Source organism: Garra rufa, chromosome 13 (genome assembly GCF_049309525.1).
Source record: "Garra rufa chromosome 13, GarRuf1.0, whole genome shotgun sequence".
Taxonomy (NCBI): Eukaryota; Metazoa; Chordata; class Actinopteri; order Cypriniformes; family Cyprinidae; genus Garra; species Garra rufa.
Genome location: NC_133373.1, coordinates 23,859,462 through 23,926,344, shown reverse-complemented (window position 1 = coordinate 23,926,344; position 66,883 = coordinate 23,859,462). Strand labels below are relative to the sequence as shown.

Genomic DNA, 66,883 nt, shown 5'->3' with positions numbered 1-66,883 from the left:
CGATTCTGGAATCGAATCCAATCGATTCCAGAACCAGGAATCGGAATCGATTCCAAAATTTTCGGAATCGAACAGCCCTACTGTCAGACCATTTGTCATAAGTTCCCGCTGACACAGGGACGTAATACATACAGTACGTACGCTGGCAGCGATAAACCAATCAGAGAACATTACGTAATACGAACAGTACGTACGCTTAACATTTGTTTGTTAGGCTGACTTTGACAGTAATGAGCGAGAACCCGGCATGTTTGATGGAAAAATTGCCCAGCTGTTGAATTCAGACACAGAAGATGAGGACTTTGATGGATTTGTGGGAGAAGATTGATTAAAAATAGTAGAATAAAGTTAAACTAAACTCACTGTTTTGCTTCCGTTACCTTTTTTGTAGACCGTATGTTTTAGCATGCGCCTTATAATACGGTGCGCCTTATGTATGGGTTAAGTACAGAAATAGACCCCGTAATTGAGACTGCGCCTTATGGTGCAGAAAATACGGTATTAGGATATTAAGTAAAGATCCTGTTCCATGAAGATGTTTTGTAAGTTTCCTACCGTAAATATATCTAAACTGAATTTTTGATTAGAAATATGCGTTTCTAAAAACCTCATTTGGACAACTTTAAAGGTGGTTTTCTCAATATTTTGATTTTTTGCCACCCTCAGATTCCAGTTTTTTTCAAATATTTGTATCTCGACCAAGTATTGACTTATCCTAAGAAACCATAAATTAATGGAAAGCTTATTTGTTCAACTTTCAGATGATGTATTAAACTCAATTAAAAAAAAATTGACCCTTATGACTGGTTTTGTGGTCCAGAGTCACATATAATGTTACTATACCAACCTACTAAAGTATTAAAATCTGTTTTGTATATTTACAATGCACTGACAATTAAAAGATGTAGAATCAATCAATCAAATAATCAAATAAATCAAATTAATATTAATTTTAATAAATTATAAATAAATGTGTGTGTGTGTGTGTGTGTGTGTGTGTGTGTGTGTGTGTGTGTGTGTGTGTGTGTGTGTGTGTGTGTGTGTGTGTGTGTGTGTGTGTGTGTGTGTGTGTGTGTGTGTGTGTGTGTGTGTGTGTGTGTGTGTGTTTAATAAAAAAACACAATAAATTGTAGTTAGTTATGTAATCTACGTTACTCATTTTAGGTAATGTATTCTGACTACTTTCTAGGGCTGTCAAATGATTAATCACGATTAATCACATCCAAAATAAAAGTTTTTGTTTACATACTAAATGTGTGTTTACTGTGTATATTTATTTTGTATATATAAATACACACACACACACATGTATATTAAAGAAAAATGTTTTAGATTTATATAGAAAATATTTATAATCCTAAATTAAATAGAAGTATAACTATTCATAGATATAAATATTTTTTGAAATCTATACATGTTTGTGTGTGTATTTATATATACATAATAAATATACACAATAATGCCACATTTAGTATGTAAACATAAACTTTTATTTCGGTTGTGATTAATCGTGATTAATCATTTGACAGCCATACTTTTTAGATAACTTTTTACCTAATGTTACTGTTTTAAACTGTTTTAAAAAACTTGCCACTCCCCCCATTCAGAAATATGGATCGCAAAATTATTTGTAAATTTGTGACATTTACAGGGCTATTCTATATTGTGAATATAATCAAAGTTAAATGGTTTTATGCACAGTAGGATTTTTGGAAAGGAAGCTTTAAAAGAAAAAAAGAATAATTAGGGCGAATCAATAAATAATGAATAATTTACTGCCATTTTATGAATTATATGTAATCATGTAATCCATTAAAAAGTAACTGTAATCTGATTATGAGCATATTAAAGTTTAATATAATCTAATTACGAGTACTCACGATTACATAATCTAGATTACATGTAATCAGTTACCACCCAGCACTGTGTTTGTATATAAACAGTCAAACTAAAATGATTCAGGCAGCTTCAAAATTTCTCACATTATCAGAGTTTATTCACTATAGTTTAGAAAATGGTAGTAAAATATGACAAGATCTCAAGCGTCAAACTGTGTCAGAACAAATTAATCTTGATATTGTCAGATATCTTTGATAGAAAGATATGTACAGTAACAAAACATGGTCAGGTCAAAGTGTCAAATCTAATTTTTGGTCCCAGATTTTCTGTTTGTTCACTGAAGAATTTTTGGGTTGAATATGTCACAGTTGACTTTATTTTTCTACCCTCACTTACATAAATGATCTATAGTGTCCTGCACCCACTACTAAAAAAAATATAAAAATTATATGTGGTATCTTAATCATTTTTGGTTTGACTCAAAAAATGTACACAGGATGTAACATAAAATTATAATTTTATAAAATTAAACATAACTGGTAAGAAAACAGCTATTTCAGTGATACACCGTCAAATGGGAAATGTCACACAGGGTATTCTGGGAATATTTTGCTTTACATAGTAAGAGAACTTGGCGTAACCAGTTTTTACCGTAGCATTTTTTAACCGTTTTTACCGTTAAAATTGTGCTCTTCTTTACAGTGTAGTTCTCCATCTCCCCCCTCACCCACAGTGAAAGCACAATAAAATGAGGGAAGTTGAAAAATGAAAAGATATCTGGGTAGTTTGAATGAGGTGAATCATGTTCACGCTGGCAGGCAGGTCTCTTTTACGCTCTTGTACTTCTTGAGAAGATACAGCTCTCTGAGGCTTGTAAACACACAAACACACTGCCAATACCACATGTAAGCACACACAGATCCTCAGTAATAAACACTGTGTAACTCATACAGATGCTTGCTGTGGTTTTTGACACATTGGCACTTTAGGTTGCATAGATTCAGATGCACTTTTGCACTCTTTTAGTCTTTTGGATTCACTCTATAGTTTTTCTGCTCTGTGATTGGCTGTTGTTTGAAAAGGGAAATCATTAAAGTCTTTGATCCCTCCTAAACATCCTGCACCAAATAACACAACTCTCACACACACAAAACTGCACGGCACACAGCGAAGTCTGTCGAGCAGCCGTGGATTTCTCGCTCTTGTTCGCCATGTACTTTTGCGGGTTCAGTCAGATCTCGCTCTTGTGTCTCTCAGTACGCGTGCATTTAAAGTGTCAGACACTTAGGGTCAGTGTTTCTTAGCTGGAGAGGGTTTACATGATTTTCTAAATATTTATTAAACACTTGAAACAAGAATCTGAGATAGAGACATTCTCCCTTGTTGATTCAGATTTTTCTGCATTGTACTCTGTCTCTTACACATGAAAGTGATTAAATGAATTTTTGGTTCTGAACTCTATACGTTTTATATATACAATACCATTAACAAATGTTGGGGTTGGTAAAATGTTAGAAAATGACTCTTACGCCTACCAAAGCTATATTTGATGAAGTATACGGTACAGTTAAAACAGTAATATTGTGAAATATGTGACCCTGGACCACAAAACCAGTCATAAGGTTAAATTTGACAAAACTGAGATTTATACATCATATGAAAGCTCAATAAATAAGCTTTCTATTGATGTATAGTTTGTTAGGATAGGATAATATTTGGCTGAGATACATCTATTTGAAATCAGAAATTTGAGGATGCAAAAAAATCAAAAAGACTGAGAAAATCACCTTTAAAGTTGTCCAAATTAGGTTCTTAACAATGCATATTACAAATCAAAAATTACATTTTGATATGTTTACAGTTGGAATTTTACAAAAAATCTTCATGGAACATGAACTTTACTTAATTTCTTAATGATTTTTGGCATAAAAGAAAAATCAAAAATTGACCCATGCAATGTATTTTTGGCTATTGCTACAAATATACCCCAGCGACTTAAGACTGGTTTTGTGGTCCAGGGTCATATTTAAAATATCTGTTTTCTTTTTGAATATGTTTTAAAATGTAGTTTATTTTTGTGATGGGAAAGCTGAATTTTCAGCATTACTCCAGTCTTCAGTGTCACATGATCCTTCAGAAATCATTCTAATGTGCTGATTTAGTTCTCAGGAAATGTTGTTTATCATCAGTGTTGAAGCTGCAAAGTTTTGCTGCCAACTTTTTTTTCTCAGAATTCTTTGAATAGAAAGTTCAAAAGAACTGCATTTATTTGATATAGGAAATGCATCTACTGCCACTTTTGATCAATTTAATGCATTCTTACTGAATAAAATCAATCATTTCTTTCACAAAAATCTTACTGACCCCAAACTTTTTTACTGTGTATATAAATGTATACACTACCAGAGCAAAAAATTCTCTTTTGCTCACCATAAAATATTGAAATATTTTACTATGTTTAAAATAACTGCTTTCTATCTGAATATATTTTAAGATGTAATTTATTTCTGTGATCAAATCTAAATTTTCAGCATCATTACTCCAGTCTTCAGTGTCACATGATCCTTCAGAAATCATTCTAATATACTGATTTTGCTGTTCAAGAAACATTCATTATTATTATTATCCATATTTAAAACAGATGAGTGCATTTTTTCAGGATTCCTGGCTGAATATAAAGATGCAAAGATCAGCATTTATCTGAAATAAAAAGCTTTTGTAACATTATACACTATACCATTCAAAGCTTGGAGTCGGTTTATTATTATTGATTCTTTTTTATTTTATATTTTTGTAAAGAAATTTGAGAAATTAATACTTTTATTTAGCAAGGAAGCTTTAAATTGATCAAAAGTGATAATAAAGATATTTATAATGTTACAAAAGAATTCTATTTCAGATAAATGCTGTTCTTCTGCACTTTCTATTCATCAAAGAGACCTGAACAAAAATTCTACTCAGCTGTTTTCTACTTAATAATAAATGTTTTTGAGCAATGAAATTGTAATATTATTAGAATGATTTCTGAAGGATCATGTGACTGGAGTAATTCACAGGAATAAATTACACAGGAATATATTATATTCAAATAGATACAAATATTTCTAAATGTCACTGTTTTTGCTGTATTGCATTCACTGGATCAAATAAATGCAGGTTTGGTGAGCAGAAGAAACTTCTTTAAAATACATTAAAAATCTCTCTGTTCAAAAACTTTTGACTGGTAGTGTATGTATGTGGTTCTGTGTATGTTTAAAAGTGTATATATAATAAAAAAAAACACAAAACTAATCTAGATTTAAGTAAAATAGTACATTGTGGAAGCGGTAAAGACTGACTTGGACATGTTTACGAACAATACAGACACAAATATCCAGGGATTTGTTCATCAAAGGACATTTGACCCCACTTTTGTCAATCTGCTCATATTGCTTTTGTGGATTTGACCTCTGACTCTGTCCTACGCTGTGGTGCAACAAGACCGTTGCTCTGTTTGTGTGTCCGTTTGAAGCGGATTGTTTGAGCGTACTGTTTTTTTTTTTTTCCTGCTGCATGTCTCCGAAATATTAAAACTCCCTAAAACATGCATGCGTATAGTCATTTCATCAAGTTGCTTTATGTTTGTGAAGAAGGTCTGTCTATTCAATAGTCCTGAATTCCTTTACGTTAAGTGCTCGGTCACACGCAATAAAAATGTACCCAGATGATAACCATCACTTTAATTTATTGTTTATTTCCATTTTATTTACCATATATGCAGGTGCGGCTTCTGTTGTAAACCTTGGCGCGCACAGATACCTTCTTTAAACAAGCAAAAACACCCAGTGTTTGAAACTAAAATCTGCTTGTGAACTTCCACTGTGCCTTTGATTTGTCTTGACTTGCTGACTTTCTATTTAATAGCAAGAGCGACTGCACACAACGCATGATTCACATGCACACGCAATCCTTCAGTTTCATCGAATTAATACCGTACTAGTTTTCCTTCCTCGCAAATACTTACATTGTCAGGACACAGTGCCGCAGTTGTTTGCATGTGAAGACTTGGATGGGCGACAAAAGCAGCTGATGTTAATTTAGCCTTCAGAAAAGTGAAGACTAATTATGATTAATATGCCGCATTAATACGAATCTTGATTATGATGGTTGCATGCTGTTTCATATGTTGATAAATGAATGCTATTTCGCTAATTAGTCCTTAAAATATGGTTATGTCAGTTAAATGATTTAATTGGAGCTAAAATGGAACCATGAGTTAGTGACTGTAACTTCTCAGGGTTCAGCATTAAAATATGGGCTTTTGGAAAAAGAGCTCTCATTTGTCAAGGCACAGAAGTGTCGTTGTGTGTGCGTGTGTGTGTGTGTGTGTGTGTGTGTGTGTGTGTGTGTGTGTGTGTGTGTGTTCTGGCTCCTTGTGTAATCAGATCAGCAGCAAGGACACCCTCAAACCCTTAACTGCCACCCTGAGAAGCACCTTTAAATGTATGTGAGTGTGTGTGAATGTTGCCGTCCCGGCAGGAGAACAGAAGGGGTTAGGCCACAAGAGTCACATAATCCATCATACTCTGGCAATGGGAGAGGGCTGGAAAAGAGGGGGTGCTGGATGGATGGCCTGCCTCGGCCCTCACCTTCCCCCAGAGACACGGCGCTTGACACCTGTGTGTGTGGTGCTGGCGATATATGTGTGTGTGTAAGAGTAAAGAAGAGAGTGTGTGTGTGTGTGTACAGGTTGGGAGGTCCAGTTAATAAAAAAGGACTAAACCACCCCTTTGAATTTTTTTTCCTCATTGTTTTTCCTCCGTCTCACTCTCTCTCTGTCTTTTTCTAGGACTTCTTACAGGGAGACAGTTCCAAAGCCTTTAAGATCCTGGGCTGGAAACCACGTGTGACGTTCGAGGTGAGCGTTCCTCTAAAAAAAATCAAAGCGGTTCACTTCCAGTGCACTGGAGATTGAGAAATAATCTGCATGTGTGTGTTTGTGTGTATTCCAACAGGAGCTTGTTAAAGAAATGCTGGACGCGGACGTCGAGCTCATGCGGAACAACCCAAATGCCTGAACCCACACGCCTTCATCTCCACGCATGCCAAAGAGGCGGCTGTCATGTGTGTGTGTGTGTGTGTGTGTGTGTGTGTGTGTGTGTGTGTGTGTGTGTGTGTGTGTGTGTGAAATCACTGGAAGAAGCATTCAGCTGCTTTTGTCTTCCTGCGTCTGTCGTTTTCTGTCTTGCTTCAGCTTTCTGATCTCGGTTTCACTGTTTCGAGGGTAGCGGGTGTTGCCTTTCTCCATTCCTTAGTACTGTCACATTTAAGGTTATGTGTATGGATTTATAGTTCGTTTTCTGTCCAAATGATTGTTATCCATTTTTCTAAAGCGTTTTTTGTTCATAATCATAAAATAATGTATAAATAAGGGATTAAAGGGTTTGTAGAGCTTTCTAAAGCTGTTTGCTTGTCTTATTCATGTGATTCCTTCAACTGAAATAATGACTTTTATTGGTTGGAACATTAGAAAATAATTTCCTGATTATTTAAAATGCAAATACAAAATGTGAAGTTGTAAAATTCAGTTGTAATGCGCTTAAATTCTCAAAGAGTAAGTTGAGTGTGTTTGTTTGTGGTTCTCAACCTTTTTGACTCCAGGGTCTCCCCTTGTTTTCTCTCGTACTGGTAATTATTATAGAATTGCTTGTTTTTAAACATTTATTAAAATGGAAACCCTTTACAATAAGGTTCATTAGTTAACATTAGTTGTTTACATTAGTTAACAAGAGCATTTATTAATCTTAGTTAATGTTAATTTCAACATTTACTAATGCATTATTAAAACACAAGTTGTTTGTTAACATTAGTTAAAGCACTTTGAAGTAACATGAACAATGAACAACAGTATTTTTTATTAACTAACATTAACAAAGACTAATAAATAGTTTAATAAATATATTGTTCACTGTTCATTCGCGTTAGTTAATACATTAACTAATGTTAACAAATGACAACTTATTGTAAAGTGTTGCCATTAAATCATAAAATATAAAAGTTTCAAATCACTATGTTATTAATTTTTTTATCAGCTATTTTCAATAAAAATGTTTGTTGAAGCGTAAAATATTATGATAAGACACACCAATTTGCATATCAAGCAGCAAACCAGCTGTTTTGTACAGCTGAGAAAACTGGACTAGGATGAGACCAGAAGACCCGTAAAATTTACAAATGGCCGCGCCCGCTCTTATGGTAAGAAAAACGATATAGCAAAAGTTCAGAATATTAGCTAATATTGCTGAGTCAGTAAGTAAAAGTTATAGATTACTTGGTTACAGTCAGTAAACATCATTTCGAAAATAACTCCGCTTTTTAGTTTCATTCTATCTTGCCCCACAGCTTAAATATACAGTGAAATGCCTCAGAAAGCGGTTGGTGCCAGCTTTCGCGGGTTGCCTGGCGGTCATCGAGCCCCTCGCGTCTAGCACAACCGCTCTCTTGTATTCAGAGGGAAACGGGCGTCCACGAGGCCTCGCGGTCCTTCATTCCAGATGCTCGAGCACGGCCCACCGCGCGCAGCTTAGGGAGCAGTAACTCGGCCTTGTAAAGCAGCTCATGGTTAATCACCTCTGACGTCGGGCGCAGCTGGGCCACTGAACCCTGACAGTGAAGACATTTCGCCGTGTGCGAAAATCCTCCGCCGTGTTTATTTGTAATGGCGACACGGTTGTCCTCATCAGAGTAACAACAGATTCAAGAGACCTCTGTTAGCGTAAGTGTCCTCAAGCGAGAAGAGAGAGACCTGGTTAAATCAGTTTCTGAGGCCACGGATATTCTAGTCTATTCGAAGTGCCAAATAAAGGTTATTTGATACCGACATTCAAAGAAAGTGGGGTCTTTGTGACCCTCATAATACAGGCGATAGCGGGGGCGGTTGATGTATGTGTATTTGTGTTGTTGAGACGGCATCTCGAGCCAGTAGAGTGCCATTTAAACAGCGCACCAGTGTGAGCCGGGCCTTATTGGAACCAGACGGTGCCTCGCCGGTCCGGGAGCGTAAAAAGCACTTTTCCACTGGTCTGGTTCGTGAGCTCTACCACATACAGGTGCACAGGCCGCGAGCAGCCACTAACTACGTTATGTATCCCGGTGAATTTATTTTTTACGCTTGAGCGGGAAAATTTCTGCTATTTTGTTTGACTACCCTGCTGATGTTCCCGTAAAAGCAGTAGGAAACGTACAATTCAATTGGACCAACGAGTTAAAGTATCATAAAAATTTAAAGGACGTGAAAAGCCCTAAAATTGTTAAATCGCACAATTGAATAAAGCTAGTGCTTTATTTATATTTTCTGTTGGGAACTGTCTCTCAGCATATTAAAAGATTCTTACTTAAAAATGCACTCGGAACATCTGGTTCGCTCAGAGCTTTTGAATGCTTGTGAAATGAACTGTATTAACGGGTTTTAATAATAATAATTATTATTATTATTTAATTATAGCAATATGGAGAATTTTATGTAGTGGTACTCTGTCGTTAATTTATCTTCTCTCTTAGAACTGTTATAGAAATACAACATCAATCATGTAGCTACAATTGTTATACAATCTTATATATTACATTCATATAGTTATTTTATTATATTTCAGTGATTTTGCTTAATAATATAATTAGTCTTAGTATATATAATTATATTAGTAGCCTATAAATAATTAGTCGTTGTCCGGTATAGTTTGTTTCTGTATTATATTTTGGAACAGCAGAAATGATTTGCTTTGTCGGTGTCAAGCATTTCGGATTTCATTGATAAGGAACTTTGTCATATCCGTCTCACAATTTTAGCCTTTGACATATTTGCAACGCAGAAAAAAATTATTTTGTTTAAATCCACTCTGTCAAGGTATACCTTATAAGCTTATAAGCTTATGCCTATTTTTCTTTTGTTTATTTTTCAGAGTCAATCAGATAATCCGTGATAATCCTCTCGACCTTTCTCACAGTCCACGGCATTGTGTTTAATTTGCAATTCCGTTTTTCTCCGTGAGAAAAAAAAATATTAATATAATTATAAGCCTATTAATTCCTAAGATTTTAACATTTAATACTTAAAGACAATTGCTTTAGTCAGATGTGCTGCAACAAATTAGGAGTAGCCTGGATATTTTGTTATATATGTGTTAACACGGTTTTTAATTAATGTTAAATGTATTTCACTTATATATATATATATATATATATATATATATATATATATATATATATATATATATATGTATGTGTGTGTGTGTGTGTGTGTGTGTGTGTGTATAAAGTATTAAGAACATTTTAATGTGACACTTAAAAGTAGCAAATGTGTTGTATCATAACATAAAATGTATTTTTTTAACTGGGCGCACAGCGCTTCTTCACATGGCCGATGGACGTGTTTATTCCTTCTTTTATTTAGCTCAGATTATGTGATAAAACAGAGATTCATTTATAATGCCTACTGTAACGTAATTGCTAACATTCAGCAAATATGTTTACTACAAATAGAATTGTTCACATTACTATATATGATTTAGGCCGATATAAAGCAGGCCTAAGAGTTCTAGTCAGTTTGTTGTTTGTCCGATCAAACCGTTGAATATAAATAGCTTCTAAAATTATGTATCTTAAATTTCATTGTTTTTAATTTATATACACTGTTTTATTTGTATTATACTACTATTATTTTCAACAACCTGTTTATTATAATGCATGCTGTTGAATTAGCCAACAATAAATTAGCAGCACCGCACAAAAACGCACTTGAACACAACTGAAAATTAATTGGACAGATTGTCCACATTTATCTAATTTAAAAAAGACCGCAAAATGCATCAGGAAATGGTAAAATATATCACACAGGATATCACGCGTGATACACATCGGTTTAAAATAAACAAACAAACACACTTCTCAGGCATGCTATGAGATCTGCATCTGGTTAAAACGTGCCACGTTAATACCAGAAGGCTCTCTCTGCTGTATCATATTCCCTCGCTCGCAACTCAACCCTGAAACACGCAGCTGATCACAACAAAGACACCTTTTCACTGGCACGAGCCCCTAACACTGCCCGAGCGCACCTGTAATGCATTTGCCACTTAAGCCCTTCATACAAAGTCAAATCGCCTAGAGCTGACCTTGCTACGATACTTAAAGATACTTAACGCTGTAAAGCTTTTTTAATTTTTCATTGTTCTTACTCTTTCTCCTCATTTGTTTATCTTGATTTACACTTGAGGCCTATTCAAAACGTATTAGTGAATCATGCACAAACCGTATTTAATCGCATCGTTTATATAATCATAAAACACTACGTCAGTTATGGGGCCAATTATATACCAAAAAAATACAAGCGCTGCAGTGCAAGGCCCAAAGTTTCTGCTGCCGATGACTGCAATAAGTTTTACACATCGCTGTGCGCCGTTGCATATTTAAATATCGCTGAATGTGTATCAGAACAACAAATCAAAATTAGACAATTATCAATCTTATTTCAGTTACACTAAATTGTTAAATAGGGTAATTCGTTTTTAGGTTTGTGTCCGTATCTCGAGTTGACAACAGATTTTAACCTGAGTAAAAACACGTAGGGCTATTATGTATAGTTGTGTTACATTTACTGTATGTTAAAAAGCAACACAGAAATGAACAAAGCAATGACTCACATTCCAAATAGAATGCTTTTGTTTGGAGGTTCTGGCTGAATTAATCATTTGATTTATCAAGCCCATATTTTACCAGGCTGGCTCAACATGTCTGGCCTACAGCAATTCTTTCATCTGCTGTTTATCTGCTTTTTAATCTATTATGTGTTTATAAATGAAAACTTCTATCAAAGACAATGGTTGTCTACATTCCGCAAGATTGCAAAAGTTTAGTTCACTCCAGTGTGCCAACAGTCGTTTGTAACTGTATAAAAAGAGAACAGAGAAGAAAACGCTCAACCAAACAGCCTGGTGTAAATAAAACAAGACTGCAAGTTGCATCTCAGTAAAATTACATTTTTATCATGTTGAATCTAGAAACATACTTATACCCTATAAATATGAGTTGAAAAACAAATCATATGGGAACACAGAACGTTTATATGAAGTAATACAAATTACGGAAATTACTCTATTATTATTTTTTTATTTATTTACTCGGACTTTTTAGCCTACAACGTTGAATTTGTTATTGCAATTTTGGCAAGTATTTATAATAGTTATTATTAAACATTGTTCAGCGCTTCTGTTTTTATTGTTAGTAGAAGCATTTTGGGTTAGGAATAATCTAAGGATTCCTTGCACGCCTAAGTGAAAAAAATAATAATTTCCAGATGTTTTGAGACCTTTGACCCCCGCCCCCACCCCCTGTCCAAGGAATGCCTTATTAAGAGCCAAATATTTTTAGGAGAAAAATAAGAGGATATTTAAAAATATATATTTTGCAACCAGCTATGTTTAAACAACGTTTTAAGAATTATTCCCTGCTTTTTGTGGCCGCTATCAATAACAAGCTCTGACAGTCATTTAGGTAAATAATGGATTCAACAGGCATTAGAAAGCGATAAATCACTCGAGAGTTTAACTCCAACAAGACGACAATTTATTAAACAAATAGTAACTTTAGATATTTTCAAAAAGTATAAGAAAAAACTGTAACTCAGTTGTACACTCGTTACCTTTCTATACTGAATTGATTATAAATACTTAAGACATTTCCTTGCAAAGTTGGTCCACCTGCTCTTACATGAAATAAATTAACACATTTTCTCTGAATCTATCTCGATGGACGAGCAGGGAGAAAATGTTTATGTGCAGCGGAATTATCCTACTTACCAACACGAACTCGCATATCAGCCCGAGTTCACTGACCTAAAAGCTTCCTTAAATTACAAACACATGGCAAATAATACAAATATATATTAGACAATTTTCAAAATCATAAAACGTTTGGTCAGAACTTGCTGCAGTCGTATACAAAGGCTCCGGAAGCCCGGTAGAGTGGCTGACTGGACGGGAAAGCCATTTGACAGCTATTGCTTCCGGTCACCGGAGAGCTGTTCAGAGCTATCCGCTGCGTCTCGAACATCTCCCGCACCGCGTGAAAGTTCTGCTGCTGGCCGGGATAGCTTGCGCTCAGGTGTCCCAGCTCTCCGGACTGACTGAGGTACCAGGGTGCGAGTCGGTTCTGCTGCAAGTGCTGGCTCTCCTGGCCCGAGCTCTGGTGGGGGTGTGAGATAGAGGAGGCGCTTGTTGTGTTTGTGTATTCCGGTAAAGTGTCATCCCCGTGGCCGCGGTCCCCTGTGTACAGGCTCGTCGCTTGCATGTTGCAGTGATAAGTGGCGGGCTGGCCGCAGGGTGGACTGTAATGGGCGGGCTGCGGGGACGGCGAGTAGGTCAGAGACACCGAGCCTGGCAGAGCGGCGCGGGAGGCCGGCAGCTCTGCCGCGTGCTGCGGGGACCCTCGAAGTCCTGTCATGATTGTATCCATACTGAAGGCCTGCTGCGGCGTTTGCGACTGAGGACTCCCGCTACACGCACTCCCACCGCTCCTGTCTGGACTCTCCGTTTTAGGCACGGTGCTGAGGGGTGGAGTGCTGTCATGCGGGGGCGTGCAGGCCCCGTTTTCGGTCTTTATATCCCGGAGCTTCACTGGCTGCTGGGCATCTTGCTCGCACGCTTGTCCCTGGCTGTCTTTGCCCTGCGGGTCCCGATCGTCTCTGTCCCTCAGCACGTCCTTCTTCTTGAAGCGGCGCCTCCGCCGCAAGAAGCTGCCGTTTTCAAACATGTTATACGAGTCCGGGTCTAGAGTCCAGTAGCTGCCCTTACCTGGCTTCTTATCATCTCTTGGCACCTTCACAAAGCACTCGTTGAGCGACAAATTATGCCGTATGCTGTTCTGCCAGCCTTGCTTATTGTCCCGGTAAAACGGAAAGCGCTCCATGATAAACTGGTAGATTCCATTCAGTGTGATCTTTTTATCGGCTGAGTTCTGGATGGCCATGGTGATGAGCGCGATGTAGCTATACGGAGGTTTCACCATGTCCTTGGGCTGCTGCGCAGGGGCGTACGGCCCATACGCGCGGGCCATGCCGCCGGGGTACTGCTCGTGGGCTGCGTGAGAGTACATGCTCATGGGCGCAGGCATACCGGTATATCCACCTCCGGCCGCGGCTCGGTAAAAGCCTTGATCCCCGGTGATATAAGGCACTACGCCTAGAGGGCTTTGGCTAGACACGGGGTAGCGCGCCTGCATCGTACCCCTCTCTCCAACGCGCTCCTGCTGCGGACGAACAGAGACAAAAATAAGGTTAAAACTAGGCAGACGTCTTAATTTACTTCGAGAAGAAAATTCATTCCAGAGTTCGTCAGTTCCACCTTTTCCTTCAGTATCTTGTCTCAAAACTTTCATCCAAAGTTTCTTCCCAAGCGAATTTTCGAGTCTTCGCGGTGCAGGCGAATGAGAAGCAAATGTCTTACGCGGAGAAGTCAGTGAATAGGGAAAACCTGTGAACTTCCCGCATCCGTCACTTCACAGGGACTTTTTCACCGAATTACCAATTCTGCCTTTTGGCTGAGCTCAGCGCTCCTCCCTAAACTCATCTCACGACCAATAAGCGCTCGAGTGCTGTTTGTGGAAAGACTGTACCCGAAGACCTTTTTCCCTGTGGGTATAAGCATAGTCTACCCTTGAGTTAAGGATAAGGAAGACGCAAACATACGGAAAGAGTAGAAATGTTGACAGAAAATGAGAAAATCCACACACCCTCAGGCTACATAAGACGTGAAATAAATAGAATCTATGACATCTGCTGTAGGGTGTAAAATGACATGTTCTGTTTAAAAGTACATGGGCAATATTAAGAACAGGAGGTAAAACAGATTTACAATATCTGTAAAGATGTCTAGTGTTTTCAGAGTTACAGCCGGCCCGTCGAACAAGAAAAGCTCCCTGTTTTCGTTCACGTGTCAGGATTCATTTCAATCATTTGGCACTATAGATGCGCTGGAGGCGTGAGGTAAAGCGGTGTTTGTTTTTCAGAAACAAATGTACTGCTTGGGAGCACAGCAAAATGTGTGCTGACCAAAAGGTGTAAATGAATGTCCTTATTGCTGCGAAAAACCACCCAAATTGTGCTTTACACGTATTCTTTGTTAAGTGCGTGTCAGTGCTGCTTTAATTTTCTTAAAGCGTTAAAACAGGTCGTCCCAGTTAATAATAGCTTTAGGTTTCCGTTGAGAGGTCGCTCTGCTTGTGACATTTTTCTTCATCATGACAATGACAATGAAGGGAAGCTACTATTGATACAAAATTGGCGTTTTGTTAGATAACACTAATGAAAGGGTAACGGGCAATATATTTGTTGATCATTACTGTTTAACATGCTTTTGGGTTATAACGTAGGTTATTTAATATTCAATTCAATTGTGTATTTGCACATAAAATAAATATAATTGGAGAAGACAACGGAAACAGAAGGGTGAAGTGAAATCGTTACTCTTAGGCAAAAAAAGGAGGAAAAATTATTAAATCAAAATAAATTCTAAGAAATAAATCAATCATTAAATGAGAAACTAAAACATAATTTTCAATTCATTATTATCAGTGACAACAATAGCATCAATATATAGAAATTAAACACAATTATAAATAATTAATATGACGTGTTCAGTCATCAATAACGATAATTGTAATATACAAAGGAGAAGCGGTTTGTATTTACTGGCATTTTATGTTTTTCTGTTTGACTTTTCATGATGGACTGCGTTCATTGTAGTTAATTAAATAATTCAATTGTAATTAACAAATATATTAACATCATATACATCGATATCACTGTAGCAAATTAGACAAAAATAAGAAATGTCTCAAAGCGTCATTTAATCATAAATCTTAAAAAAAATGGCTAAATCAGATAACTGGATTGCCTAGGCGTTTTATGATACTTACAAGTAAAGGAATAAACGTAAATGTAAATTCACGTTGGAAAACTGTTTATATTATCTGTTTATTTATTTGGTTTAAATTTAAAATTATTGTACTAGCTAAATGTTGTTCCTCGTTTAAAATTAAAAATTGGTTACAATGTACTGCCTCATATTTTTCACTTGGACATATTCTTAATTTATTTGCTTTATTTATGCCAATTTAAACCCCGAGGAATTAGGCCAATTCAGCTTGGTGCAGTGAGGAGCAATAAGCGAACTGAGAAGCGCGTTTGTTGTTAGTTGGCCAAATTCACCTGCTAAATGTGTGGTTCTGTGTTTGAACGCCCCCTTGTGGCCATTTTGCACAAGCACCCAATTTGGGTAATTCGTTTTCTAATAGGCTATTAGTGTATACATACGATTTTTTAATTCAACGTCAAGACTTTAGGTTAAAATGCATATTCATAGCCTATATTACGAAAAAAATTATATATCTTAAGTTCTGAAATTGGTTTCACTATTTCTTTTAAGCTGTTCACGTTTTTAATTAACTTGTTCATTTTAGGTGTAATCTTTTTATACTTATTTCATGCTGTATTTCATATCAGCTACCCATATATACATGACTTGCGGTTAAACGTGTACATTACATACTGTAATTATTTATATCTAGGCCTATTATACATGCCTACGGCTATGATTTAATAAATAAGTGGTAGGATACAAATGGTGCGTATATATTGTGAATATTAATTTCGTGGTCCATTGATAAGGTCAGCTGCTTGCTTAATGGTGTCAAATGAAGCTCTCACTAAGAAATGAATCTCTGGTGTTCCTTTTGCGTTTGAAAAATAGTAGCATGGGACGCTGCACTGGTGCACAGATGTCAGACTGCACGCGAACAGGAAAGACCACACACTAACTTCTTCAAACAATGCGGTTAACTACAGCGAATGGGTTAGGGATGCAATCAGCTAATGCACTAAAAGGAATGTTCCATCGCCAGCTGCATAGAAGTAGCATTATTCATGAGCATGAGGTGTATGAAGCCCCTCATGAGCTGATGTCACAGCTGTCGTCCGCATTCTTTGGAAAGTCTGCTTAACTTTGAGTCAGAGAGAGCTTCCATGAAAGGTGCTGTAAGGTTTCTCTCCTGTATACCGTTTTTGTGGAACGGTATACAGAAAGTGGTTATACTCCATGAATATCACTGAAATAACTGCCCTGAGATGTGACGCCGTTCTCAGATTATGTGTTTAACGAATCAGAAAGCCTTGGATGCTATCGCTGTCTGTCAATCATTTTGCGCGTTCACTGTCACAACGGGCAGTCCATATATGGGAAACCGGAAGCTGCGACAGGACCTTAAAAAATTAGTGTGAACCAATAGCAAGAGTGAATATCCACCTTTTTCCTTCCCATAAGAGTGGGCGCGGCCATTTGTAAATTTTATGGGTCTGGACTTGTCCGCATTCAGCTATTTTTAGCTGTACAAAACAGCTGGTTTTGCTGCTTGATATTGCAAATTGGTGTGTATTACCATGTTATTTTAATGTATTATCTTAATTATGAACACAATGGTTTGTAGTACAAACTGTTTTATCGTTTTCTGCACTTTGTTATTCTTCTTGTTTCCCTATAGAGGATTATGAACCGGAAGTCTCACCCATAGACTTAATTCTGCGTTGAGGAAGAGGTGGAATGCTATTCATTTCTGGAAAGAGCTGCTGAGAATGTGCTTGAAAACAAATGCCAAGCTTGCTTTTGCCCGACAGGTAAGGATACAATGGTTTGTTACCAGGGTGTGTTTCTTTTGTTGGCGAAAGTTCTGGAATGGCTTTTAATAGGTTGTCACTGTAATACTTGATAGGCTGCTGTGAGGTAAATATTGTTTTTGTTTCTTCACTTGGGTGTGTGATACAAACTGGAGTAGAGTTCACTGGTGAGCCATGGCAACTTGCTTGCCAGAGTTTTTTAAGATGGTAATCAGCAGAGTCAGAGATCAGATATCAGTCATAATGAAATTATGTATTTTGTTTCATTCACACTATCCCAAAAATATCCCAAGCCTTGATATTTGGACCCACTCATTTAGAGTTCATTGCTGAGTCACGACAACTGTGTTTCCCAGGCTTTTACGATAGTAATTAGATGTGAAATATCAGTATAAATAACTTTTTTCGATTTCGGCTTTGGCCGCTGGGGGGACTCATTGCACAACTTTTATTAGCGAGGGAAAGCTGTAAGCCCAAAAAGCACACACTGAATAAAGAAGAACGGCTTTTTTTCTGTTCTCACTATTACTTAAGCACTACTATGAAATTTTAAAAATTAAAATGTATAGATAACATTATTACAATGTCTATTTCTTGGAATGAGCTCATAACATATGAGGCATGGGAACTGGTTATGGTAATAAATACATCAAACTCTTTTGGTAGCTGGTTATGGTTATTAAACCAGTAAATACATTGCTGCCATAATTCTAGCTTTTTTTCTGCTCATTACCTCAATACAAGATTCTGCCTTGTATGAGGTCAATGAACAAAATATGTAATTCTTGGAGCTAAAACACATGCCTTGACTCATAATGCTGCAAGTCATCTCTTTAATGAAAGGCATTCTACTCTTGCATCAACAGTTATAGTTGTTCCAGTAAAAGACATCCCAAATTATGGTTTCTTTTCATCAACATTTAATCTTGTGAATCTGATTAAATGTTCTGCATACATTGTTAGTCGTTCATAAAACATATCTTAGTGAAAAACGTGGGTGTCTCCGATATCTCATAGAATATTTATTTTTTATTTAATTGTTTATAATTTTGGATATGCAAATCTGCAGCTAGCTGGTATGCCAAGAAAAAACACTGAAAGCTAATTCATTGGGTTTAAGTTTTGCTTAAGACTTAAAGACGTCAAGGACATACTTTAAATGTGTCTTTGTTCAGTCAATCAGCAGTGAACTCTATACAGAAACACATCTGGTGCACAGTTTTCATGAGATGTAATGAGAGCATGGAACTCTGTGAGACTAAATTAATTCAGCATCCATTTGGTTTGGGATTTTTTCCCAATTGATGTTTCACTATCTTAAGTTCAGCTGAGGCCAAAAGTTAATGTTATCAGTGCGTTTCTGTGAGTGACCACTGATGTTTCACACCCAGAGTCTAGATCCTATCCCATTCATTTTTTTTTTAATTACAATATACAATATTGATTTTATTTTGTGGCAATGCCTTGTTGAAATCAGATCTCCAGATCAACTGTCATCCTCAGATAATAGTTATCCCAATCCTTAATATTGTGTTTGGCGACATTATTATATGCATTGAAAACCTCTTTTCTTTTATTACCCTACAGATTGCGAACTGTGTTTATATGGTCATTTCCAGGTGATTTTACTGGTCTATATAAATACCTCTGGCCTGCTTTAATAATAAGGCTTTGTATTTTTTGGAAGATAACTGTGTTTTGAAGACGGGTGCAATTGATGTAGATGAATGTAGTTTTGAGTATAACTCTTGTTTATTAGTAACTATAAATGTCTCGTTGTTATTCTTTCCAAATATTCGCTCAGGTATGCCGCTTTGTTTATAAAATCAGAAGGAATATTGGCAGCCGAGTCTATTTCACATGCGTCGGGTGAAGGTTCACTAAATCACCAATAGATGGCGGTAGATGACCATCTAAAAGCTTCAACTGATGCGCCACCAAAAATCACACTAATAGTTTCTGAAATTAACTTTTGTTTTTAAATTCTTACCGCGACACATGTGTCCTTTTACTTTTTAAGAGAAACAATAAAAACGTGTTTTTTTTTTCGGTTTTATCTTTTGTTATCTATCCCTACGGGTTCCTTAGGGCACTACTGCATGTAGCTTAAATGAAGTTGGAAATATAAAATAGCCTATGTTCGATGCGTTGCGACGGGAAGACACTGTTTTAAATGTTATTTAAGAGTTATTACAATGTTTACCAAGAACATTAAAGTATTCAAATAATATAAAAACTGTAATTCAGCATGTTGGCCAAACCAGCGATTAATTTTACAAATGTTAAGGCTAAAACTATGTTAAAATATGTAAACAATGTTAAATAATAATTTGCCTATTTTCATTTTTGTCTTTGTTTTCAATTGTAGAGTAGCCTATAGAAGATAATTTACTTCCTCATAATACACAATGTTGCTATATTTTATTTTATCCTTTTCCTGACGCATTTGAACATTTCTTGACGATTTACACGAGGAAGATCGAGAGTAGTTGAAACACCTATTACTCCAGTAAATATTTCACAGGGTAAAATAGGCTATTTGTTATTATTTAAAATGCCAACTTCTGTAAAGGTATAAAGTTTCGGCAACAAAATCGCTACTGAACATTTCCAGAAGATAAGTTGACTTTTTGACCGAGAGCATGTTGTCACTGTGGCTATTATATGGTTGTTATGAAATTATAAAACACAGTTCATGCAACTGCAAAAATGTAGGCCTGAAGTTTAAATAAAAAATAGGCTTAATAATAGGCCTAATAATAATATTGCGATTAAAACTGTGACAACTTGCCGCGCACTGGCGTTTGAAAAATCTCCAAACTTCGGTTAAAAAAGGCTACCTTCATTATACAACTTACTTATTGTATATTGTTCTCTTGTTTACACAACCGCTGTACAAACATACAAAAATATGATAGGCTACAGGAATTTTGGAAGGCAGCATTTACAGCAATTATTCTGGTGTTGGAGGGTTTTAAAATAGGTGTTTGTAATCAACATAAAAACACTGATGAGGAAAAACACACATTTAGACTTTTGACACAAAAGATAGATAGATAGATAGATAGATAGATAGATAGATAGATAGATAGATAGATAGATAGATAGATAGATAGATAGATAGATAGATGTTATTGGCCTGTTGGTCAGGTAAAAACACACTACTTTCCTTGAAATGTTTTATTGCTAATTTCCACATCACATTGCACTGTACAGATTAAATGAAATATACTTATATGTGCTTAATTCAAACTCTATTGAAATGTAACCACAAGGCAAAGTGGCAAGTTCATGGCTTTATGGGTTTCGCTGTTTCAAATGCGCTCGGTGCGGTGAGGTCAAGTTAAGTCAAGTCAAGTCGCCATTGGCTTTTTCGCTGGTTTTCAAAAATACATTTCCAAGCATTTTGTAAATGCACAATTATTAATCCTTCGTTAATTGTCTTTACCTCACAGTTATCCAAGTGCTTATCTTTGTGCAACTTGATCCGCAATAAGCGCACTACATCACGCAAGGTTTGACGTCTTGATGCATACTCTGATGGTGGTGATGGTGATGATGATGGTGATGATAATATCCACCAGCAGACGGATGGAAAGAGGTAATTCCGTTAAAATTCAACATGAAGTCCTTCCGCTCTCCGACTGGGGAAGAATGTGTCGGATAGCGCGATATACCCACTGGGGACAGATATATGCAAGATAAACATACAGTGAGATAAAGTGAGATAAACATACAAATAATGATCAGTACATAAAATTACGTCTTTTATTAAATTAATTATTTTTTTAATCAGGTCATAGGCTACATGGGTATACATTTTTTTGCTACCCCATATACAAGCATTTACCTCCACACACAGTAAAATGTTCCTGTAGCTGCTTTTAAATGTTTAAATGTTTTGTAACAAAATACATTTCTTTTACCGTTTTATTTTTAAGCATACGAATTGTTTTTCGATTGTTCAAGGCCTTTTAAATTGCTTATGATCTTTACACATTTTTGTTCTTAGTTCTTTGTTCTTGTTCGTTTAAATGAAAATATAACGGTTCTTAATTTCTCATGACGATAATAATAATTATAATTCTTAATTACTGTTTTTTTTTTTTGTTATTATTATAATAGGCCCTAATATATTATAAATGCGTTTTGCTGTTTCGTACCCAAACTGTTCGAACAGGAACAAAATAAAAAACATGGACGAGCGTAGGCCTACTGAAATCTTTCAATTGTAAAAGATGTCAATGCTTTTATAAAGCTTAAGCTGAATTTAACAGCTATCAATTCAAAACATTTTGTACAGTTTATAGTCATCTTAAACCTAATACGATGAACTTTTGGCATTCTGAGAGCTTTCTTTTCATCCTGTTTCAGAATTTCATATTAGTTTTGACACTGCGCGTGATTTTAGCTATAAATAATGTAGGCCTAGCCTTTAGATACATTTTCCAACGTAACAGGCTATAACACATGTTTTAAACAAATATAATGTCATCTATATATTTCAGAGATGTATGTGTACTTTATTGGCTCTTACCTGACATGTCTGTGTTGTCTCTCGCACTTTGCTGTATGTAACCCTGTTCCAGAGAGTAGGTGAATATGCCGGGATGCTGCCCTGTGGACGTCGAACTGCTCGAGACTGTAGTCGGCTGTTTTAGGTATGGAGAATTTGAAGAAGAGGCCCATAGTCCTGTTCCCTCTGAATACGGCGAGTGACCCTCAAGCGCGCCCGTTATTGCAGGAGAAGACGGAACTGGGCTGGTGTTGTTCTCCACGCCATAGTCTCCGTTCCCTGGCACTGGACAGCTAGCCATATAACCATGTCTCGAGCTGGGGGACATGTGACCATGATGTCCGCTGTTTATCGACTCATAACCATTACCAGACAGGTCCAGGTTATAGCCACTGCCATGGCACGCAAGTGCGCCCGTGGGAGGTTGGTAATCGAAGCTCTGAGGTAAAATGGCGGAACCGAATCCTAGACCGTTCATCATTCTGTACATCGGTTTCATAGCCTGACACTTTCTCCTAAATCCTCGTGGTCTTCGCCGAAATGAGCCTTCCTCGAACATAAACTCACTGGTGGGGTCTATGGTCCAGTAATGTCCTTTACCCGGCCGCCCAAGTCCTTTTGGTAGTTTAATGAAGCACTCATTCAGAGACAAGTTGTGCCTAACAGAGTTTTTCCAGCCCTGGTAAGAGCCTCGGAAAAAAGGGAAGCGTGTTTGTAAGAACTGGTAAATCTCACTAAGTGTGAGTCGCTTTGTCGGTGCGCTCTGAATTGCCATCACAATGAGCGCAATGTAAGAGTAGGGCGGTTTCTCCGGGCGTCGCAGTCCTGAGTTGGTCTTTTTAGTCTTGGACACTGCGCCATGGTCCTCCAAGCTACCTGTGGAGTTCATCAGTCCTGGATGCAGCGCGGTGGACGCTGGACTGGTCCTCATCGGGGGCGTCGACCGCAGTGGTCCGTGGGAGCTCTCAGTCGTCATCTGTCCCGCGCTGACGTACGAACACAACTGGTTGACAGGCGTTGACGTTGACAGAAGAAAAAAGCTTAAGCAAAACCCCGAAGATTGAGATATTTGATAACCAATAACTGAGAATAAACGCCACGCTTCAGCCGAAAACGTCGTGTGCTAATTTAACCAAGCATCCTATGTAGCTAAACTTAACGGTCTTCTTTTTTTCCTGCCTTTAGCGCTGTGATCAAAATCCTGTTTTTTGTGAGGTAAAATATATCCAAGTACTGTGCGTATTCGTGGTCGTTATTAACGTTTTGAAACGGTTCTTTTTCTGCCACGAGCTCTGTTCTGATCCTGGCGACTGTAGTCCCTTTTTGAGGAAGAAATGGAAAGACTGAGTTCGTGCAGCGCCTCATCTAAACAAAACTCGACAGCCAATCACTCAATAACTCTCTCCGGCTTTCTCTCCTCTAATTGCTCCTCCTTTCCCGCCTCACCCACCCCCTCAAACCCCTAGACCCATACAAACTCAACTCTTTCTCTCTCTCCAGAGCCTCACGCACTGTCCACCAAAATCAACTGACCCTCAATCTATCACTATGCGACCACAAACATTGCGTCTCTCACCATTATCATCATCTTTTTGGCGTAAGCCTGCTTTTTCTTTTGGCTTATTTATAAAATATGCTTTGGCTATTTCGCCCGAATGAGTCAGTCAGTGTTGCACGCTTTATGAGAATAAAGTTGGGTATAATAGAATTGTGATTTTTAATAAAGGTTGTCGTAGCTTATCGAGTGAGCTGAAGGCTAATCTTATTGTTTACGTTGTGAAACTTGCTTTTGCAACTCGAATTCTAATTGAATGGGTTCATCTAATGGACTTGGAGGGCTGTCAATAATGAGCGTGAGAGGCCTTAATAAAGCTAGCAGGACTAAAATAAATAAACCATACCATCAAATGAGGGACACAGTGATCAGCGAGAGACAGACATGGACAAGGGAGAGAGAAAGAGAGGAATGACTTTGGCTCGAGTGGAAGCAGGCTGTCTCCGTCGAGAGGTTTGGATACCACACACAGCGCTCCAGTATCAGCTTACGGCCCGGGGCTACAGCACATCCCTTGAGTCCGGCGTTCATTAACAAAAGAAAAAACCAATTAGCCATTTGGACGTCGACAGCTTCCGCCAGCAAAGAAGGGTCACAGCAGTCTTCGTAGACTAGTATAAATATGTATTTATTTATATAAACGTAAACAAGTCTAATACATATTTCCTTACATTTGTTACATATTTAAAGATTAAGGTAGGCCTACTTTTTTAAACAATTCTAATTGTTGTTATGCGGATAGTTCGTCTGTTATTGCTTTTGTTTTAAATGTTATAGTTAAAAGGAGTATTTATTTAAAACAAAGTAAAATTGCATTGCTCATATATATATATATATATATATATATATATATATATATATATATATATATATATATATATATATTAAGCAATGTGGTTTTACTAATATGTAGGATAAGCTGTTCGCTGACTTTGTATATCGAATTTAAAGATCCGCCATTGCATTTTATTAGTCTACATATTATTAATTCATATTATTAGCCTATGTAATGATTCTTATTTTTGTTTATTGTGTATTATATAATTATTTATGGAATTATAAATAGCATTATATTTATAGACAACAAATACACCATTGTGGCTCCTGGCGGTCTTTTTTTTTTTTTTTTCTTTTTTTTTAAACATAAATGGCACGGGATATGTTATCTCTCGCGCTCTCTTTTTTTCCCTCCCTTTTTAATCACCCAACTCTTTTAAGTGTTCTTTTGAACAAAGCGAATCAACAATCCCCTAGTTTTAGCTTACCGTGAGGATGTGGATAAAAACATGTTCCCGCGCTATATAAGCAGTATTTCGCCGGGTTTCCTCCGCCCGCTGAGCGCCTGACCCCCGCCGAGTCCCGGATACCCGCGGCTGCTCTAGAGGAAACCGAGCTCTGCACGGGACTTTGAACACAGGCCATCGCTATGAGTGTATGTGCGTAAGAAAGCATCGTACTCTCTTACGCACATTCACTCACTGATCTATTTTCATTACAGACCTAATTGAGCCACAGTAAACAAGATTTATGACTTATTCATTGTCAAACTATGCGCATCAAAGGCTCCAGTCAACCCTTGATCGGAGACCATTTTTTGCCTGATATTAAGTATCAGAAAAAAAATGTAAGTATGTCATATAAAGAAATTAGACTTACACCTGACACACAGTTACAATATATAGGCTACAGAATTATTTTAGGGTGAAGTGTACTTTAAATTATTAGAGAGAGAGGGCGCTAACAATTAAAAAATTGAAATATAGGACAATGAGAATACTAATGAATGGAATTATTAGAGCTTATAACAGTGGTAAAATGATGCATGATATTTTATCCATTGATGCCTTATTTTTCATGTGTTTATAATAATTGCAATTAATTGCATCCAAATATAAGTTTGTTTACACATTATTTATGTTTGTACTGTGTATATTTATATATAAATACACACACATAGGCTACAGTATATATTTTGAGAATATTCACATGTATATATTTTTAGTCATATAATAATATATAAATATATTTAAAATACAAACATAACATATTATTCTTAAATATATCCATGCATGTGTATTTATATATACATAATAATAATAATAATAATAAAAAACTTTTATTTTGAATGCGATTTATCGCGATTAATCTTTTACCCGGCATTAGTTTTATAATTCTTCTATCACGGTTACACCTAGTTCTCATAGCCTACTACGTATAGCTCTGTTGAATAATGATAGGCCTATAGTTCAAGTTCACTGAAAAATTCATCCGAGATGTGTAAACGTAAATTTATTTGATGCTTGCTGATTTTGGTGCAAGTTAAATCATATAAACAAAAAGTTTAAAAGATTTTTACTGTCCGGTAATTTGGTTTCGATGTCAGTCTTTGCACTGGAATGAGTGACACCAGTAGGAATGTATTTTAGTATAAATACATTGTACATTTCGTTTCGTATATTGTCATGTGTAATTAATTTGGTTTAAACCATGCTCTTTTTGCCTTGTATTTTTCTCTGTAGATAACCTTTCCATTGGCCTGTATGTTTATTTAAAATGGTTTCCAGACAAGCCTGTATATTTACAGCCCACGAATGAGCGCTTATTTGCAGCTGATCCTGATAGACTAACGGTTGAGCTAACGGTTTTTACATAAACAGGTGTGTCATTCTGCGAGTTCACCTGCAGGTTGCAGCATCGCACTTAAATGGCAAGCATTTTAAAAGGTAAGCGTCTAAAACTTGACAGCCAGACAATGCATTATTTGCTGTTTAAACGTGCCATAACCACAGAAGTACATACAATTATGAGCTTTGCTTAACTTTATTATAATATTATAATGCAATAAAGTGCGACCACCCTCAAGCGCTTTGAATTATCTCAACTGTTAATCAGTTAGATTTTTTTACCGATTGTGGATTTTATATAAACTTTTGGCGGTTTATATAACAAAACATTCTCTTTATTCGTTAATGAAATATTTAATTCATTCGTGTATCCATTCGTGCATAGGGAGTGCAAACGATATAAGAAACACGAATCCTCGGAGAATTGGTCTGCTCTTAATCAGGCCCGCTTCCTGACCTGAAAGTTACAGGGCTGTCAACCCAAGGAGATGGTGTGACTAAAGACTAAAGTTGAAAACGAAACGATGGCCCTGCTTCAGTACCGCGGACAGCGCAAAATATTTTCATCTTTGAGACAAGCAAAATAAATAAATAACTACAAACTTTGTCAAGATTAAAAAAAAAACACAGGTTACAAAATAAAATGTGTATCAATAAGAGATTCATGTCTTGCTACATGATCAAATTGTTGTCCTTTTGTCGTGGACTAGAGTTCAACCGAACATGAATGCGCTTTTGTATTTGTGTGATATTAAATGCAAACATTCTAGATGTTTGCTGATGAATTTATTTATGTAAACGGCCAGATATATATTCAACAGTTTTTGTAAGGCAAATTTGAACGCTGTTTTGAAATGGTCTGATGTTCAATACGCTTTGACTTTTGTAAAGGTTTGTGCTTTACCCGACCAGTTGTAACTAATACGCCATGGCGTCGAGCTTATTTTGCATTTCCGGGCGCATTTCCATTCGCTTTGATTATGAAGGTTTAGACGTATATAATTATCTTAAGTTTATAATGTAACCATAAATATTATCGATATTAATTTATAATAAACATAAATGGATAAACGATAAATATGAACTAAAATATTTCTGGATAAACTGGACATGCTTTTTTGTTGTTTTATGAACTTGAATGCTTCATTAGACTGAGTTGACTTGATTGCCAAGAAGTGTCGTTTCCATTAATTCCAACTTTGACAGCATTCGACTTTTATTTGGCCAGTGGCTGCAGCTTCAGTGAGTCATGCTTGAAGGCATATGTGTTGAATTTTCTGCAATCATTTGAAGAGGAACTGTTTTGGAATCAAGCGTTTCCTGAGACGTAGTATGTTGGTCAGCGAACAGACCTTGTAATTTCACGTTAAGAGAAAGTTTTGTATACTTCCCTTAATAGAAATTTCAACAGTGCGCGAATTATAGTCTACAAGGGATCAGATATTTTTAAAGAAATTTGTATAGGTAATTACAAGGGCTTATACCTCCAAGACAATGATTTTAAATGAACATTTTTTTATTACACTCTTAAAAATAAATGTTCCAAGAAGGTGTTTTTGCAGTGATGCCATAAAAGAACCATTTTAGTTAAAGAACTTTTCAGTGAACTGTTCCTAAAAGAACCATTTGGAAGAACATTTTAAAAAATCTCAAGAACCTTTTCTGCATTTGACAGGTTCTATGGATGTTCAAGGTTCTTCATAGAAATATTCATGCCAATAAAGCACCATTATTTTTAAGAGTGTGTGTGAAAAAGTAACTTATTTCTATATGTTATCACTTAATAAAGTGATGCATAATTATAAGAATTAGACTATGTTTTGTCTAGCTATGTATGGTTTGATATTGATCCTAACTGAAAATACTCAAACAGCGTGCGGTTGCCATGGTTACCATCTCAGGCAACATTGATTTCTGTTTGCTGTTGTCATTGTCAATGGTAAATCATTCAACATTTGGCTTTTTTACTGTTTTCGTAGTTGCCTTTGCCTGATTTCAACAAGAGTAAGTCAGAATCATTGTAGAAAAAACATGTTAGTGGAATGTGTGACGTCTAATGCGACACTCAAAGTACGGTTTCAGACGAATAATGAATGAAAATGCTTCCTTTCTTATATTTTGTTTTATTAACGAAAGTACAACTGCATATGTTGTCCAACTGACTGAGCACAGCTCTAAACAAACCGTCATATTTACACAGACACGAAACAAGGTACAAGTACAACCCAACACAGTTTTTCAAAGTAGTAGACTACATTTAAATACATATTCTGTCCATAATTATTGGCATGGTATGCCATCGTTTACAAGAATTGAAAGTGGAATCAGTAAACACTGATTGCACTGGCGCAGCACTGATTCATCTAAGAAGACATCTAAACAGCAAACATGCCACATTGCAGAAAGTATTGTGCATGGGCTTAAATCACGAAAACACACCATTTAACAGAGGAAAGTGCACATAAATGGTGTGTCAAACACCAAAGAAATTGCATTTGTCATTTCATGACAGCAGAGAGTCTATTCTGAATGGGTGATATCCAGTCTCTGGTACAGTAGTGTGGGAGTGTGCCAAACCCGGAAGGGAATTCGGTATGTCCGGCATTCGACTGATGTTAGTAATGTCCACCGTATTACACCTGTAGATTGGAAAGGCGTTCGACACCTCAGAACTGACCTGGAATCCGCTCTGCGGCGCATGAGACACGGTAGACGGCGGATAGCCCATGACGACCGGCAGAAAGTGCGGAGCCGCTGACAACATTAACCTGGCACCAAAACACGTGTCCTCTGTGCTTTGCTCCCTCCGCATAAAGGGTTTACTGAGGATGCTGTCTATTGCGAAGGAACTGGAAAACTTGGAGGTTTCGTCCCGCGCTGGGAGCCGGCTGTCATCCGCAGGCGTGCGCTCTTGAGATTCCGAAGCGCTCAGGATCTTCTTACTGATGCGCTTCCTCCTCCGGCGGAAAACGCCGTCTGCGAAAGTGTATTCACTGTGTGGGTTCAGCATCCAATAGTTGTCTTTTCCCCATGGGCGCGAGGGATCTCGCAGCACTTTTAAAAAGCAGTCGTTTAATGACAAGTTATGCCTTACGGAGTTGCGCCACCCCGTGTAGCTGCCCCGAAAAAACGGGAATTTTTTCATTAGGTACTCGTTTATTTCAGCAAGTGTGAGGCGGCCGGTGTTGGAATCGCGTATGGCCATAGCAATGAGCGCGATGTAGGAGTATGGTGGTTTGGGTCTACGCGTATATGGTTTCGCCTTCCCGTCCGAAACGGGGGCACTTGGTCCTGGGCTGTTGGCTGAACAGTCTCCATCCGAGCCCAATTCCTCCTCGGTGGACAGCGGTGAAGCCACGTTCACATCCATGTCATTGCACAGGTCCAGCGGCTTGTCCACAAGGCGACTCGCAGAGAAAACCTCCAACTTCATTGTAAGGCGCCTCTGTCACTTTAAGCTGAGTAGCTTTTTATGAAAGTCTATTTGTTTTGAGCTGCACTTTCGGGAGCGCTCAGTCTCAGTTAATGTCAAAGAAACAAGAATTATCACTTCCTATCGGTTAAAAAGTCCTCATGGGAGAACGGACTGCACCGGCGGGTGTTAATATAATCGCTCCGCAAGGACGGCCCACGGGGGCTGGGCTTAGAGTCTAGACCTATCAATCACAAACGCATTCACGCGAGTTAAGGGTTTTGAGATGCTCACCTGCCCCCGTAACTGTACGGATGAAGTATGCGTGGTTTGGAGTCGTAAGGGCAAAAATGATTTGTGTGAACATTTGAAGTGGTTATTAGTATTTTAACAAGTTCTTTAACAAGTCAGTGTTTTGCTTTAAATGGGATAAGGTCAACAGGTTTGTGTAAGGTTTAAATTTAAGCGGGTTCTTGTGCATCAACTTGTAAATGAAAACTCATAAAACAGCTGTATGTCTGTATGAAATATACTCACATATACTTGCCTGTACTATGAGGGGCAAATATTAGGAAATGAGTCATTAAAAATGACTTGTCGGTAGAAAATCCTTCCCATGATAAGAGAATAAATGTGAATGTTTGGCTGTACTTGAGATAAACTTGTTTTTTTTAAACGCTCTCACAAACATTATGAAAGGTGTTGATTGCAACTTGATTTATAATGGCCTTTGATTCTATCGTCAGAAAAACATTCTTTAATGAATGTGATAAGCAGTTATTGCTGGACTTGTACCAAAGTTGATTTCCCCATTCTGCTTATTCATTGTTTACAGACGTAAATACACTGCTAGACAAAGAGAACATGCCTGCTAATTCATTTGAACTGTGAAATTGGCAAGGTGATCTCGCCACGGTATGTGGAATGTCACACCTGATTCTGACGCACCCAATACCTGACATCAACGTGTCACTCACGATCACTCTTTGTAAACTGAGTTTACATGTCTAACGAAACAATTTGCTTGTGGCAGTTGCTGACTTTTGAAAGAATGGGGAAGTTTACCGCATTTATGATGAGCTTGGATGAAGGCCACGTATACCTAAAAGAGTAAGAACAGGATGAGAAGCCCCACAGAGATCACGCGAGGGTCAGAGAGTAACTATATGGAGAAAAAAACAATAGACAACACCTGTCTAAAAAATCCAACTGATCAAATCTCTTTTATTCTCTCAGCAGAGGTGAAGGCACAGTGAAAGGTCACAAAGTTTCGTAAGTTCCTAACATGCCCTAAGGTGAGTGATAATCATTTAACTGTCTTTTGAACCACACCTACATAAAGCCTTTGGGATATTTTTTCTTTGAGTGAATCCAAAACATTCTCTTGTGCACCGATGGTGTGTGTAATTTTCTGGGTTCATTGGGCAGGCAAGCAAGCCTGTGCGACTTGTGGTGTGTGCCTATAAACACACTCACACAAATACACATACATACACAAATGATTATATAGTCTTCCATGGAGACAGTCTGAGCATGTGTTACTGTTGGCTTCTTAGTAACCATAACTTAAATTTCCACAACAAATAACATATATTAAAGAATATGGGAGTCCAAAATAACATTGGGCCCAAATGACATTCAGTGTATGGACAAAGAAACACTGAGCCATCAAAATATCTTCTTTTGTGTTCCACAGAATTAAAAACTCAGACAGGTTTGGAATGACATGACGGTGAGTAAATAATTTGAATTACTGTGCAGAAAAAATACAATTGATTTAGTGTTTGAAATAATGATGCAGTACGATATTTAACGTTTTTCAGAAGAAAGATGGTCATACAGGTTTGCAATGACATGAAGATGAGAGTATGCAGAGTCAGATCCATTAGTTTGGCAAAATATGTTCTAATCCATCTGCAAAATAAAACATCCATCCATTATACTGCTTAACTCATCTATGCATTGAAAAGGTTACAGACCTCCATTGCAACAGGCCTAGTGTTGTCATATGTAAACCATACTTTTGTAAAACCATCCATTTTAAAACGAAAAGGTCTTGCTAAATCCACTCACATAAGCCACACACGAAACACAGATCTACTTCATTTTTAAACAACAAAACCTTTTACTTTGATGAATTGTCTTGAAATAAATTATGTCCTGATGTATGATGCTGACCACATTTCTGTTAAGAGACCAAAATGTCTTGGAATATCCCTGGATATATTCAAAAACCTTGACTGCTTCCACAGTCATAAACTCAAATAAATATGAATTTAGCAGTTTGGCACCATGTGCGGCTTCAAACCGCTGTAGTCAGATAGAGTTTCGGCCCTGTGCTTACTCATTTCCCTTACCATTCCAAGACAAAATGATTTCCAGCAGGCCGAACATATGAGCAGGCCTAAAACTGACATTTAAAGGGCATGTCAACCAAGCTTTCTCCGTTTTAGAGGCGTAATCGAACACTAATAGAAAGAGACCGTATTAAATGGCTGGCACTTTCAGTTGGGGCCTGCAAAAGTCACCACCTCTCTTTCTTTGTGACAGCTGAAATCTCCTCATACCTGTTGTGTTTAGTCCCAGCGGCCATCTGATAACTTTAAGTTCAGGCCTTCTGTCTGTGACGCGCTGTGTGTGTGTGTATGTTTGTGCGCGCACAGGTGTGCGTGTGGTTTATCTTTTTTTAAATGCTGGTGTCATGATCTTTTTCTTGAACACAAGAAGTTCAAAGTCATCTATTCATCATCCGTCTAGTGTTTAGATAGGATCCAGCACTTGATCAACACTGTTCTTATCTTTTCAGTTTTAAATACCAACAAAGCCATCAAGTATTTCAAGAATTTGTTTGGCTGTCTGAGTTTTTATTTAGCAAATAAAACATTTCGGTGTTAAAATACAATACAATATATTTGTATTATGTCACCATTATATGGGCCATTCTACAGAATTGTAGTGCTGTCCCACAACCAAAAAAACACATTTAAAAAGCATTTAAGTATTCAAATCTTAGACGTTTCTTAGATCATCTATTATCTATTTAAACCCACAATAATATTTAAAATATTATTATGCTTAATATGTATAAAATTAAATTTATTGGGTACTTTCAATTGGAAGTTGGCTGTTCCGAACCATAACCCCTCAATTTCAATTTACGAAAATGATATTGAAATATTTTTTTCATTGTTGTTTTTAAAAGTATCATTTTGATTTGTTTAAAAAGTGAAGTTTCAAAAATATATATAGTTTATATTTTCTTTGTACATTATGAAATGTGTATACAGTGTGTGTTCTAGTCCACTGGCTGAGTCTGATTTTAACTACACCCCTACATTTATGATCAGGAAATATTCTGGTGTCCCTCTCTCTCATAACTACAAGATGTGAGCAGATAGGCCCCATCATTTTGATGTAAATTATTTCAAAAGTCTGAAAAAATCTAGAATCTGGAAGGAATGTCAATACCGAACACCTTTTTCTACAATTAATCAATTTTTGGGGGGGAGTTTACGTGTGTACCACTGTTTAGAACTGTGCTAGCTAACCATGGACTGATTAGCATGAGCTATGTTCAAAAGTATCAAAAATTGTCAATACCAAAATAGTCACTACCCAAACATTTGGTGGAGTTTTGGTAGTGACATCTTTGTTTCTTGGGTGTTATCCTAAAAAATTGTCACTACCACAACTGTCACAATCAAAACATGTCATCGTTGTTTCAGTAGTGACAAAAGGGAACACATAATCCTTTATTTGGGAAAAATAAAACAACATTTTAGTACAGTTTTGCAAATTATTTATATTGTAGTATGTTTTAGTAGTGGTTTAGCATGTTAGTTAAAATTCTGGGATGTGTTCACTACCAAAGCATTATTGTCACTACTGAAAATGTGCTGAAAATGTAACTACCAAAACGTGGGATGTTTTGTCAAAAATAAAGTATACTGAATTATCAACGAAGATGTTATGAAGATGTGTTTGTTTCAATGTATATTCAGACTAATGAATCCTTAACTTTTTGCCTTTTACAAAGAACAATTGGATTTAAAACAACAAATCTCATAAATTACACTTGAAATGTTGTTAAAAATGTAACTTATTGATTTACCTCTGAATTTCTTTAAATAAAATAGTAAAAAATCTATATTCACAATGTGCATGTAAGCAAAATCTTAACTGGTCAATTTAAACATTTTAATTAAGTTATTTTATTGTGTTTTGGTATAGTGACACATTTGGGGATGAATAGATAAATATTCCAAAACTTTCTGAAAATACAATATGAGAATTAACTGCACAATTACTAGAAACATGTACCTTGGATATTATACAATTTGCATACATAAATTTTTTTGGGGAAAACGACATGTTTTTTTTTACAAGACGTTTCCAAATCTGACTTTGGACCATTTCTGTAGTATGGCCCTAATAGAGATTTATTGCATTTATCAGTATTTATTGATGGTAATATTTAATTGTGCTTCTCAGTTCCTCTACTTGGACATTTATATTACCTTTACCATCATCAAACGCATAATTAAAGTTAATGTTTAATCATTTAATAACATTGTGAAAGACAATATGTAAGATTTTCTTTTTATTAAAATATCCACCCAAAAAAAACTGTTATTTATTTTGTTGACTTGTCCACTTACATTATCTTACCAAAATGTTTAAATCCAGAGAAATAAGCCACTTTAACTAGTAGCCCCTCCCTTGTCATTGCGTCGCCTCCCAGTGACGTGACACACCCTCAATTTCCCGGAAAAATGGAAACTTTAATATGTCGCTTTAATATGTTACGCATTTTATTAGACAGGTGACGAGTGCACATTGTAACAGAACTGGCAACACACTCAAATATATCTAGTATGATAAAACAGTGCTGCTTTACCCCACATACACATGACCGGAAAGTGCAGAAGCGGTTGACCATGGCATAATAAAAGCTCTGCTGCTTTCGAGCCTCGTATCACGTTCGTCTCTCATTAGCAATCGATCCAGCGCCCTCGTTTCGCTTCCACGGCTTTTAGCCCCTCCCTGCTTCATACTACAGTGACGTTAATAAATCTTTAATGCATTAGCTCATCAATAAACATGATTTCTGCCCAAATCCCGACGGATGACATCGGCTGTAGGGATGGAGACGAAAACAGCCATGATTCCACATTCAATCACATCGTCACCAAACTTCGCTTTTGTTTCTTTGTTTGTTTTGAATATGCGCTCTCTAGAAGCGAAAATTACATTCTGTGCCTTTAAATGTAATGTAGCAAATTTTCAAAATAAATATCAATTTCTCACATTATGCTATGATGCCTAAATTCTAGGGATGTAACAGTATTATCAATATTGTGGTATCACAATAGCAAAACTGTCTCGAATATCATAGTCACATGACGATATGAAATGTTAGGTTTTGTGGGCAAGAAGTGTATTCTTATTCTAACAAAAAGATCCTTAAAGTTGTATTTTAGGCCATTATGTTTTGGAACAGTATCTGTCAAATAAACTAATACTCAAAGAACAATATGGCTTCATCCATTCTTCAGTTTGTTTTCAAAGCAAAGCACGCACATCGTTCAGGCGATCAGCTCGTGATCTGGTGTTTTCCATGCTCAGAGCGGCTCAGTTCACAGTGAATGTAGTAAACTCCTTTATTTTAGCTTTATTTTTAGTTTAGCATGCGTCTGGGAACGCAACAGCCACCAGTTATGCTTTATTTTCGCAGCAGATTACAGCATTTCACTAGATTTGTAAGGAGACACGTTTTCACTGAAGCTGGAGTTTTGTGTCAAAATAAAAGCTCAAAAGTGTGGTATGAATTGCTGATAGCTAGAAAGAAGTATTGTAAATTCCCTACTTTAGCAAAAATAATATACCTATGAAATATTCATTTTCATTTATTTTATAATGCAATTGTTTTACAATATATGGCTGCAATATATTACTGTCATAGGAAAAACAATAATATAAAATTGTTGTTATTATTATTATAATCTAATTTGTCTGGCTTCCTAAAACACTAATGTGAATGTCATTTAGACTGAGACAGTATACCACAAATAAAAAAGGGGTGAATCCGCTTTAAAGTTCAGGTACAAGTCAATTAACTGATGTTTTCTGACTGAAGACATTAATTTTCAACTCTAAAAGTGCATTAGATAGAATAATTTAACTTTAAAATTTCAAAATGTTCACTGATTCCTAGGCTTCATTTGTTTTTTAAATATTGCAATGAATATCATTTCATTGACTTCATATTGAGACTTTATTGCATCATAAGAATTTGATATTGTTACATCCCTACAAAATTCACTTTTAGCATTTTTAAAAATGTATTTATGCAAAAAAGTATAGAATTTTAATACTGGCCAATTATTGGTCATGGATATGTTAGTGTTTAAGTTAGGATTTGGTTATTTAGCAGTTTCCAAATTGACATACTGATAAATGGGATTGAGTGCCTAGACAAGGTCACAGGGTTCATAGAGGTCGTGTAAGTGGTTGACACCACTCTCCAGCTGATAAATCATCACTGCTATAGTTTGGATTACCATCCCAGATCTTTAACCACTATCAGATGCTATCATTACAACACCATTTTAGCTTTGGCACATAAAATGATGGTAAGATGTTAGCGCACCGCTGAGCTAACAGCCGAGAGAAATGATACGGCAGCCGAGTCTACGCTCTCATTATCACAGAGGCTTTGGCTCGTAAAGCAGCACCGGTGTTTCTGTGTGTGTGAAAAGTATTTCATATTTGATTACATCCCAAAGACACCCTTTTACAGAGCTGTCATAAGAGAACACGCACCTGTTTTATGCCTTGTTTGGTTCATGCTATACGCTGTACCCAGCATTTCCCTCTCTTTTTCTCTTAATGAATTCCTTAAATTTTCTCCTTCCTCCCACTTAGGTTTGTTTTTGTTATCTTTGTTCCAAGTGTGTAATTTGATACAATGAGTAGTTGTGTGTTTGTTGTCGAGTGGCTATGTGTTTACATCTGCAAGTGCGAAAAGCATTTTATCACTATGAAGTGTGAAACCTAATTCTGTTTTTGAGTGTGTTGCTAACTCTTCGCGTGACAGCAAGTGTATAACGTTTAGTAAAGTGTGTGTGTATTTGGCGTGACAGAGTTGCAAGGATTGCAGGTGCATGGTGTCATGTTTGGTCTTTGACAATAAAACACAGACGGTTTATTTCAGTTTATGAGTGAATCAACAAGTGAAGAACGGAACCATTCATCTTATTGATTTTACTTGCTGTTTGTTTTCAGAACAGGAGCTTGAAAGCCTGTATACGATTGAAGTGAATACTTAATTTAAACAATTCGTGGTGTCCTCCCTGCATATTTAAGTCATGTGAAAGCACCGCAGCATTGTCAGTGGCATTAAAATGCACTGACAAATTTTCTTCTGAGCAAACTTGACAAAAATGCTTTGTCACCTGAGCTGGTACTGAGTAACTAGACTCAGGTTACTAGAGTCAGTCAACTGTTTGTTTGTTTTTTGAGGTTGAGATAATTTTTCCCCTTTTTTCTGTTTTAAAGGAATAGTTCACCCCAAAATGACAATCCTGTCACTCACCCTTATGTCATTCCAAACCTGTAAGACCTTCATTCATCTTCAGAACACAAATTAAGATATTTTTGATGAAACACAAGAGTTTTCTGACCCTGCATAGACAGCAATGCAACTGACACATTCAAGCCTCAGAAAGGTAACAAGGACATTGTTAAAATAAATATATAGTGACATCAGTGGTTCAACCTTAATTTTATAAAGCTACAAGAACATGTTTTGTGCGCAAAGAAAACAAAAATAACGACTTTATTCAACAATTCCAGCAGTATCCGCTGTCATTAACGACAGTACTATGACGCATGTGTGTGGTGCTGCTGACGCAGGAGCTGGCATTCTGACATAGAATGCCCATCTCTTTTTCCAGGTGAAAAAAAAAGTGCACACCCTGACTATGAACTAAAATGTGCTTTTAACATACTATCTCTGTACTTAATAATGCATTGATATACCACTTGTAGTACACTTAAACCAATCTGAAGTGTACTACAAGTTGTATCTAAATGCCTTTTCAAAATACTGAGATAGTATGTTAAAAGCACATTTACATTTAGACATTTAGCAGACGCTTTTGTCAAAAGTGACTTACAAAAGAGGACAATGGAAGCAATCAAAAACAACAAAAGAGCAATAACATGCAAGTGCTATGACAATTCTCATTTAGCCTAACGTAGTACACATATCAAGTTTGTTTTATTATATAATAAATAAAAAGAAAATAGACAGAATACAGGAAAAGCAAGCTAGTGTTACAGGCCTAAAAATAGATAGAATACAACAAGAACAGAGAAGCTAGTGTTAGTAAGTTTTTGTTAAAGAAAACAAGCAGTAAGTAAATTAATAGAGAATAAGTCTAAAAGGGCAAGTATTTTAGTTCATATTCATGTGTCCCAAAATAGCGGAATCATTTTTAATATATTAAGTACACAATTAGTGTGAAAATAGAGCACTTTAAGCACATTATGGAAGTGCACTTTTTTCACCTGGGTTAGTTTGTTAGTATAAACTACTAGTCAAAAGTTTTTGAACAGTAAGATTTTTAATGTTTTTTATTTGCATTTATTTGATCCAAATACAGCAAAAACAGTACATTTTGAAATATTTTTGCTATTTAAAATAACTGTTTTCAGTCACATGATCCTTCAGAAATCATTCTAATATTGTGATTTGCTGCTCAAAAACATTTATTGTTATTATGTTGAAAACAGCTGAGTAGAATTTTTTCAGGTTTCTTTGATAAATAGAAAGTTCAGAAAAACTGCATTTATCTGAAATAGAAATCTTTTGTAACATTATAAATGTCTTTATCATCACTTTTGATTAATTAAATCATCCTTGCTAAATAAATGTATTAAAGGATTAGTTTTTTTCTCACCCACTTGTCATCCAAGATGTTCATGTCTTTCTTTCTTCAGGTGTAAAGAAATTAAGTTTTTTGAGGAAAACATTCCAGGATTTTCTCCATATAGTGCCTTTGAGTTTCTTCAATGGTGCCCGTGAGTTTGAACTTCCAAAATGCAGTTTAAAATGCAGCTTTAAAGGGCTCCAAACAATCCCAGCCAAGGAAGAAGGGTCTTGTCTAGTGAAACTATCTTTTGTTTTTTTAAATAAATTAATATTTGTACACGTTTTAACCACAATACTCGTCTTGTCTAGCTTTGTGTTGTGAATGTCTACTGTGTGCACTCCTGTTCAAGACAGTTAGGGTATGTCGATAAACCCCCATCTTATTTTCTCCTCCAACTTTAAAATCGCCCTACATCGTGCAGAAGTACTGACCCAGTGTTTACAAAGTAAACGTGCGAAGAAGCAATGCCCTTTACCAAAAAGGGTTGTACACTCTTAAAAATAAAGGTGCTTCATGATGCCATAGAAGAACATTTTTGTCTAAATGGTTCCATAAAGAACCTTTAACATCTGAAGAACCTCTGTTTCACAAAAGGTTCTTTGTGGCAAAAGAAGGTTCTTCAGATTATTAAAAGGTAAGAAAGAGATGGTTCTTTAAAGAACCTTTGACTGAATGGTTCTTTGTGAACCAAAAATGGTTCTTCTATGGCATCGCTGTGAAGAACCTTTTAAAGCACCTTTATTTTTAAGAGTGTAGGATGATTTTGAAGTTGGAGGAGAAAATGAGATGGGAGTTTTTCGGCATACCCTAACTGTCTTGACTGGGAGTTCACACAGTACTCATGCGCAACGCAGAGCTAACCAAGACGAACATTTGAGGTTAAAAAGTGTATAAATATTAATTTATTTATGAAAATGACAGATCGTTTTACTAGATAAGACCCTTCTTTCTCGGCTGGGATCGCACTGCCCACAAGGCTATTGGCACCGACTACTCAACTGTTTTAAATATTAATAATAATAACTAAAAATATGTTTTATGAACAGCAAATCAGCATATTAGAATAATTTTTGAAAGATCAAGTGACACTGAAGACTAAAGTCATAAGAAAAATATTTTTAAAAAATATATTAAAATAAAAAACAGTAAAAATAGTAAAAATATTTTAAAATGTTACTATTTTTACTGTGCACTGGTTCAAATTAGTAAGGTTGGGCAAAAAATTGCAAGTCATCCTCTGTTAAAATTGTTTATGAAGTCTGTTTTATGTACAGCATCTTCTGCTTGTAAACAAGTTGCAGCACGTCCGGGTTCTACATCAGAACGCCGGCTCCTGCGTCAGCAGCACTACATGCATGCATTTTGGTACTCGAATGGTTAAAGCCTGATATCAAGCACTTTATAATCAGATTTTTAATCAGGCCCTATAAGATTAGACTTGTTATTGTTCAGGAAACAATAGATTTACAATAACTGAATACAAAATGCGTTTAGAGGACATTCCTGAAAGGGTCTGATTTCTCAGTTGTGTGAAATGGGCTTGTGTGCATGTGGGTGTGCATTCATGTGAGAGGAATCTGAAACACGTAAACTCTGTGATTCCCCGTGTCTGCTGAGAGTAGCCATGTGTTCAACAACAAAACGTCTGCCCTCATTGTCTGTTCAGTGTTTATGTGTGTGTGTGTGTGTGTGTGTGTGTGTGTGTGTGTGTGTGTGTGTGTGTGTGTCCTTTCTTTGCACTTTTTAAAACTCACAGACGCTCACGGAGGGCTTTCACCTGAGGTGTTGTTAACTTGCCAAACCAGTAAAAGAAAAATAAACAAACATACAGAGGTAGGCAAGCACTGTTATTAAAGCGAGGTTATTCAGAGGTGATGTATGTGTGTGAGAGTAAACCTAAAATCTGTTCATGTTATTGCGGTTATACATCAGTGTTGTCTATCAAGTGTAGGATATAGAAGAGAACATCATGTTTGATTCATCTCTGTCGCATGCTGATTTAGATGGTCCTCAGCTCTTTATCACTGCTCCTCACACGCCACAGCAGCTCTGCTCGCATGCAGCCCGGAGAAAACATTACAAAAGGTATTTTCTTAAAAACAAATCTGATAGTGGATTATCTGATACGAGTTGCACTCTGTGCCACGTGTTGACAGCTTTAACTGCACTCTGTGCTGTGCAGGAGGCATTTTGAAGAGAAATGTAAGCAACCAGTTCCCCCCACCCTCCACCCTTATGGTCTGCCGGTGGATCTGTGTTTACCTGGCGAGCGTAGCCGTTCTGCTGTCTTTGTCTAAACTTGAAAGGGGATCCAAACACTTGCCCTCCTCACGCACTGTGCTTCGCACGACACACCCCGCCCTCGCTTTACTGCTGCACTGATTTACTGTAAAAGAAACCAGAGTGGGTGTTTGATATTCATATTTTGTTATATAGTTTAAATCTGTTCTGGAGCACAGCTGTGCACGATTTACTTAAGTGGTGCAAAATAATCCGTGATTAAATGATAAACTGTCCTCACTACGATAAAAATCACACCAGTCAACATTTTCTTTAAAACACATTAACATGCTCTTTAAATCGTAAAATTGAAGAATCATTTTGAATTTGGTAGTCCATGTGTTCCATTGTTGTTTTGGAACCCACATGATGAAAACCAGTTCAGAATATTTTGAATATCTTCTTTTATGTTCTGCAGAAGAAATAAAGTCATTCAGTGACATGAAGGTTAATGAATGATAATGATAATGAATGATGAATATATATATATATAAAATGTTCATTGGAGACACTGACTGAGTAGCAGATGCTATTGTTGGTCAGTATATAGTCCTGTATTGATCCAGTGTTACTCATTTATATTTGTCTGGGTTATTAATCAGAGGAAGTTGCACTGGAACAAACGGATCTCCAGATGCAGATTACAGAAAAAACAGGGTAATTCAACATCGATCCATTAACACACACACACACACACACACACACACACACACACAGACACACACACAGATACATTTGTGCCCTGCTAAAAGTAATCACCCTGAATGATAAAGTAAGCGCAAGATAACTGCTTGTTATGAATAATGTTTTCCATAGCTTTTGTGTACACTTTACTTTTGTTTAAAGTACAGGTTCTACCAGCAGTGTTTTGCGGTGGACTAGGCGGTGCCGACACCTCTGTGATGTCAAAGTAGAAGTATTTTTTTTACACTCTTTCAATTTTGGGGTATTTTGCTTATTATGGAGTGGAGACACAGACGGGGGAATGGGATCACGACCCAGGCCAGACTCAAACCAGGTTCCCTGTGAGCCTTGTTATGCAAGAATGTCAAAAAAAAGGTTTGTATAGTCTGTGTTTGTGGATGAGCATGTGTTTGTGTGCGTGTCAGGAAGAGAGAGAGAGTGATGGTGAAATTCTTGGCTCATGTCAACACTTCATTACACAAAACAGTTCAGCTGAAGGTGAGACTGCATAATAGTACAATCAAATGCCAACAGAAAATATTTTGTCACCTGTTTCATTTTGTCTTAAGACATCAGAAATACTTGCAAATCAGCCACCCCAATTTATATAACACTAAAAGGCATCTTTATTTGTGACTGAAAGGCCACAGATGCACAGTGACACCATGCAGTCCTGCCTACCCAACAAATCGAGCCTCCCACAGCTTTTCATGTGTCAGCACTAAACTAAGTGAGAATGCCTGAAGGACACTGAAGTTTCAATGGCAAGTATTTGTTTGTAAACACTAATTTTGTATTTACAAGTAGGTCACTTGCGTCATTCAAATCACTCCAAGAACGCAGTGTGACCCTTTGGGACTTGCCTTTAGTTTTGGGTGCACTTTGTGACTCAGTATATGAGCATGTAGCTCATGCTGTTGCTAATTCACGAGCATTGTTTAAAGGGATTTCTAAGGATAATGTTTGTGTGGCAGTCAGTTGAGCTTTACCACACACTTTTATCATTTGGATGTCTTGTAGAGGCTCATTCAATCCTTTTGGCTGGTGCCAGTAGACAGCAGTTTGTTTGACCTAAGATTTACCCTATTATGGCAAAAGACTATTGGAACTATATAAACTCACTTGAGACCAACACTGCTTATGATATGAGGGCTACTATATTCAATTTTGAATATTCACCTTTTTCCTGAATAACCGTTGAGCGGCGCCATGATGGATTGACGGTGCTCTCGTCTTCCGGTCTCCACAGAAATCCATGTTAAAACTGGATCAATAGTTCGACTTATTAATTAAACCGAATATTTTTAAATATAACTAACGTTAGATACAAAAATGTGTGCACGGCCAAACTGTGCTGTTGTTGGCTTTCACATTATCAGCAATAAGCTTATGGAATTCCTGTCAAGTACTTGTTTTGCGTACCAGCAAATCCGTGTCCGGCGCTGTATGCGTTGCATAAACAGTGACAAAAGAAAACGAGCATGGGTTGCAGCGTTTACGTTAAAATACTGTGTGTGAAATAATAAAATAATGTGTGCTCTTACCTTTTTGTGGACAAAATCCCGCGAGCTTCGGCCGGATCGGAGCTGTATATGTGCCCTCATCTGTTTTCAATGCAGCCAACCTCGCGTCACTTCATGTCATCTACCCACTCATTAAACTGACAGGTGAGTTACTGCAAAAAAGACGGTCATTGCGACTCTGTAAAGTGATAAAACTCCGAAAATGGTTTTAAAACTATTTTCATAGGTTTAAAGTATATATTGTAGGCCCGGAAAATACGTTAATTTGACTATAAACACCAGAGACCGGAAATGTAAAGTGTTATTTAGGTCGAGCAAGTCTTATTCCGCTCAGGAAAATGTTATCACAACAACATATTTTTTTCTACTCGTTTAAGGCTATAAAAAGGCTCCTTATGCTCATTAAAAATTATTTTTGGCAGTGTTAACTTCCATTCAGTGTTTGTTGGCATCATCAGCCATGAGTTATTTTTTTGTACCGAACTAACAACTGAATAGAAACGTACTCGGTTACTAACGTAACCTCGGTTCTCTCAGAGAGGGAACGAGTACTGCGTAGCTAACGCTAGGGGAAAATCCTTTCCGCGAGAGATATTGAAGCCAAAAAATTATCCTTAATTTTGTATTAATGTAAAATGCGTTGCCGCAGTGAGCAGACATAGGCGAGGCGTACTGCGTGCCTATTGGCTGCTCCGCAGCAACTGCAGCACCTATCGAGCGAGGCTTGGCGCGAAGTCAGCTCCAATGAGTGCATTTCGCGCCTGACACGTCATCTCCCGCCGAAAGTGGCGTGATCCCAGCCTATAAATATCGCTCGCAGGTAGCTACACTCTGGTTTTTTCATCATAAGAGCGCCCAGAGCAGACGCTTGCACGGCAAGGTACGCAGTACTCGTTCCCTCTCTGAGAGAACCGAGGTTACGTTAGTAACCGAGTACGTTCTCTTACGAGAGGTCACTCTTACTGCGTAGCTAACGCTAGGGGAACGCCCTGTAAAACGCCGTGCATGCCAGATCTGATACCATAGACCCTAGGGCCGTAGCCCGGGGTTCATACAGTGCTTAAACATATAAGGGGATTAGTGCCCTAAACACACTGGCTCCTGGTGTATCCGGGCAGGTAAACGGCCTGGATAAACTTAGAACGTGGGTCCAGATATCTGCTAATATCTAGACCGACAGCAATTTGGCCTGTAGGGCGGGAACCTCCAGGTTGTAGAATCTTATAAATGTAGACGGAGAGGCCCAGCCTGCCGCCGTACAAATATCTTGCAAGTCGATCCCACTCGACCAAGCCCACGACGAGGCCACGCCCCTCGTGGAATGTGCTCTGACACCCAGCGGGCATTGCATGCCCTTAGACTCGTACGCCAGTGCAATAGCATCCACTATCCATCTGGATAAAGTCTGTTTTGACGCAGCCATTCCCTTAGAATGCCCGTAAAACGAAACAAACAGCTGTTCTGTCTGTCTAAAAGCAGACGTGCGAGACACATAGACTCTTAGCGCTCTAACTGGACATAAGAGTCTCGCGTCAGCCTCTCCATCCACAGCCGGTAAAGCAGACAGTGCGATGACCTGTGCTCGAAACGGTGTGTTAATAGACTTTGGCACGTATCCGTGCTTGGGTTTGAGTATGACTTTTGAGTCGTTGGGCCCAAACTCCATGCATGTCGCGCCCACGGAAAGCGCATGCAAGTCTCCCACGCGCTTCACTGAAGCGAGCGCTAGTAGGAATATAGCCTTAAGAGACAGATATTTTAATTCAGCCGCCCGTAGTGGTTCAAATGGTTCGCTCTTCATAGCGTCCAACACCACAGAAAGGTCCCATGTTGGGACTGAGGGCGGTCTGGGTGGATTTAACCTTTTAGCTCCTTTAAGGAAGCGGATGATTAAATCGTTCTTCCCTATTGACTGACCTAGCGTTGTCCTCGAGAACGCTGCTATGGCCGCCACGTAGACTTTGAGCGTGGACGGGGATCTGCCCTTGTCCAGTAGCTCTTGTAGGAAGGAAAGTACATCTGTCACACCACAGTCTGTGGGTGAGGATCCGCGGGCTGTGCACCAGTCCGCAAATATCGACCACTTCGATGCATAGAGCCGTCTAGTAGATGGAGCTCTAGCTTGTGCGATCGTTGATATCACTCCTGTGGGGAGTTCATCATATATTCCCTGGTGACCCATACATGAAGGGACCACAGCTCGGGATGGGGGTGCCAGATCGCGCCGCCCGCCTGCGAGAGGAGGTCTCTCCTCACAGGTATTGGCCACGGTGCGATGCTCGTCATCTGCATCAGCGCTGGGAACCAAGTCTGGTTTCCCCAAAACGGCGCTATCAGCAGAATTGCACATTTTTCCTCTTTCACCCTCTCTATCACTTGTGGTAGGAGAGAGACCGGGGGAAAGGCATACAGAGGACGGCGGGGCCACGTATGAGCTAGTGCGTCCTTGGTTTTGGAAAAGAATTCTGGGCAGCGAGCGTTGTCCTGAGATGCAAATAGATCTATCTCCGCTCTGCCGAATATCTTCCATAATAGCTGCACCGTTTGGGGGTGCAGCGACCATTCGCCTGCCGGAACAATGTTCCTGGACAGTCTGTCTGGTCCTACATTTAGGGTCCCCCGCACGTGCGCTGCCCTTAGCGAGCACAGGTTGCGATGAGCCCATACCAGAAGGCGTTCTGCAAGTGCATGTAGGTTTCTGGACCTGAGTCCGCCCTGGCGATTTATGTAAGCCACTACCGATGTGTTGTCGGAGCGGACTAAAACATGACTTCCCTTCAATAGGGGAAGAAAGTATGTCAGCGCATTCTCCACTGCTATCACTTCGAGGCAGTTGATGTGCAGTGACTTCTCTCGTTCTGACCATAGGCTGAACGCCGGTCTGCCCTCTAGCAGTGCCCCCCCCTCCCAAGGTGGACGCGTCCGTGGACACTACTTTCACCCTCGAGGGTCTCTCTAGAGTGACACCCTTTTCGGTACCAGTCGGCTGCTCTCCACGGCATCAGGGCTGTAACGCAACTCTGATCGATCGTGAGACGGAGTCGACCGGACGCCCACGCTCGGCGCGGCACGCGCGCTTTCAGCCAGAGCTGCAGTGGGCGCATGCAAATCACCCCTAACTGTAGAACTGATGATGCTGAAGCCATAAGACCTAACATTCTTTGAAAGGTCTTGAGCGGGGCAGACTTGCTGCGGCAGGGCGCGCTCACTGCGCTCTGAACGCTCAGCGCGCGCACTGACGAAAGCTTCGCTTTCATTGCCAGCGAGTCTAATTCTATGCCCAGGAAGGAGATATTCTGGCTGGGGTTCAGCGAGCTTTTCTCCCAGTTGACTTTCAAACCCAAGTTCTCGAGGTGATCGAGTAACATGGTCGTGTGTTCCCTGAGCATTGAGTGAGATTGCGCTAAAATCAGCCAGTCGTCCAAATAATTCAGTATTCGCACGCCTTTCTGTCTGAGCGGGGCGAGCGCTGCATCCATGCACTTCGTAAATATACGGGGTGCTAGGGACAAACCGAATGGCAGGACTGTGTACTGATAAGCTTGGCCCTCGAAGGCGAATCTCATAAAATCGCCTGTGACGCGACGCTATCTGTATTTGAAAATACGCGTCTTTCAGATCCACTGACACAAACCAGTCTCCTCGGCACACTTGCGCGAGGATTTTCCTGGTTGTGAGCATTCTGAACTTTCGCTTCACTAGCGCTTTGTTCAGTTGCCTTAGATCTAGTGGTCACTTCGGCTCGTAGCAGGTGTGCTGCATCTGCCTTTATCGTGGTCTCGACGCGCGCCGTGTAACGGCGAGGGCGTCGTCGAAACTGGAGCGAATAGCCTCTCTTTATAATGTCCAGCACCCATTTTGAGACCCCTGGGAGTTTTTCCCATGCATCTGCATGTAATGCGAGGGGGTAGGTGCGAAGCGCGCTCCGATCTGTTACTAACGGAGCCGCTTCGGTGTCTGTGACATGCAAGGCTCGGGGTACGCTGACCGCGGGGACTGCTTTCTCTGTGTGTATATGTGGTTGCGTGGTAACGGGCACATTTAACACACTCGATGCAGCTTTTAGCCGCGTAGGCTGGGCGTCGTCCGGTTTACAGAAACCGTAAGACATGCCTGATGTAATATGTGTGGGCACTCTGGGGTGGGCACATATACCACATGCGAAGTCGGTGAAACTGTAGCGAATAGCCTCCTTTAATAATGTCCAGCACCCATTGTGAAACCCCTGGGAGCTTTTCCCATGCATTTATCTGTAACGCAAGGGGGTAGGTGCGAAGCGCGCTCCGTTCTGTCAATAACGGAGTCGCTTCGGTGCGTTGTGACGCACGAGTGACTGTGACATTCGAGGCTCGGGGTACACTGACCGCGGGGACTGCTATCTTTGTGTATATATGTGGTTGCGTAGTAACGGGCACATTCAACACACTCAGCGCAGCCTTTAGCCGTGTAGACGGGGCGTCGTCCGGTTCGTTTTTACAGAAACCGTAAGACCTGCCTGATGTGATATGTGTGGGCACTCTGGGGTGGGCACATTTATCACGTGTGAAGCTCAGCCGATTCGGGTCGACTTTATGTGCGCGGGTTTTGTATGACAGGATGTGCTCATGTGTATGCGCATGCGAGCTACACACAAAACACCTTCGGCTATGGCCGGAATACCCGAAAATACACTCCTTTGAGGATTTAATTGGGTAGCCGTGAGAACGGCTCTAGAGTGCAGACAAGCAGGCTGCAGCGCCGGCTTGATGACTGCGGATAACGCTGGAACAGCCACATTTCTTGGAGCTGAGCGAGCGAATACTTTCGGTGGGAGTCTGGCAGCCGCGGGACTCGCGCACCGGCGTTCAACACTCCAAACAGCGTTCGCCTGCATAGAGCGAACGCACTCCTGGTTTCGTTTTTACAGAAACCGGTTGACGTGCATAATGAGGTGTCTGTGAGCACTGTGAAGCGGGCACATTTAACACTCCAAAGCATAGAGTTAATGCACTGTTGGTTTCGTTTTTACAGAAACCGGTTGACGTGCATAATGTGGTGTCTGTAGGCACTGTGAAGCGGGCACATTTACCACGTGTGACGCGCAATCGATCTGAGTCGATTTTATGTGCGCTGTGCTTGTGTGTAGAGATGAGCACTGGTTAGTGGGCATATTCTTACAACACGTGAAACACCATCGGCCGTGGCCGGGACACCAGATAATACACTTTATTGGGAGTTTATCTGTGTAGCCGTGGGAACGACTTTTGTGTGCAGGCAAACGGGCGACGGAGCCGGTTTGTTGGCTGCAGAAAACACTGGAACAGTCACATTTCCTGGGACTGGACGAGCGAATAACTTTGGTGGGGGACCGGCAACAGCGGGACTCGTACACCGTCGTTTTCCTAGTTGCTAGGACGATTTCGGAGGCTCAGGTTTCAACTCAATCCTGGGCCGCGGGCCGCGTCTGGCGGGGCGGCGGCCGGACGAGAAAACATCAGAATCCGTTAACCACGGGTGCCTCTCAACAACGGTGAGAGGCCATGCTACGCAGCGCTGCGTCTGAGCAGAATGCGCGTTCCCGCTCTGGCGGGAAACGGAAATCCTCCTCCTCCTTCATGGCCCCCCTCGTCAGCGGCGTCGATGGAAGCGGTGGCATACAGCGGCCGCTTTACGTCCGGAACAGAGGCTGACGAGGTCGATGAAGCAGGCGGGCGAACCGGCGAGCTTTGTCGGCTGGAGGAAGGGTCCGGGGCCCGCTGGGCACAGCGCTTTTTACGGCGCGACACCGCGCGGGCGGGGGAGCAGTCTCAGTGAAGAAGGCAGGCAAGTCCTCAGAGTCGCCATTGGCATCTGCACGAGCCGTATGAAAGCATCTTTAAAAAGACACTTTGCTCTCTTAGAGAAACAGTGTGTATCGCAGCGGCAACACACACTGTAGATTATAAAAGATTATAAAGGATATAGGCGCCGGAAAGCGCAGCAGGAAGGCACGGAAGGCGGCGTGGCCAGCAGCTCCAATGGCTCGTCCCGCTGAGATGCTTACAGTCAACGGCGGCGGCTTCCTCTCCGGCTCCAGCGATGCGTGAGCTTCGCTTGAAGGATGAAAAAATCAGAGTGTAGCTACCTGCGAGCGATATTTATAGGCTGGGATCACGCCACTTTCGGCGGGAGATGACGTGTCAGGCGCGAAATGCACTCATTGGAGCTGACTTCGCGCCAAGCCTCGCTCGATAGGTGCTGCAGTTGCTGCGGAGCAGCCAATAGGCACGCAGTACGCCTCGCCTATGTCTGCTCACTGCGGCAACGCGTTTTACATTAATACAAAATTAAGGATAATTTTTTGGCTTCAATATCTCTCGCGGAAAGGATTTTCCCCTAGCGTTAGCTACGCAGTAAGAGTGACCTCTCGTAAGAGAACGTGTGGTTTAGATTGTGTACAAGAGTTTAATACTCCATAAATGTGTCCTATTTTTCTTGCTTAAACAGTTACATGTACACTACATTCAAGAGTTAGGGGTTGGTTAGAAGTCTCTTGTGCTCACCAAGGCTGAATTGTATTGTTCAAAATACATCAAAAATGGTTAAATATATGCAATTCATATTTATGACAAAGCTGAATTTTTAGTAGCTATTACTCTAGTCTGCAGTGTCACATGATCCTCCAGAAATCATTCTAATATCCTAAAACTTTTGAACTGTATTGTATAAGTTTCTGTTATCTATGAGAAAAACATTTTGCAACCCAGTAACTTTAATAACGGATGTCCCTGTGGTACTAGGCCTTCCAAGTCTTTTTTTAGAATAATATTATGAGTAAAGAAGACGGTTACCAGGCAGTTACACCTGTTGAAACACCTCTCTCGCTCTCTTTCTTTTGTTCTCGAACTCATTTTCATTCATTCACTCTCTCTCAGACATACACAGATACACACCTAGGTCAGGACAACCCTACTTAATTGAACCTTTAGCTTTTATCTAACCACACACAATGATCTATTAACTTTTGTTGGAGAACGAGCAGAAATAGCACTATATCTAGACCTGGCTTGCCTTTCCAGTGTGGGTTGGTTTGCCAATCAAGACATGCTGACTTTTCCGAGGAGAAACCCATCCTGCTCTCAGGAGGAGCCACTCAGGAGAACCCTCACGCCTGGAGCGAGATTGCAATCTCTGTGGTTGCGCGAGAACTATTTAGGTTGTTTTACAAACACACTTCACAGCGCACAGGGACGAACAAAAGGGCGTCGCACGAAACCCTCAGAGAAGTCACAATGGTTTATAGTAGCATTGTTGATCGAGCAATCAAACCATGATTCATCTTTCTCCAGAATTTCCAAACATCTCGTGCCGGAAATATTCAGGCAGACCTAGAAAAAAAAAACATTCTCAGTCATGCACCGCTTTTTTTGACTTGGAAAAAGTCTTTTTGTGCACTTTTTTTATGTATACAAGGACTTGCACACTGTGTCAGCAAATTATGTTTTCAATTTAATGCTCTCCCTCTCAGACCCCTCTTACAAGGCACTCCATTCCCTCTTCATCTAAACAAATTTGAGCTGGGCTTGCGCTGAGTTCCGGCAGCCCTGGCGCGTGCTACCATAAACAAAACTCCTAGGTGGCCTGTAGGTTCTGCAGAGAGAATAACATTTGCACATATACAAAAGGCTCAGATATAGCCAAGATATATGCAAAAAAAAACATGAGATACACTTTTCATCAGGTCTAAAGTATAGCAGTGAAATGTATTCACTTATAAACAAACCAAGTAAAGTGTCTAAATCATTGTTCATTCTTTAAGATTTAAACTCAGTTTATTTTTATTTCGGTTGTTGCAATGTTTGCTTGTGTATTTTTTTAAGTGTATGTCTGTCTTATATGCACAACTGACTGTAGCTGTCTTTATACAAGTGTGTGTGTGTGTGTGTGTGTGTGTGTGTGTGTGTGTGTGTGTGTGTGTGTGTGTAAAAATATTAATTAAATGTCCTATTATCCCAAAATTGGGCCACTTTTGACTTTGAGATAGAAAAGTGGTCTGATTTATCTGGATTCATCTTACTTAATTTTTCGTAGCACTGCAGTTGTTTACTGTAATATTCTTCCACATGAAATAAACAGACATCTAAGACAACAAGCAGGCTCTTAATTGAAGATCAGTGAAGAAATATGATTGAAGAGGCTGGGCCTATTTAAGAAAACAACTCTGAATATGAACACAAATCTCTAAATCCCCATTAGAAATAAAGAAATACTTTGAGGGATCAAAAGACTTCAAATGCATGCTTCTTCCTCAACACAAATGTCAGAAACTTGTGATGCTCAGACTTTCATGTTGTGTGTGTGTATGCATTTCTTTTGAATTGCTGAATGAGATTGTTAGGTATGGCAATGTGACAGAGTAATAAATCATATTTTATGTATATCTATTGAATGGAAATACAATTTTATTTTCATAGAAGATGTATCCTGCTACCATCAAATGTCACTGAATTGAAAAACAGGTGCAAAATAAACACCAGAAACTTGTTTTGCAGTCTTAAACACTGCTTTTTTGAAAATATGAATGCAAAGAATTTTATTGCTGTTAGCTGAAGTAGATCACATATGCTGAATGCTGAAATAAAATCAAATACCTTTGAATCCAAACATACTGAAAAGCATACAACAGAGATTGTAATCTCAAAGCGCTGAATTTGCTGTACTGATTTCTTCTTTCTATTTTTGATAAGCCAAGAGGCTTACAGAAGAGCTCGAGTTATTTTGTATTGGCTGATAAATCATGCTGGTGTCAGAGAACATACACAGTGGCACAGCAGAGATCTAATCTAGACCAGATTTACTGTAGCTGTATAAATGACGGCACACTTGATTTTACTTTGCCCTGAATCCCACCCAGGCTCATAGAAAATGCATGCCTGTGATGCCTGTAAAATTATATTACGTTGGTTCTTCCATGTTTCACTGTAGTTTTAAAGTGAAATCTCCAGTGAGTGATGCTAAAAGTGCGTTTGATGTTCTTCAAAACATAAACGTGACTACCAACATTTCATTACATTGGATGCTGTACGTAAAAGCGTATTAAATTTCCTCCTGAACAGATAAACTTGACTTGCCAGTGTTTTCTGATGTTGGTTGCTGTACGCATCGCGGTAGTTTGGTGCGTGGCACTAAAAGCATGTTTGATTTTCTCCGGAACAGATAAACTTGACTTGCCAATGTTTTCTGACGTTGGTTGCTGTACGCATCGCGGTAGTTCGGTGCGTGGCGCTAAAAACCCATTCGATTTTCTCCCGAACATAAGCGTAATATGTTTTCTGACATTGGTTGCTGTAGGCCTACGCATCACGGTAGTTTGGTGAATGGCACTAAAACTAAATTAGATTTTCTCCCGAACAGATAAACGTGATATGTCAATGTTTTTGACATTGGTTGCTGTAGGCTACGCATCACAGTAGTTCAGTGAATGGCACTAAAAGTACGGTTGATTACTGCCCAAACAGGTAAACATGATATGTCAGTGCTTTCTGACTTTGACTGCTGTATGCATCGCGGTAGTTCATTGAATGGCGCTAAAAGTAAATTAGATTTTGATTTTCTGATATGTCGACGTTTTTTGACGTTGGTTGCCGTACTTATCGCGGTAGTTCCACGAGTGACGCTAAAAGCGTGTTCGATTTTATCAGGAACAGATAAACATGACTTGCCAACGCTTTCTGACGTTGGTTGCTGTACGCATTGCAGTTGCTCAGTGTGTGACGCTAAAAGCGCGTTCTATTTCCCAAACAGATAAACTTGACTTGCCAATGTTTTTTTGATGTTGGTTGCTGTACGCATTGCCGTAGTTTGGTGCGTGATGGTAAAAGTGCGATCGATTTTCTCATGAACAGATAAACATATTATGTCAATGTTTTATGACCTTGGTTGCTGTATGCATCACAGTAGCTCGGTGAATGGCGCTAAAAAATAATTTGATTTTCTCCCAAACAGATAAACTTGACTTGCCAATGTTTTTTGATGTTGGTTGCTGTACGCGTCGCGGTAATTTTGTGCGTGATGGTAAAAGCACGATCGATTTTCTTCTGAACAGATAAACGTGGGGGGGGGGACTTTTTTCTTTTTCCATATTTTGACCAAACTCCAGTATGGCTATAACCTAAGTAATCTAATGTTGGGGTAATCTACTAACAACGTACATTATATACCCATCTTTTTAGGTAAGTACCAGATAATGAGTGTCATGTAATGTTTTAATACGACGGTAACTTTGTCTAATGTGATCACAATTTCATAAAAACATTGTAAGTTAGGCCTACTAATTGTAGTGATTTCATTTCAAACAACAAATAAATTATATAGGGAAAGCGAAGAGTAAAGAACACAGTATCAACTGAGCTTTTTGAAACTCTGAATCAGTAAACCACTGCGTCGCAAAATGATTCACTGTTTCAAAGCACTCCAAACGAATCGTGAATCATTTGATTCAAAACGGGACTTCAAAGTGCGTATGGCAAATCATTTGATTCAAAACAGGACTTTAAGGCGCGTACCGCGAATCATTTGATTCAAAACGGGAATTCAAAGCGCGAATGGTGAATCATTTAATTCAGAACGGGACTTTAAAGCGCATATGGCGAATCATTTGATTCAGAACGGGACTTTAAAGCGCGTACCGCGAATCATTTGATTCAAAATGGGAATTCAAAGTGCGTATCACGAATCATTTGATTCAGTTCGGGACTAGGAGGGGGTTCACAGGATGTTTTTATCCCCACCGGGGATAAATAATTCAGCAGAGGCAAGGATGCATAGACCAGAGGGGGGAAAATCCTCCCCATCCCCCCAGGCAAATCGCACCCTGGCTGTACACATCATGGTAGTTTGGTGTATGGCGCTAAAGGTAAATCTGATTTTCTCCCAAACAGATAACCGTGATATGTCAGTGCTTTCTGACGTTGGTTGCTTTACGCATTGCGGTAGTTCATTGAATGGCACTAAAAGTAAATTTGATTTTCTCCCGAACAGATAAACGTGATAGCGTTTTCTGATGTTGGTTGCTGTACACATCGCGGTAGTTTAGTGAGTGGCGCTAAAAGTTCCTTCGATTTTCTCCGGAACAGATAAACGTGATATGTCAATGTTTTTCTGACATTGTTTGCTGCATGAATTGTGATAATTCGGTGAGTGACGCTAAAAGTGTGTTAGATTTTCTCCGGAACAGATAAACTTGACTTGCTAACATTTTATGATGTTGCTTGCTGTATGTTTGGCAGCGGCTCGGTGAGTGGTGCTATAAACGTTATAACTGTTCTATAGCTTTTGAAAATAACGTACCGATTGTTACAGAGTGTTAATGTAAAAAAGTGAGATAGTGGGTTTACCTTGTTTCTACACATGTTATGTGTTGTTAAAGAACCTGCGAGAAAATTACTCTTTATTAATCGATAATCTGCCCCATCATTTGTGTTAAAAGGTATAAACGTTGAACACGCTCTAGTGTTCTGCTGGAAACTTGTATGATTTGTCATTGTGGAATTTGTGAAACTGACAGGGTGGTCAGAACATTTGCTTGATTAGCGCCTTCCTTCTGAGCAGAAACACATGCTGGGCTCCTCAACCTGTAGCACATACGGATTTACAAAATATAATTTGCAATTGTATTTCATGACAAAAATAAGCTAAAAGGATGTGATTATGTGATAAACTCTGATTTGATTATTTTAACATTCTCCACCATCTTCAGGTGAGAATACAACAAGTCTGAAACATGTGAATTCCTCAGATTCTTGGATGCGCGTGTCTGCGCTGCAGTGAGGTAAGTGTGTCTGAACCTCAGGGTTTCTTCCACACCCCAAAGATGTGATGACAGATCACAGATCTCTGTCTATGTGCTGCCTTGTTCAAGATGTTATTGAGATGTTCGAGATGTCACCCCTGCCCTGTCACCTTTTAAGTTATCTTGACCTCTCCTCAGGGTATTTAGCACATCAACATGCTCACTGAACACAAAATAAAGTAATTATGTCTATTCACACATAAAGTCCAGATCCTCTAATAAGTAAAAACAATAACTAAAGAGTGCATTTAGGTAACTGCTCATGACCAGGACAGAGTTGATGGATGATATAAACAGTACAGTACACTGACTTGTAATTTCCAGTTTGCTGTGGCAACGTTTCAGGTCACAGACCCCTGTCAGATGTGACTCATGTCTCTACCTAAACTGTTGCCTCAATAAATCGTCTGCCATGACAGTATTCTGGACTTCTACTTTAGTTTATTTCTTCTACAATGACTCTAATGGCCATCTAAATCAGACAGGTTAAACACTGATGGACTGTGCATGTGGCTCTGTTGATAGTTATTTGTTTATTTAGACAATTATTTCTCAACTATAGTGTTGATTTAATTGGTGGTGTGCACTGAGCAGATACAGTAGTGGTTGTATTTGCAAAACAATTAGTACAGTTAACGATACACAGAAGTTTAGGATCAGTTGTTTTTTTTTTTAAGTTAAAAAATACCTCAGCAAGAATCCATTAAACCAATCAAAACAGTAAAGACAGTAAAGACATTTATAATGATACAAAAATATGTATTTCAAATAAATACTGTTCTTTTAAACTTTCTATTCATGAAAGCATCCTGAAAAATGAATGACTGTTTTTACAAATAAAAAGCAGCACAACTGGTTTCATCATTGATAATAATAAGATATATTGATGATAATAATAAAATGTTTCAAATTAGCATGCTAGAATATTTTCTGAAAGATCATATGTGACCCTGAACCACAAAACAATACATTGTAGGGGTCAAAATTATCAATTTTTCTTTAATGCTAAAAATCATTAGGATATTAAGTAAAGATCATGTTCCATTAAGATATTTTGTAAGTTTCCTACCGAAAATATACCAAAACTTAGTTTTTGATTAGTAATTTGCATCGCTAAGGACTTAATTTGGGCAACTTTAAAGGCAATTTTCTTAATACTTTTTTTTTTTGCGCCCTAAAATTCCAGATTTTCAAATAGTTGTATCTCAGCCAAATATTGTCATATCGTAAAACCATACATCAATGGAAAGCTTACTTATTCAGCTTTCATGAATCATAATTTTCAAAAAATTACCCAAATGACCGGTTTTGTGGTCCAGGGTCACATATGGCACTGAAGACTGAGTAATAAATGATGCTTAAAATTGCTTTGCCATCACATGAATAAATTATATTTTAAAATATATTAAAATAGAATACTGTAAGAATTCACATCAGGATATTTTAAGAAGATTAATTATTGTTTTAGTGATGCTAAATGTGATGATGGCCTATAAACTGTGAGGTGGGAGGATGAAGTTTAACAGAATTATTTAGTCAAAACATAATATATTTCTATCTAAAAATATTTTTTAAAGGGCAGCAGACTAAACTTTGTATGAAAATTCAAGTGAAGCATTTTTCCCCTGACACATTTTGAAAGTTATATAACTAAGTTGATGTTTGTCGTCGAGTTAAACATGTTCTTTTTCATGCTGAAGTGACTCTTCTAAATGTGTTTTGCGAAAGTACAAGCTTATTCCCAGTAACGTAAACCTCTACACATCCACGCACACGTGCACTCATGCATTTCTTTCTTGTCAAGCTTAACTCCAAATTGTTACATTTGTATATTTTGCTGCTCCTGGATCAAATGCTGTTACAGAATAAAGTATTTACACAAAAGGCCTTGACTGCTTTATGAGCCGAAGTCCTTTGAACCTTATGTTTTACCATAGACACACACACACACACACACAGGCGCACACGTACACACACGGTCTTGTTGTAATGCAGCGATAGCGTTCTGAATGGCAGATTAGTCGTTCGGTTTGGCTCTTTGACTCGGGCGGTTTCTGTCTCTCTGTTTTTAAGTAAACTAATCTTTGGGCAAATACCCCAACTGCGTCTGAGGTCTTAATGTATTTAAAGAGCAAAACCTTACACATGCAGGCAAGTTTGAAGAGATCAAAGCCAGAAACACAATGTGGCAGATTTAGAGTGAGTCTCGCTCTCGCGGGGGCCGCTATTGTCTTGTTCTTTCTCTGCCAAAAGTTCTTTGAATTCCTCGGCAGTGTAAACCTCTCTTTGTTTAGCGCAGGTTAACAGATGATATGTGCTCTTGAACATTGCCCTGCACCTCTCTGTGCCGTATATCGCTCTCTCTTTCTCTTTCATTCGCTTCTCTTTTCTTTGCTCCACTCTATTCAGAAAGACTTACACACCTACATCAAACAGCACGGAGTCATAAATGGATGCTGTTTTGAGGTTGTATTCTGATGGAGAGCTTTCGCCGAGGCAATCCACCTGCAAACATCTCTTTTCTGTCGTTCCTTCATTTCTCCACTCGCTTCCTTTTTTTTTTTTTTTTTTTTTTTTTTTGAAGTGGTTATTGGGCCCTGTTGATGTGTGTAGGTGTGGCCCAGGTGTGTTTGCCTATATGTGCGCTGTGAGTGCTAAGGAATGTGTTTAAATGTAACTCGATAACGTAAAATATCAACCGTGCCGTACTGTTTCATGCAACATTACTGTGTTGCCTTGGCAGCGGGCTGTTTATTACCCTTGAAGGAAGGCTTTGACTGCCTGATGTGATTTTAAATAGCCCCTTTGCACTATCCGTGTGCACGTGGGTGTATTTGTGTGTGAGACAGTTCATTTGTTTAACTGTGATTAATTAGAGAGACATTGACATTGAAACACTTCTGACGATAAGGCTGTTAACACACGCACACGCACACACACACACACACACACACACACACACACACACACACACACACACACACACACACACACAAGTTTCTCGTCAGCCCTTCAAAATCTTTCCATTTCATCACTGTATCAGTGAGAGGATGATGAGAGGAGTATATTTGGTTAATAACACACCTGTGCAAAGTTATTCAGATTATCAGATAACGGCCTCATGATCGTTACAGGATCGCCAACCCATTCTTGGACTCCCTTTTATTGCTATAGCACAGGTCTCCACCTGTTTCAATTTTAAAAAGTAAGCGTTTGTGCTGCCTTAAAGTTGTAAGTTAGGTCAAAACAAATATCCAAGCTGTTACTTAGTACAACTTAAAATTTAAAGTTGACTAAACTTACAATTTTAAGGCAGCATGAATACTTAATTTTTTTAAGATGAAACAACATTGACAGTGCTTATACTGTAAATATATACTGTGGAATGCAAGTCTGAGACAACTGATATGCTTTTGTTTTGCTTTTTTATCATTGTAATTTTTTGATTATAAATTAAGCTATCAGTCAAATGGTTTTTAACAGTAAGATTTTTAATGTGTTTTTTTTTTTTTTAATAAGACTCTTCTGCTCACCAAGCCTTCTGGTCCCAAACACAGCAAAAGCAGTAATATTGTGAATTATTTGTACTATTTAAAATAACCGTTTTCTATTTAAATATATTTTAAAATGTAACTTATTCCTGTGATTTCAAAGCTGAATTTTTAGCATCATTACTCCAGTCACATGATCTTTGGAATCATTGTAATATACTGATTTGCTGCTCAAAAAACATTTATTATTATCATATAGTAAACAGCCGAATATAATTTTTTTAGGTTTTTTCTAAATTTTCAGCATCATTTCTCCAGTCTTCAGTGTCACATGATCATTCAGAAATCATTCTAATATGCTGATTTGTTGTTCAAGAAACATTGTTATTTTTATTATTACTATCTATATTCAAAACAGCTGAATACATTTTTTCAGGATTCTCTGATGGATAGAAAGATCCAAAGATCATTGGGAAAGAAATTATAGAAATTATACTTTTATTTAGTAAAGATGCTTTAATGTATTTATAATGTTACAAAAAAAAAGATTTCTATTTTAGATAAATGCTGTTCTTCTGAACTTTCTATTCATCAAAGAAACCTGAAAAAATTATATTTGGCTGTTTACAATATAATAATAATAATAATAATAATAATAATAATAATAATAGTAGTAGTAATAAATGTTTTTTGAGCAGCAAATCAGAATATTAGAATGATTTCTGAAGTACCATGTGACTGGAGTAATGATGATAAAAATTCAACTTTGAAATCACAAGAATAAATTACATTTTAAATATATTCAAATAGAAAACAGTTATTCTAAATATTAAAAATATTTGAAAATTGTACTGTTTTAGCTGTACTTTGGATCAAACAAATGCAGAGTTGGTGGACAGAAGATACTTTAAAAAACTTGAAAAATCTTACTGTTCAAAAACTTTTGACTGGCAGTGTATATTGTCAGCACAATTTAGGTAAATATTTGGTTGTCATATCAAACTTAAATGTTTTTTTTTTTTGTCATTTAAAAAGCTTGAAGTTTGATTTTAAGTTTGAAGTTCTTTTGTTGTTTTAAATAGTTGAAAAGCTTGGAGTTTGAAGCAGGTTTAAGCTTAAAGTTGTAAAATGCAGCCTCTAAAAAAATAGATTATTGTTGGTTATAGATAGATAGATAGATAGATAGATAGATAGATAGATAGATAGATAGATAGATAGATAGATAGATAGATAGATAGATAGATAGATAGATAGATAGATAGATAGATAGATAGATAGATAGATAGATAGATAGATAGATAGATTATACCAATAAGTTGCTGCTTTAAATTTAAAGGTACAATCAACTTAACTGTTTAAATCATTTAAACTTACAATTACATTCAATTACATTAAACTGACTTAAAAAATAAGTTGAACCTTGTACAATTTATAAAGTGCAGCTAAGTTTAACATTGTCATAACTTATTGGTCATATCATCATTACAATGTAGTTATATATTCTTTATTGAGCAATGATAAAGATGTTTTTGTCAACTCGTCTTTTCACCATCAGTTCACCCATATTGTAGGTTTCATTCTTGACAGCATCTCATAAGCCATTATAGCACTTCCAAATAAATGGCTGCATGTTCTGGCTGTTATGGTCTTTTTACATCTCAAGCACCATCCCTCAGTCCATTTTCTCTTAAAGTGCTTTTCTCATTATTATAATCGTTGTTTGTGTAAATTTGCTGGCAGCACTTGAAACGGGGCTTGTAAAAAACCTTGAGCGTTTACAAAGCTATCGTTTTATCACTTCATTCCTGCTTGTCGTCTTTTAAAGGATTACACGAGGGTATTAAAGAGAAAAGTTTTCAATCACTTCAGTCCCCTTTTTTCGGTTTAAGCTCTTCAAGCATGTTTGAAGGAGGGTTACCAAATCATTTTGAAATTGCGCAGCTATTTGAGTGTTATATTTGAGAATTGATTCGATGTTAATTAAATGAAAATAAAAATACTATTCAAAAATGCAAGATCCGTTATGTGTTGTAGCAGTGTTATATTGTAATATGTGACCCTGGATCACAAAACCAGTCATAAGGGTCTAGGCAATGCGTATTACTAATCAAAAATTAAGTTTTGATATATTTAAGATAGGAAATTTACAAAATAACTTATTGGAACGTGATCTTTACTTAATATCCTAATGATTTTTGGCATGAAAGAAAATTTGATCATTTTGACCCATACAATGTATTGTTGGCTATAGCTACAAATATACCTGTGCTACTTAAGACTGGTTTTGTGGTCCAGTGTCACTGATGTAGGAGTATTTTAAGTTATATTAGCAAAAAAGTGAGATGCTAACTTATGATTTTAGACATAAAATGTCTAATACATGGTACATTATAAATCAATATATATTACATAAACAGACAGGTTAAACATTTTCAAAATAAAGGTGTAGTTAAAGCTTCTGTTTCAGTGACACAGACCACAATATCCCTGCACTTACACAACACTACAGCGATAAGATAAAATGCAGAAGTTTATGATATGTCCTTTAGGAAGAGGACATTTGTTGTGTGAATATTTGTGATTATGATTATCATTGTTTATTTGCATATTTCAGCCATGGTTCAAAGCAATCTTAGCATTGTATTTGTTCAGTAGTTAGCCATTATTTATTAAAAACTTTACAATAAGATTCATTAGTTAACATTAACTAATGAATACTTCTACAGCATTTAATATTAGTTAATGTTAATTTCAGCATTGACTAATGCATTATTAAAATCACAATTTGTGTTTGTTAACATTAGTTAATGCACTGTGAACTAACATGAACTAACAATGAACAACTGTATTTTTATTAACTAACATTAACAAAGATTAATAAATAGTACATTAACTACATTAACTAATGTTAACAAATGATGCCTTATTGTAAAGTGTCACCAAATAAATATGAAATAAAATAAAGTTGTGTATGTAAGTTCAACGCAATGAGTACCATGAATCGTGAAGATGATTGAACTACAGAGAAAAACAGACCTCTTATACACAAAGCTGTCCTGAAATAGACACATACGCCATACGCACACATCGCTACGCAAACATGGCCTGACAGACACAAGCCCTGACTGGTTTTATTATCAGTCAGCTGGCCACTGGCTGTCATTCATTTCTACTGCATAAAGCTTCAGCATGAAGTCAGTCATTATTATTCAAAGTCCTGTATAAATGCAGCTAATCAGAGGGAAAGATAAACACACAGAGTATAGCAGTGCGCTCGTAAAGTTATGTAAACAGGCTGATTAGGGTAATGAGAGATAAGGATACGGGTGTTGAATTGATTTTGATTTCTTTGTATGATTTATATATTTATTACCAAAGGGCGGACAAATAAACCAAGCCTATTTAAACTCATTTTCTTAAAAAAAACATTCTTAAAAGTCATTCTTAACTCTTTTAGGTTAACCGTTACTTCTGTCGTTAGTTTTATTTGGCTTTCAATTCACAAATGTTTATATGAATGACACTAGGTGTTTTGTATCACAACTCAGTTCATTTTTCTTTCTCTGCGCACATGTGTCAGATTAATCATTTTATTAGTTGATTAATTGGGCTCTTAATATTTCCACAGTCACATTAACCTGTTCTACATTCTAAAGGTCTCACTTCTATCTAAACGCAAAGGCTATAAATGGCCTTATTTACCTTCAACCATAGATCTCTTAACCCCCAAGGTATATTGTTGATTTCTCTTTATTTGTAGCAGGTAAAAATGGCTGACACTGGGCTTTACGGAGAACATCCATGATTTTTTTTATTCACAGATAAAAAATAGTAAGATTCTAAAATTGATTCATGAATGTTAATCAGAGTTTCGCCCATCACAACAGTGCCAACAGGGCCTACCCTCACTCTCTGCCCCACTGGACTCGTCGTAATTCAGCTAATGGTTTTAGATGTGAGTCAGGTTGACAGTGATTGATGAGTGGAGGTTTCAACGTCGTAATATACTAATTATATAACATAATATATATCTCAGCAATCGCATTCTTACTGTTTTAACTCCTTGTTGTTAGCTGACCAATGTCCAGACACGTCGACAACAATGAACATGCCACAAACCTGTCAAACAGAAATTCGAGCGGAATTTCGATTTTGCCAAAGTGACAGCGTTTGGCTCTTCGAATAAAATTGTGTTGGTTTGGTGGGTACATGTTTATGGAGGTGGGTGGCAGGATGGCTTAATGTGTGTGTTTGTGCTTACATGCCGAAATGAGCATTTACAGGAAGTTTATTGTCGCTACATCTATTCCTTTCTTGTGTATCTGGGATCGGCTCCTGTTTAGGTAATAACTTACTGTGTAATCCTGAAGGCAAGTGACTCTGTGGAACAGCCGCACGTGTTTACTCTCCCCCTACGCTCTTTCTCCCTTCCTTTCTCAATCCTTTTCTCAAACACACACACACACACACATTTCAGGATTAGACTGAACTGCTGCATAATCCACTACTTTCCTTGTATTCGCTGGTGTCTTTTAAAAAGCACAAAAGAAATGATAGACTGTATGCAAATGATGCAATGTCATTTGATATGCATTACCGTATATCATACCTTATGTCAGGAGTTCTCAACTCTGGCCCTCGCGGTCCATTTTCCTGCAGAGTTTAGCTCCAACCCTAATCAAACACACCTGAACAAGCTAATCAAGCTCTTCATCATTACAAGAAAGTTACAGGCAGGTGAGTTTGATCAAGGTTGGAGGTAAACTCTGCAGGAAAGTGGACCTCGAGGGCCAGAGTTGAGAACCTCTGCCTTATGTGGTTGGAAGTTAATATTATAATTTTAAATGAAGATTTAGTATATTAGGAAAAATAGTGATGTAAAATATTAGTTTTATTTTTATTAGTAGTATTATAATGGTAATATTGTTGATATATTGTTAAAATTAAGGTACACTAGTCAAAAGTATTTGAACACTAAGATTTTTAATTTCTAAAGAAGTCTCTTCTGCTCACCAAGCCAGTTTTTTTTTATCCAAAGTACAGTAAAAACAGTCAAATTTTGAAATATTTTACTTTTTCATAGAACTGTTTTCTATTTGAGTACATTTTAAAATGTAATTTATTCCTGTGATTTCAAAGCTGAATTTTTAGCATCATTACTTCAGTCACATGGTACTTCAGAAATTACTCAAATATTCTGATTTGCTGCTCAATAACATTTATTATTATTATTATCATTATGTTGAAAACAGCTGAGTAGAATTTTTTTAGGTTTCTTTGATGAATAGAACATTCAGAAGAACAGCATTTATTTGAAATAGTAATCTTTTGTAACATTAAAAATGTCTTTATCATCATTTTTATTTTAAAGAATCCTTGCTAAATGAACGTATTAATTTCTATAATGTCTTTCCCCCAAACAAACAATATATATAAAATTTAAAAATAAAATATAACAGATAAATGATACTGACTCCAAACTTTTGAATGGTATAGTGTATAATGTTACAAAAGCTTTTTTTTTTCAGATAAATGCTGATCTTTGGATCTTTCTATTCATCAATGAGTCCTGAAAAAATGTACTGAACTGTTTTAAATATTGATGATAATAATAATAATTTTAAAAAAAAGGTTTTTTGAACACTGAACATTGAAGACTGGAGTAATAATGCTGGAAATTACATTTTAATATATATTCAAATGAAAAACAGTTAGTTTAGTTTTAGAAAACAGTTATTAAATAGTAAAAAATATTCACAATTGTAGTGTACTGTATTGTTTTGCTGTATTTTGGATCAAATAAATGCAGGCTTGGTGAGCAGAAGAGATTTCTTTAAAAAACATTACAAATCTTACCGTTCAAATACTTTTGACTGGTAGTGTATATTGTTTTAAAAAGGTGTGAGAAATGTTTTTTTTTCTCATTGTTAAATTGTTTCAATTGATCAATTGAAACTGTTTAAACTGATCAATATATATTCACACAAATATTGTGTATATTGTAATCACCTTAAATGGATTCTGCTTAGGTAATCCATTTCACATGAATTTTACCACAGGCCTGTGATTTATTGAGGCTTTCACTGCTGTTCATTATCAGCAATCACTTTCATCAGAAGTCATGTAAGCAATGATGTCAGATCATTGTGTACATCAGGGAAAACATTTCCTCATTTAAAAACTGTAGTACTTTTACAGACTCAAACTTCTCCAATAAAAATAGAAAATAGAAAGGAAACCCTCGAAGTTAAAATTAGATTTAAAAACATTGAACTACCATTTAACTAACAGCCAACATTCTTAAAAATGAAAGTTCTTTATTGGAATCTGTAGTTCCATCAAAAATCGTTCAAATCAATGGAAGCTTTTCATTGTACAAAAGGTTCTATAGTGGAAAATGTACTTATACTTAAAGATAATATAAAAGATTTAGTATAAGTTTTTTCATGTTCATGTACAAAATGCACAGTAGACACAGACTACAAAGGTCATAGATAATAAATCTTTGTAAAGCACTGCCTGAAGAAACAGTTGAGTAATGTTTATATAAATGGAAAAAATACATACATGCAGTCACAGGGAACAGTGTTACAACAGACATGTAATTTAAATCCTGAAGTTCAACTTGACAGTTAGTCCAGGACAGAGATGGAATGAGACACAAACACCTCGAACAAAGGGTGGGAGCTTTCTATCAGTTAGAGACATCTTATCTCTGCATTCAAATGTGCGTTTCATGAGTAACAACTCATTTTAAGACACGCTAGCTGCCCACACTCCCTGTAATTATTGACGAGACGTTGGAAAAAGAGAGAGAGAGAGGGAAAGCAACCGAATGAGAGATAGAATGAATGGGGTGAGAACGAGCGAAACGACTTTCACAAATCCCTGAATAATTTGAGTTTGAATAAGACTGCAGATGTTTGTTATGCTGCAGCTGATCATGCTGTCTTTGAAGTGGAACGGACTTGAAATGAGTGGCACTGAATTGAACTGACGTGCATTCTGAGGGAGTGAATTAAACTGCGTTTAAGAGACAGAGAGCGAGAGAGGCTGTGTTGCGTGTATGACACACAGTGTTGGAATGTGGGCCGCAGGCTCTGTACAGCCATCTATGTGAACTTTTGTAAACAAACTTATAGCAGGAGAGCAACCAGACCACACACAAACACACACACATTGCCATATAAACACAGATATGAAAGCAGTGCTAGCATAGCAGATGTAAACAAGACTTTCCAAAGACACAAAAAGACTCATCATGAACTCTAAAATCTAAAAATGTATACATTTGATGGTAGTAGTGTTTGCACACAACTATACTAGCTATCATACGCTTACCTGACTAAGCTTTCCTCATAAATCTTTTAAATGGCATTTATTGTATGATGACATTTGATTGTGAAATTAGTTCACACTGAAGTGTTTGATTAACATTCTATATGTGGGTAGTGCTTTCAAATATACTATTAAATAAATACTGACTTGTTGAATCAGTTAATGCTAGTTAATGCTAGTTAAATCTATATTTATCTATCTATCTATACATACCCAATATTATTAAAATAAGTTGTCTGACCAGAGTCCTATCTATCTATCTATCTATCTATCTATCTATCTATCTATCTATCTATCTATCTATCTATCTATCTATCTATCTATCTATCTATCTATCTATACACAAATATGGTAAGACTTTGCAATAAGGTTTCATGTGTTAACTAACTTTAACTAACAATAAGCATTTGTATTAATCTTTGTTAACATTAGTTAACAAAAATACAACTGTTCATTGTCAATCTATGTGAAATATCTATGTTAAAATGTCAAATTGTCAGGTCCATAAAATAATAGATATAATTTTATATTATACAAAGTTTATATTAACTAATGTAGTTAACTAATTTTAAACAAATGCAACCTTACTCTATATTTCGTCATTAATTTATCAATTTAATTAGATTTGAATACTTAAAAGACAAAATGTAGCACACACACACACATACACACACACACATATATATATATAAAGTACTGACCTGAATAAGATATTTCACATAAAAGATGGTTATATATAGTCCACAAGAGAAAATAATATGACCCTGTTCAAAAGTTACATACACTTGATTTGTAATACTGTATTGTTACCTATATTATCCATAGCTGTGTTGTTGTTGTTTTTGGTAGTAATAGCTGTTTATGAGTCCCTTGTTTGTCTTGAACAGTTAAACTGCCCGCTGTTCTTCAGAAAAATCCTTTGGCGTTTCAGTATTTTTGTGTATTTGAACCCTTTCCAACAATGACTGTATGATTTTGAGATCCATCTTTTCACACTGAGGACAACTGAGGGACTCATATGCAACTATTACAGAAGGTCCAACACTCACTGATGCTCCAAAAGGAAACACAATGCATTAAGAGCCGGGGGTGAAAACTTTTGAACAGAATAAAGATGTGTACATTTTTCAAATTTTGCCTGAATACCAATTTTGTTTCATTTCATACTGCCCTTCA

At 37.7% G+C, this 66,883-nt stretch overlaps 4 protein-coding genes across 6 annotated transcripts in view; 1 reads left to right on the top strand and 3 right to left on the bottom strand.

Annotated features, from left to right (window-relative positions):
• gmds (GDP-mannose 4,6-dehydratase) overlaps positions 1-7,401 on the top strand; it is a 93,033-nt gene extending 85,632 nt beyond the window's left edge. For both annotated transcript variants that reach the window (XM_073816654.1, XM_073816653.1), the window contains 2 exons: positions 6,668-6,736; positions 6,834-7,401. In XM_073816654.1, the coding sequence (XP_073672755.1) occupies positions 6,668-6,736; positions 6,834-6,896 (132 nt within the window). In that variant the 3' untranslated portion in view covers positions 6,897-7,401. The remainder of the gene's footprint in view (positions 1-6,667; positions 6,737-6,833) is intronic.
• Positions 7,402-12,416: 5,015 nt separating this feature from the next.
• foxc1b (forkhead box C1b) lies at positions 12,417-14,360 on the bottom strand. 2 transcript variants are annotated; one of them, XM_073816748.1, is made up of 2 exons: positions 14,214-14,360; positions 12,417-14,118 (listed from the first exon to the last, which is right to left on the bottom strand). In XM_073816748.1, the coding sequence occupies exon 2, from the start codon at positions 14,089-14,091 to the stop codon at positions 12,790-12,792; it is 1,302 nt and encodes a 433-aa protein (XP_073672849.1). In that variant the 5' UTR covers positions 14,092-14,118; positions 14,214-14,360; the 3' UTR covers positions 12,417-12,789. The 2 variants fall into 2 exon arrangements, with proteins under 2 accessions (XP_073672849.1, XP_073672850.1); XM_073816749.1 differs by having other exon boundaries at positions 12,417-14,115.
• Positions 14,361-20,720: 6,360 nt separating this feature from the next.
• On the bottom strand, positions 20,721-23,402 carry foxf2b (forkhead box F2b). The gene is made up of 2 exons (XM_073816970.1): positions 22,077-23,402; positions 20,721-21,219 (listed from the first exon to the last, which is right to left on the bottom strand). Exons 1-2 carry the CDS (start codon positions 23,029-23,031, stop codon positions 21,041-21,043), a joined length of 1,134 nt encoding a protein of 377 aa, XP_073673071.1. The 5' UTR covers positions 23,032-23,402; the 3' UTR covers positions 20,721-21,040.
• A 4,935-nt stretch (positions 23,403-28,337) lies between these two features.
• foxq1b (forkhead box Q1b) lies at positions 28,338-29,776 on the bottom strand. Its single transcript, XM_073817042.1, has one exon. It carries the CDS (start codon positions 29,665-29,667, stop codon positions 28,738-28,740), a length of 930 nt encoding a protein of 309 aa, XP_073673143.1. The 5' UTR covers positions 29,668-29,776; the 3' UTR covers positions 28,338-28,737.
• Between the last annotated feature and the right edge of the window lie 37,107 nt (positions 29,777-66,883).

Bases quoted from the DNA above. Each gene is read 5' to 3' on its own strand.
- foxq1b (XM_073817042.1), bottom strand. From the start codon at position 29,667: ATGAAGTTGGAGGTTTTCTCTGCGAGTCGCCTTGTGGACAAGCCGCTG.
- foxc1b (XM_073816748.1), bottom strand. From the start codon at position 14,091: ATGCAGGCGCGCTACCCCGTGTCTAGCCAAAGCCCTCTAGGCGTAGTG.
- foxf2b (XM_073816970.1), bottom strand. From the start codon at position 23,031: ATGACGACTGAGAGCTCCCACGGACCACTGCGGTCGACGCCCCCGATG. The intron at 21,220-22,076 runs GTAAGAGCCAAT...ATCTGTCCCCAG, and splicing joins AGACAACACAGACATGTCAG to TGGGTATATCGCGCTATCCG.